At 39.9% G+C, this 65891-nt stretch overlaps 2 protein-coding genes and 2 long non-coding RNA genes across 4 annotated transcripts; 2 read left to right on the top strand and 2 right to left on the bottom strand.

The window, feature by feature from the left end:
• Positions 1 to 43: 43 nt before the first annotated feature.
• LOC122988770 lies at positions 44 to 4294 on the bottom strand. Its single transcript, XR_006404880.1, has 4 exons — positions 3586 to 4294; positions 3265 to 3459; positions 2670 to 2796; positions 44 to 1583 (listed from the first exon to the last, which is right to left on the bottom strand). It is a non-coding gene; the product is annotated as an uncharacterized LOC122988770 (long non-coding RNA).
• A 38946-nt stretch (positions 4295 to 43240) lies between these two features.
• Positions 43241 to 51353, bottom strand: LOC122985915 (alpha-2Db adrenergic receptor-like). The gene is made up of 2 exons (XM_044356944.1): positions 49910 to 51353; positions 43241 to 44568 (listed from the first exon to the last, which is right to left on the bottom strand). Exons 1-2 carry the CDS (start codon positions 50234 to 50236, stop codon positions 43423 to 43425), a joined length of 1473 nt encoding a protein of 490 aa, XP_044212879.1. The 5' UTR covers positions 50237 to 51353; the 3' UTR covers positions 43241 to 43422.
• Positions 44576 to 61161, top strand: LOC122985923 (interleukin-17C-like). The gene is made up of 3 exons (XM_044356955.1): positions 44576 to 45029; positions 59619 to 59863; positions 60732 to 61161. Exons 2-3 carry the CDS (start codon positions 59697 to 59699, stop codon positions 60958 to 60960), a joined length of 396 nt encoding a protein of 131 aa, XP_044212890.1. The 5' UTR covers positions 44576 to 45029; positions 59619 to 59696; the 3' UTR covers positions 60961 to 61161.
• An 868-nt stretch (positions 61162 to 62029) lies between these two features.
• LOC122988763 lies at positions 62030 to 63707 on the top strand. The gene is made up of 3 exons (XR_006404878.1): positions 62030 to 62416; positions 62759 to 62925; positions 63124 to 63707. It is a non-coding gene; the product is annotated as an uncharacterized LOC122988763 (long non-coding RNA).
• The last annotated feature ends 2184 nt before the right edge of the window (positions 63708 to 65891 follow it).

The raw sequence follows: 65891 nt of genomic DNA, 5'->3' as shown, positions 1-65891 counted from the left end.
ACAACCAACACAGCTGCTGGAGCATCTCAGACAAAACTTATTAACAGTGGTGGAAAGACTGGTACAATGTCCTACTCAAGCACAAATACTGTTACCTTGCTAATATTTTACCTAAGCAGAGGTAAAAGTACTGGTGTACAAATCTACTTAAGTAAAAGTTTTTAAAAAGCAACTCAGTTAAAATGTACACAGACTAAAAGCTACTTTTTACAAAAGAAAACTATTACTCTTCTCTTTGCTGACTGACGGTTCACTGTGAATGGCTCCACAATTTGTCAATTTTCAATTGTTCAGTTTCTGTTGCTTATGAGACCCACAAAATGTGCACTCTGTAATGGATGTGATTTAAAATGTAGTGGGGTGCAGTACTTCATCATGAGTAAAATCACTGACTTTGAAAAATACTCTTGAGTACAAGTACCCAAAAAAGCTGCTCAATTACAGTAAAGTGAGTAAATGTAATTGCTTATGAAATGGTGTTTAACTTATTTAATGCACACAACACACTGTAACGTAACAGGGGAGTTGGCTCAATTCAAGTAACTACCTGTGTAACCATTGGGCAGCGCCAGGTAATCAATCAATATTATACTTCCTCATTCTATGAGTTGCATGCATCCAGTCTAAACCAAACACCCTAAGTTAAATTTTGGAATTACTATAGAACCTTGATTTAAAATGTATTTGATATTGCATTTCAAACTATGATGCAATCCAACATAATAATTTAACATGATTGTCCATATAGCATATATTTCTACATAATCTCAAAAGTTCAACCATTCAAATCATTTTCAGTCCTGCTAAACTGCACCACAAGTCACAACTAAGTGGCTAACACAACTCACAGCACAAGATGGATTGACATGACAGATTATTGGCCAAAGGCTTATTGGCTCATTTTTTAAATTTTGAAATGAACGTAGGTGCACCAAGAAAGGCCCACATGAACAGCATGATCAGAGTCTAAGAGCATTAGCCAGCCTCAATGCTTCCAGGTAAACGTCTTCCCCAAAACAGGAGCTTCCTGCCAAGGGGTCTAAATTGTCTCTCAACAGTCCATTGACAGAACATGCTAATGGCATTGGGGGTTCTGGCATGGTAATGTCGTTAGGATCAGAGGCAGGTACAAGTCCCTCCCATTCGATGCCCCATTCAGCGAGGCTGGCCTGGTGACACACCAGATAAAGAAACTGTATCACAAAATAATATGCAAAAAACAATGGCATTAACAGTTTGCAAAACACATTTAACATGTAAAAGGGAAGTTTAGCTATCAAGAACTAAATGAAATTTCAAGCAGATCATACTGGGTGAGTTGGTTGCTCTTCACTTGTTTACTGCCCAGAGATCCAAAGCTGCTGTTTCCTGGAGAAGAAATACGATGTCAGTCCCAAGTCTGCCTGAAGACATTAAAGTGCATGTTGATCCTGGGCAGCGTTACATAATGCAGGCACAATATGTGGGTCTCATCATCAGGATCCAGGGCTCCTGGTGTGGTAATTATAAGCCACTGACTGCAACAGATCACGCCAAAGCCTCTCAATCCTCTGGCTGTGTACACTGGCTGAAACAACTCCTCTCTAAAAAAGAAACATAACAGATGCAGATTCTGAATGTGCTCTTAAGGATAATGCTTAATAGAGAAGTAGATTTCAGCTGCAATAAGTATATATCTTTTACAAACAGGGCTTAATGTTAGCACACAACCCAATCTCTGGCAATAAGCCCTTTTTCACGTTCTGCTGTTCAGTGTTTCTGCATTGAGAAACTAGTGCATTACAACTTCCTGTTGCCAGCTATGGCCTTCACTAAATCACTCCACAAAAAACAAACAAACAAAAAAGAATTGTTGCATTATATATCTAGGGCTATTAACCATTACATTTTTGTTTTAGTTAGATTGGTTTGTCAATAATTCACAAAAAGATACTTGCCACAGGAAGTTGTAATGCACCGTTTTAGCTGTTACCATGGCAATGTGAGAAGGGCCTATTGTGACTGCTTATTCACAATGCCATTTAACTCAGTAATTAATTACCCACCACTGGCATGGTGTTTAATCAAGCTGCAGCTTAATATAATATTTTAATGAGATTGGCTATAGCTGTAAAAACTTAGGCTACAACCTCTTCATGCTTTAGTTTAGCATGTTAAAGAAAATCAGTGAGAAATATGAGGAATTAATATAGCTTAGCAGCAGAATTTGGAATGATTCATCCTTCTCACTGATAAAAGGCCGGTTCATATCCCAGATTTTTGATGACACTAATTGAACCTGCCTGCTACTTGCTAAAGTCGGCCAAAACAAGGTAAAACAGGTAGTCGCATCAAAAACGAGCAGAGACACTGTAACAACGCCTCTCTCCAGTGTTTATAGTTTCTACTTCCTTGTCAGTGGCTCATTTACTTTTTGCAGTTTGACATGTTGTTGCTTACTAGATTGCACAGAAAGCAAAATGGATCATGGTAGTGACATTGGGTGGTTTGCCAATGGTGTTATTTATATAGAACGTCAAGGACGAGCGAGCATTATGCTTCCTTTTTTATGTCAGTAGCAAACTTGTATCATACAAGAAAAGCCACTCTTACTCTTACTACTTGTACAATAGACTAAGTGCTGTATGATTACAAAAACATTAACAGTAGCCATGATGCACGACACGTACTAAACGCTTGACATCTGATTTAAGTTGTTCTTGGAGATGCCAACAGCTTCCAGCGGCCCAAGATGGAGGAGTTCACATGGCTGCAATTTATGTCTGCAACTTTCTAAAAATCATTCTGTCTCAGGGCCTCAGGGAATTGGACATGTCAAATTGGGAGAAGAGAGAGAGACAGAGAGAGAGAGAAAAAATTAAGTGAAAACATATAGAACCAGCTCCAATTATAAAATGTGTGGTAGAGAGCATAGGCAAAACTCCTCCTGAACCACAAGGATCTCAGCATTATCACGACTACCCAGGTCTTCTGGGCGGCCTGATAAAATGAGAACAGTGTTGAATTAACTGTGTCTCTGTTGATGGTCCAACAACCAACTGGACTACCATGACACCGTATTGTATGTATTGTCTGTATTCAATATCTTCAGATATCACATTGTTATTTCATGTAGTAGCAATGTAAAGAATCTCAGTCAATGCAGCTTTAAGGACTTGACAACTGAATCAACTATTTACTATAGCTACTAATTAGCCAATTAATAATTAGACTATTCTGTGATTGAAATTGAGTAGGGGACTGCATGAGTCAACAAATAGATACCTGGTCAACGGGTCCAGGGGATGTTCAAGCTGGAATCTTTCTACTCTGACATTCACACAGTGTGGTAAACTGAACTTCTTAAGAGCTCCCATCAAGGTCTGTTGAACAGTTGAAGGCCTATTGTTGTTAGAGGCACAGAGGTACATTATCTTTCTGCTGTAGCCATCGATGCCCCCGTGAATGACAAATCTCAACCTTGAAGAAAGCACAAAGACAATCTGAATATAGAAATGAGGGTAAATTGCGATAAATACCTGCAATACTGTCAGCTATGCATGGATACTGACTGTGAAAATAGAAGAGCTTTAAAGAGTTACTCACTGAATTAGTTTTTGATACCCATCTATGTGCCACAAGGACAATGAGTATGACTGCCGTTGAATGGGGTTCAAGAAGAGTCGACAAAGAAGGCTCTCAAAGGGATCAACAGCTCTCATGGTCTCAGTGAGCCTGGACTCAGTGACACTTGTCAGAAAAAATAGATGTAAATACACCACAAGATATATACAGTGAAATATTTACTTGCCTTGACTTTTTAACAGGTTGTCTTGCACTACAATTTGTGAAAATGCATTTAATTCTAAGCAAATTACCACACAATATTCATTTAAAGGAGTGACATGTTTACATTTGCAAACCTTTTGTACATCTCATTTGAATTCGTTATGTCTTGATTTTGTGTCTTTGTCTTTACCTCGATAGAAGTCCATGTACTGTACTACCACTCTTATCAGTAGTTTCTGTGGTCGCTGCCTGGTTATTGAAGATTTTCTTTTTTCCCCCTTCTTTATTCCCTTCCATTGCTTTCAAAGACCAAGTCTCAAAACATACTTCTGACTAAAGTAGGAAGTTGTGTGAAACAGACCATGGAAATATATCAAAAGAGGAATGTGGAAAATGATTTTCCCCTGTGGAAGAAGGAGCTATGCATGGGAGAAGTAGCTTCTACTCAGAGCCACTGAGACAGAAAGACTTGTGTCAACTCCATTCACTTCATCAAGGCAATTATTTTACAATGGCGGATTAGGGAGACCCCCAATAGTTCCTAATATCAAGAGCTAGCAATGTGCATCCCCGAGGGAAGCAGTGTTTCAAGTGCTGCTTTTGATAGTAATAACTTTAACCCCTTCGGACCTGAATAATTTTAGTCATGGGAAAAATTATTTCTTTTTTCTCAGTCATATTACATGTAGAAATGAGGCTCAAACAAAAAAAATCAAAAGTCAACTCTTTATTTCAGGTCTGAACAGTTGTGAAATCTCACAAATAGATTTTTATTGATATTTGTAGTTTTCTTATAAAGAACTGGAAAAGACTGAAGAGATGCCATATTTTAACAGTGACTAACTAACTAATGACTAATGGCCACAGTAACAGAAGTATCATATGCTCATTTTTCTCATTCTACTTTTGGTGAGCAGCCTTGAAATAGTTCCTGAGAGGCACAAAACACAGGTGCACCTTGCATTTGTTTCAATACACTTGTGTTTTCCCTGAGCAGAATGGCTGCTTACATCTGGTGCCTTCCAATTTGTCATTATAGTTGGGCACGTGGTCCATAATGTCCATCTGGACCTCTGGCAAGGGGCATCTTTCTATGATTTGTTCCAGCAGTGGCTGCTCCTGTTCAGCTGGTGAGGTTGGGGTGCTTGACCCGCTGAATTCTGCCACATTCAACCTGAGGTGCAGGATGTCAAGCACATTCTCTGTTTGAACACCAGCATGTGCTGCGTCTCGTCACGTGCACTTTCTCTCTCTTGTCCCATCTCACCACTTGATCTCTGTCTCCCACCCCAACAAAGTTAGAGCCAGCGCGATAGGGCGGTTGTCAAACCACTTGACCAGAGCAATTTTCCCATTGATGCTTGTGACCTGGTCATAATTCCTCCTCTACTCTATTGACATCGCCTTGTCATCCATCTGAGGAGGTTTTGTGAAGCAGAAGGCCCGTGCTGTTCCAGCTGCATGAATTTTCATCTCAGCCAGCACCTCCAACACATTATAGGTCATGAGGTAATTATCCATGCAGAGCTTGTGGTTGGGGTCGCAGATTCTGTGGCTGAGGTGAAGAACCACTACAGCTCCATGTTCGCTTCTTGCTCTGTTCAAAGAACTCAGTAGTTGCACCTTGGTAGAGGATGAAATCATAGGCAAGAACACTTTCAGCACAGAGAAAGAAAAAACTTCACTCCCAATGGATTTGCTTTCCTTTCGCATACTGTTTCACAGAGAGTGCTCCTCTGGATGACACAATCTCTTCATTAATGCACAAGTTTTCCTCCAATGAGAGCTCCAACCATCACTTCCGAATGGAGTCATAGAGTGGGCGCACTTTATAGAAGACATCCTTGTCTCCATCTGGTCTCTCCGAGTTATTGACAACATGCTCAATGTATCTCTGAAGAAGCCGATATGGTGGAGTCCAAGTACATTTGAACTCAAGGCAATGTCATCACTCCCATAGCCAAATGGAGGCCCACTAAGGCTTTAATTTCTCGTGGGGAAGCATACCTGAAGCTGCTCGTGGCATTCTGCAGTGCATACATGTTGGTCATCTCTGCTGTCTGATCAAACACATCATTGAGATATACTTTTCAAAGTACTCATGTGGTTTCATGAGGGGAGTACTGTAGTTGTTTGAGATGAAGGAATCTCATAGGCAGTGTTTACAGGGCTGAATGGATTACGACTCCACTTGATTTCTGCCTTGCCAGTAATGCTAGCGAAACGGTCATCGTCAGATCCGAAACATGGTGGTCCATCCTCCTGTTCAGTCTCGTCTTCCTCATCATCCTCATCTGCTACCTCATCCTGAACCTCTGTTGCTACAACCTCATCCTCATCACTGTGTCCCTGAAATCAGTAGAAAAAAATATCTGTCTGACTACCTGTCTGTCTGCCTGCATGTCTATCTATATGTCTATTAATTAATCATTTAAATTATTTATATTATACATTATTATGTTATGTATTATATTACTTATATATACACTGGATAGAATAGTGAAAATGTATAGATAATATGTGTTGTGGATATTTTGAGCGATGGTCAGCACCTCAGTGGAGAAAGGTGGACACGAGCCTTTTATGTCTTAAAGCTGAAAAAGTCTATTGAAGTACTTGATCAAGGAGAATTGACATAGCGAACATCGAAGTCATCCACAACTCGGATTCTGTCTCTTTCCATTCTGACTCTGAAGGTCTGAGTCTTACTCTGTGTCTCAAATCACATACTTCTGTACTTACACTTAACATTTTGAGTGCATAAGTGCGTTCACAATGAGAAGTATGGAGAAATGCAGTGCACTGCACTATCCAAAGACTCGATTTCTGACAGATTTCCATCAGCCAGAAGTTCCAGGACTTCTATTACTGCACACCCTGAATGTGAAAGTTTTTTTGGACAAATATTAACTTTTTATACTATTCCAACACATTGGTTTTTTTTTATGTCAAAACATAATTTTCATAATATAAATAGACTTGCTCAGATTACATCTTTTTAGACCTGATGTCCATTATAATGGACAATGACATTTAAAAAAATCCTGTGTCTAAACTTTTTGTGCTTATGCTTAAAATAACATTTTCAATGCTTAAATATTATGTTTAACGCATCAAATTTTGAAATTAATGTTTAAAAATATATATAATGCTGTTGTAAAAGTTACTTACTGCAGCCATGCTTCCCTTCAGTTTGATCTAACTTTTTCAAATGTCAACTAGTTGGGCCATACTTGCATCTGATTGGTTAGTTAGAGTCTACTAAATAACCAATCAGAAGACATTTATGTAAATCATACATTGACATAGAAAAAAACCCCACCAAACATGTGACGTCCATTGCAATGGATGCTGGGTCTGAAGGGGTTAAAATCAGTATTATTTTTGCTACTTGTACTATGACATTTGAATATATATATACAGTTGTGCTCATAAGTTTACATACTCTGGTAGAATTTGTGAAATATTGGCCATTTTTTGGAGAAAATGACCGATCATGCTGAAAACTTTTGTTTTATTTAGAGATAGTGGTCAGATGAAGCCATTTTTGCCCTTTTTACATCATAATTATAACTAAAATCACCAAAATGGCCCTGATCAAAAGTTTACATACCCTTGAATGTTTGACCTGGTAATATACATACAAGTTGACACACACAGGTTTAAATGGCTGTGAAGGGTAAGTTTCCACACCTGTGACTTGTTTGATTGTAATTAGTGTCCGTGTATAAATAGTCAATGAGTTGCTAAGCTCTTGAGAGACCCCTGCACATTTCATCCAGGGCTGCTCTGACTTTACTGGATACTGAGCCATGAGGAAAGCAAAAGAACTGTCGAAGGACCTACGAGAAAAGGGAGTTAAACTTTATAAACCAGTAAAAGGATATAAAGAGATATCCAAAGATTTGAAAATGCCAATCAGTAGTGTTCAAGCTCTGATAAAGAAGAGGAAAATTAAAGGTTAGACCAACAAAGATTTAAACCACAAGTGCCAGAAAAATTGTTCAAATTGCAAAGAAAAACCCACACGCAACTTCAGCTGAAAGTTGGATGTGGCTGCTTCAAGATGAACAATAAGGAGGTACTTGAACAAAAATGGGCTGCGTGGTCAAGTTGCCAGAAAAAAGCTGTTACTGTAGTTACTGTAGTTGTTTTGTAGTTGCCAAACAGCAACTACACAAGCCTCAAAACTGGAGCAAAGTTATTTGGAGTGATGAGACCAAAATTGAGTTTTATGGTCACAACTATAGACACTATGAATGGTACATATCTTACAGATTCTGTCAGGGTATGTAGACATATGAGCACAACTGTATATATGTGTGTGTGTGTGTTTTAGAGCATTTTAGCTTAATTGCACTTTACCAAATGTATAGATTTAATCTATGTTATCTTATGTTTGGAAACAACTTAATAGAGCAAAACAATAAAGTAAAGCTTCACCTCCTGAATAACTACTGCATGAGCAGGAGGAGCGGTGCCTCCAAAATAATGACTCAGCACTGCCAGGATTTCATGTCATTATATTAGTTGTAATGTTGGATGGAAATGGATTTTGTTAAGCTTCACTGAATGAAGTTAAAGCTGCGCCTTAATTAAAATATATATATATTACTGGGTCAGAATAAATTAGTGGATGATAAATGATTAGTTTCTTAAAGTTTATGTCCACTGTACAAAAAAACTGTCAGCAGATACACTGAACTGACTGCTATGAATAGATACAGTGGCAAGAAAAAGTAAGTGAACCCTGGAATAACCTGTTTTTCTGCATTAATTGGTTATAAAATATGATCTGATCTTCATCTAAGTCACATGTACAGACAAACACAATGTGCTTAAGCTAATAACAAAAACAATTAAAATCTTTTCATGCTGGTATGCAGTGCCATATTTACGCCATATGTAGTGCTGTGTTCTTTAATCTGAGTTTCATCTGTAGTTCTGGCATAAAATTAACAAACAAATTGGCAAACTAACAGACCGATCGTGAGGTAAACAGTCGAATACGACGTTCATGTTACAAAGTCATCCACCAGGAATTTGTGCTTGCATGTAAGTGATCGGCCAACGTAAATGGTAAACAGACTGTACTTGTATAGCGCCTTTCTAGTCTTCCAACCACTCAAAGCGCTTTTACACTACAAATCACATTAACCCATTCACACACATTCATACGCTGAATGGTACAGGGGCTACCATGCAAGGTCCCAACCTGCCCATCAGAGGAAACTAACCATGCACACACATGCATACACTGACGGCACTGCCATCAGGAACAATTTGGGGTTAAGTATCTTGCCCAAGGACACATAGGCATGTGGACTGGAGGAGCCGGGAATCGAACCGCCGATCCTCCGATTAGTGGACGACCTGCGCTACTTCCTGAGCCACAGCTGCGTAGCGTCTTGCCAGTTGACATCAGGTTGCGTTTCAGCTTTTGTTTATACTTTTTCCAAACTACAACGTGAATGTTTGAATCATGTATTCAATATGGACAAGAACAAAACAATGATTTGTGTGTTATTAGTTAAAAAGGTGTATGTGTTTGTTCATAATTGTAACCTAGATGAAGATCTGACCATATTTTATGTCAAATTTATACATATATTTTTTTCTTGCCCCTGCAGATAGATAGATACATAGATAGATAGAAAAATGTTCCTATATTCTTCTAATTTACTCTCAACCTGTGGCTACTTATCACCTAACACCTACTGTAAATGCAACATGTGTAAAGATGTTTCGAGGATGTGTTTCCATGGTAACAGAGTCAAGTACTGACAGCGAGGCTCTGCTGGCTCTGTGCATTTAGCATCAAGTGTTTTCAGCTTTTCCAAACTGTTTACAAGAGCTGGTTATAAAAAAAAAAAGAAGCATGAACAGTCTATATCGCCTTCCTCCTCGCTGCCTTGCTCTTTAAACCCATTGAGCCGCTTTTCCATCATCTTGTGTTGTTTTTGTAGGATTTTGTCTATCTCGCTCCGGGCCATCCTCCCCTATTTTTCAGAGCACGGTGAGAGTTAGTTAGAGAGCTCCCCACCTATGACAGATGAGGAGGTGGAGGTTTAGGATGGCCAGGAGCCAGAGTTTCTCCTGGATCCATCAGCGGCGGTGATGGTGGGCTGCCATAGCCTCAAGAGAGTAAAGACAAAGTATCTCTGACTCAGAAATCACAAAAATGTATCAGATATTTGTAATTGTGTCCTTTATCACAGGGGCCACCAGCTGTTTATTAATATAATCTTAATAGTCTTTTCTTTCAGATTTCAAAACAACAATTACAAGGTGTTTAAAATAACATAAATATACATAAATAGCAGTAAAATGCAAAACTAAAATTGATAAAAATGTCAAGCAAATCAGATCTTTCTCCTGCCAGATAAGTATTATATGAAAGGTATTATGAAATTTAGTAGCTCAATATTTAAAGGAGTGTTAATTTCAAATGACACAATGCTTGCACATGGAGAGATTCTGTGAAGGTAAAACCAGAGCTGCATCAAAAAATATTTTCAGATAATTCAAGACAGGTTGAATTTTCTTGTTCAGAAGTCACAAAGCTTCGGACCGAGTGAAATAACAAGTGTGTCCTCTAAAAAGATGTGTTCATTTATTTCACTAATTTGAAACAACAAATATGTCTCGAAAGAAATGCAATGTTCCCCCAAATAACATTTTTATCAACATGATGAGGAAGCATTATTGAACGCATCGGAAAAGTTAATATATGTTTGTACATGATCTGCTATTGACAATATGATTTAAGCTTTTATGATTATATTTGTACAAGCACTTGCTTAAAGGAGGGGTTCACAATTTTTCAAGTCTTTCTTTAAACAACAGTCAGGAGCTCGAATGAACAGTGAAACATGTTTTTCTTGCTGTAATCACTCCTCCTGTTCATACTGACCATTAGAAGATCCCTTCATAATACATTTACAATGGAAGTGATGGGGGACAAGCATGTATTTAAAAGTTTATCTGAAGCTAATATGAAGCTTTCAACATTACAGTCTTCTTAGTGCCAAAGTCCCTCTTTTTGTTACTATACTTCCACCGCAGCTCAACAGGGAAACACAAAGAGGGAATTTGATGCTAAAAAAGACTGTAAATGTGTCAGATATCCACTTGATATGACTAACTCTGACTGCTGAAGCTGAATATCAGCTTCACATCAACTTTTAAATGACTGTGTGGACACACTGTGGATTTTGACCTCCATCACTTACACTGAAAGCACATTTGAAGGATCTTTTAATATCCAGTATGAACAGAAGGACTGATTACAGCGAGGAAAACCTCTTTCACTGTTCATATGGACATACATATGAACATTCTCGGGTATTCCTGGACTTTATTCTTCCAAACCACACTTTCTTCTTTGTGAATGAGCGCAATTTTAATGAGACTGGGTCATCTTTAACCATTTGAATGCTGGATTTATCTTCATCAGCAATCACCATCAAGCTAATCTATCTAACTTCTAATGTCATCAAGCAACCACAATTTCTGTTGATATAGTAATGCGGCTTTGATCAGTTTGATATCAGTGTCTTGTTTTTGTCATTTTCTGCTCTTTAATTATATATTTCAGCTTATTTCCCACATTTTCACGCCAGAATTTAGACAAGAAGCCTTCAGGGGGCATTTTGTGTTGCTTTCACATTATTCAACGTCCTACTGCATTCACTGGTCTCTCTGACCTACTTTCTCTTTGAAAGATCTACTTTCCTTTCCATTTGATGCTTTTGAAGCAGCTGTCTGAAGTTACAGAGTGTGAGGGATGGTCTAGTAACAGGTGGGCTGTGACTGTAGACTGTATTTCTTTTATATTAATTTAATGTTGGTGATAATGTACCATCCAAGAAGAGAAGAAGAATGAATAATAGGTGGTGCAGCTGAATAAAAGATAAATGCACGAAAGTGGGTGTTTTTCCTGTCATTCATCTCCAAAATTGTCCCAAATAGACACAAGAAGCAGGACTCATAGATTGCAGATTGTAACATCAATATTTTAAGACATGGCATCAATGGAGTGACGCTTTCCTACCAATTTGTTGGTGGTATGTGGGGAAATGGATTCTGAAAGCTGAAAGCGCTCTGAGCTGCATGGCAGATAAGAGACTGCGGAAAACTGAAAGCCACCATGCTTTATTGTGACAGAAGATGCTTGAAAATGGAAAGGCACTTTGTGTACCTCTGCTGCTGTCCGCCTGTTGATGGGTCCATTCATCAATCAGTTATCTGCCTTGACAAGGACTTTAGTGAAAACTTTATTACTTGACATCAAAACAGACGCTATTCTGCTTCAATCTGAAAGCGCAGTGCTGAGGAGTTCTCTCAGTTTGTTCAGGAGTGAAGTCGCTGGTGTAAAGATTAGTCGCTCAGGTTCTGATTTGAAAATGTGCTGCTGCTTTACTGGACTGAAGGCAAAGCGAGTGAATTCGTCCTTCTGTCATTGACTCTGGAGGCAGCTGTTGGTACAGGACAGGCCTGACAGGTGATATGACATTTCCTCAGTAAGAAAATTGGAAACTTTGACATACAGTTGATAAGTTAGACTGCTTGACATAACTAATAACCCAAACCCATCACAGAAACAAAGCTGTTTCTAACCAATCACAGTCTTTTTAGACAGCACTCTTCCCAAAATAAGCACTTCAGGGTTGGCTGAGTTAGCTGAACACACCACCACATGCTATTGTTGTATTATGAGAACATGAGGACAGTTAGGCGGGCGAGATGAACTCCAAGAAAACTTTCTTGTGTCTTGTAAAGACCCGCTTGGCCAAGAATGGGTGGAAACTGTCTCAAAAACGGTGAAGGCACAGGTGATGTGAAGTCTGTCATGAAACAGACAGAGATGTATGATGTTAACTATGCCAAAAACCTGTGGGACCAAAAACAGGAAAACCAGAAACTAAAGATATTTTCAAACTTGTAGTTGGTTTGCTCTGGTCTGTATCAGTGAATGAATTTGTAAACTTGGTAAAGCAATCCAAAATTCATCTCCAAAAGACACGTGAGAACATTTTCTCCTCTCATTGGTCAGATGTTTCTGAGGCGGTAGCAAGAACGTCCTGAGGAAGCTCCTATCTGCCCAAATATCAAGAAGGCAGTCCAGGACGGACCTTGATTCATTCTCCTGCTGCCTGTTAGCAACAGTTGACTTCACTCATCCGCAACTTCCCAATATGCAAAGCACACCTGGCTACGGGAGCCATTTAGCTCAAACTTTCAGTCCTGTAGTTGGGTCAGATTGTGGTCAGATCAGGTTCCTGCTGTAAATGAACCACTCCAGAATTTGTCACCAGCTCAAGACCGCTGCCATTATAAGAGTATTTCATTCAATCTGGGAAAAAAACTACAAAATGGTTCAATATTTGTCGATTTGCAATAACATTACTGAATATAAACGTTAAAGTCTTGTCTTAATGTTATCTAAGAGCAAAACTAGCTGTATTGGAAACAAACGGCTCATTTCTGTTTCCGTGCTCCGTGCAGCAGTAAGTCGGCTGGACTGCTTTTGATCCAGACAGCAGTGCAGCCTCCTCTGCTGCCATCCAGTGTGGTCGGTTCTTCGGCCACTGCCCGGGTATCTGGAGTGACTGACAGGCTTCACCGCCTCTGAGCTGACAGCATGTTCAGTGACACCCTGGACGTCAAATTAAACAGTCCTTTTTAATTTTAGTTCAACTGATTTCTCTGAGCACAGTGGCACAAAAACATTAAACCTGCATTAATTGATGTTTTGCCCTCCTGTGAAACAAACAGAAACAAGTAATGAGCACAACACAATTAGCAAATAGTTATAATTGGTTAAATTTAATGTGATGTCTTCAAATGTCACATTTTGTCTGAATCCAAATATATTTGTGTTTATGTTTGCTATCATGTAAGCTTAAAATCCTCATATTTTAAAGCTGAAACAAATACATTTTTGGCATTATTCCTTTAAAAAAAATATTATTTGGTTGTCAAAATAGTTGTCAATTGATTTTCTGTCAATCGACTAATTGATTAATCATTGCAGCTTTTCCTGTTTTCAGCAGAAATAAGTAGTGAACACAAACCAATGTTTTTCTGCACAAAGTTCTTCATAGATCTCCTAGCCTCTTCATTTTGCTCTCAAAGTGCACCATATTGATGCATTTAACTCTAAAATGTACAAAGTTTTCCCAGATCCCGCTACAGGGTCTGAGGTCCACCCACCACAGTCTCACAAAATCCTGTGACAAGCACTGTAACTAATCCCCTGAACACCAAAATCCCTCAAAAGGAGGAGGTTGAAGTGGCGAAGGAAGCTGCTGCAGCGTGAGCATGATTAACAGAGTGATAGTGATAAGTGTCAGGTTATAATGTCGGCACTGCACACGTGCATGAATATAATTGGATGTTACTAACCACAGAACCACAACTGATGCCAATTAGCCCATACAACTTCAGTGTTCTGCCTGATCTACTCTGCTTCATTAGCCATTAAAGTTGTGTTTGAAAAGGTACAAATGTAGCTAAATTGTTTTGATAGTCCAGAGTGATGAATTCTGTCCATTTCCACACCAATCTCTACAAAAAGTGTGTGGTTTTGACTGTCTGTGTGTTGGTCTCCTCATCTGTCAGCCGTGATTGTTTCATTCATTGAACCATTCATCATTTGGTGTGTTTACCATAGACTGTATAAAAATATGGACGTAGTTACCGTGATGTCACCCGTTGGTTTCTGAAGAGCGGTTTTGAAGCTCAAAGCGAGCCACTCCGGCCGTCGCCATCTTGGCAGTGCGTGACGCTGCCTAACTCCCAGCCAATCAAAAATGGGCAAAGAGGCGGGGCCGAATGGCTGAAACAAGCCACCTGGAGGCTGGCGGACCTGTCACTTAAAGCAGCCATGTCTTTCATAAAATTTAAATGGGTGAGTTATAAAAAAAATTCACCCCCCGTACATTTGTCATGAAAGGGGAAATTACCTACAGAGACCAAAACCGTTTTTTGTACCAGGCTGTAAACATGTTTATTTCTGCTGTAAAGTTGGGCATTTTAACATGGGGGTCTATGGGGATTGACTCGCTTTTGGAGCCTCAAGTGGCTGTTCAAGGAACTGCATTGGCTTCATTTTTCAGCCCTGGAGGTTGCCACTTGGTGTTTACATACTAATCTGGTTGCGTTTTTGAAGTATTTATAGCAAAAAACAGATTTTTTTCAAATCACATTTACATCATATTAAGATGTGGTTTTGAAATGTAATTCAGATCAAATTCCTTGAGTGTGTCTGGGTCTCAAATCACATTTCAAACTCCTTTGTCTCATTCGGGGGGTGACACAATACACCTCTATGTTGCATTCAGCCTACAGTTGGCCAGTTTGATTTAAAACTGGGAAAAAAAACCAAACACCACCATTTAGGGCACTTATACATCGTTAACACTACAACCACTTAAGCTCGGTAAACAATCCCTGACTGCACAAACTGAACCTGATTAATGCAACAATCTGGGATTTCAGAAACTAATTTTCCTGCATATCTGTGTCAAGGACAAAAACAAAGAAGCAGGAAACAGAGTTGAGCTGACAAGGAAACACAAGCGCTAGAGGAGCAGATGAAGGAGAAAAATCAGGTCTATAGATGGGGAGGGAAAGATGGAGCATTATGAACGAGAAGGTTAGACATTGTGAATGGGAGATAGACAAAGAGATTAAAACAGGACAGAAAGCGATGAGGTAGCTTTCATGAATCTCATCATCATCTCATTTAAATGTCATAGTTTGCTTCCTTCCGAGAGCCTTTGTGCTTGATGTAGCTTCAATCAAATACGTCATCTTCTCTGTTTCTAAACTCTATAATCTATATTTAATTAAAAAGAATAAAATTTGATAATTCAGAGGTTGTCATTTCAATGGTTATTATTTCATCGGTTCAGTCAGCCAACTCACGCATTTAAATGTAGAATACGTACAGCATAAGTGTTTGGCATCTAGGCTCTGACATCGTCACTCCCCGCAAAGAAACGCTGATCTCACACACCAGGATGTGGGGAGCGACAATACTAACTCAACCCCCCCCCCCCCCCCCCCCCCCTACGGGAAGATAGCCTCAGAGCCTACAGGTGGATGCTGAGGCGGAGGTGTGGCTTTTAAAACGCTATGAATGGCAGCAGAAGCAGCCATAACATGTAGCAATGTGGCAGCAGGCATGCAGCGAAGTGTGAGCAGAGCACTGACGGCTTAAATACACCACCGTGATTATAAGGGTGCATTGAATATATGTTACAGTGAGGAGAGTGTGAGTGAAAACTGAATAGTAGGTTATCACTTGATGTAATTCTTGTATATATCATACATTTTACTAGGGATGTGCAGAGAGCCCAGTATTTGTATTTGTATCTGTATTTGTTGAGGCAGCATAATTATTTGTGTTTGTATTCGAATGAAAGTGGAAAGAGACTTAAAAATCCTGTTTTTGTTTTTATTACGCTTTTACAGTAAGTGTTCATGAATAAACTATCTTACATAGGAGGTCCCCACACCGGGTCTCGAACTGGAGTCTCTCAGATCATAGACGACTGCGCTGACTACTGAGCTAAAACTTTACTCATCAACTCATTGCAGACAGACCTCTACCTATTTATACACCCATAACACAGAGACAGCACAGCGTGTAACATGTAGGGAAGAACTTCAAAGGTGATTCTTGCTTTACACTTTTCATTTATTCCCTATTTTTTGCAACCTAACTTTGTGGATAGGAGAAGGGGAACAACAGGTTACACAGAGTCTCTTGGGAGCACTTCACGTGAGTCAGTAGCTCAGCTTTATCTCTGGGGAACACCCCCGACTCCAGGAGTGGTGTCCAAATTAGGAAATGTGCGTCATGTAGCAGGTGGATGTGACTCCCCTCGTTGAGACCTGCTGATGGACATAACAGCGGAGCAGAGGAGGGACACTGAGATAGCGATATAACCTGCACACTGGTATTTGACATGTTTTTTTTTTCTTCTTGAAAACAAATCATTTTTAAAATATTTGTATGAAACAAATATTCATTAAAAAAAACACTATTTGTTCTTTGTCGAATAATGTATTTGTATTTGGGCACACCCCTAGATGTTACAAATAGTGTTCTTAAGTTCAAGTTAGTGTTAGTTTGTGTTTTACATCTGTTCCAAATGCCTTTATGCTGTGTAGAATGAGACAATTGAGTGTTTATAGTTAAAACAGTTTACAGCCAGAGGTAAGATACATCATAGTTATGTAGATTTTTATGTGTTGTTTGTTGTTTGTTCTCAATTTAATATGGTAGCTGTGTTATTTTGTGATGTTACTTGGTGCTTGTGTGCTGTCATATATGGTTGTGAAGAAAGGCTGTTCCAAGGTTAGTTGAACTCTTGACTTTTGTTTCTATCTGAGGGTTGTTTACTTCAAATTCTGTACAATAGTATTTAAAGGACTGGCTGAGTGCCAACTTTTCAGACAAAGAAAATATAGCTAGGCGGTATGAATCTTTGTCTCCAGAAATATGATGCATTGTACTTCTGATTGTATTATTTGATTACATTATTTCATAACCTGACAATGCTCCCTTTGTGTGTTTATTGAATGATCAAGCAATTTTCCACTGCAAGAGCACGGCATGTGAGTGGAGCAGCAGCTCAAGTTGGGCTGCCTGAACTAGCTTGCAGGCGTTGCTTCATTTTCCCCAAACAAATTATTTTATCTAATATTTGTTATTATTATCAGGTGGGTTTTCTTTTACATCTTATGTTACATAGGTGCTGAAGTCAGTGGTTGGCAGGTTTGAGAAAAAAGACCGAGAGATAAAACCAGTGAGATTAAACTCATTCTGAGGTAAACTGGAAGAGGCTTATTTTGGTTAATAAAGACCGCTGGTGAGTCTGTGTCTGTTGGGAAAAGGGAAGTTCAGTTATGTTTATGGCTACAGAGACCAAGGCACTGATTTACATATAGTGCACACATGGTAAAATACTATCTGAGCTTTCGCTTATTAAGTCTCAAATTACCACCACCGAAGTACTTATTCTACGTATTCTGTTTTCACTTTATTTTATCTCGTTTATTATTATTATCAAGAGGGTTTTTTTCCATCTTATGTACATTTACATGTTTTTATGTTCAATTTACGTCATTTCTCATGTGAAGCACTTGCTGCATGTAATTTCTTTTCTTTTAAAGCACTTTGAGCGGCATTTTTTGTATCAAAGGTGCTATAAAGTTATCATTATTATTATTATTATTAAAGTCAACCTATCAGAGATAAAAACTGGAATGCACAGTTCACCTCAAGGGCATAATTTTATCTTGTTTTGTCACCAAACTTACAGCAGACGAGGCTCATTATCAGCTCATTATTGCTGCTGCTGCTGTGTGTGTGTGTGAGTGTGTGTGTGTGTGAGAGACATTTTCAGTTTAACTACTGTTATTATAAGATCACAAACCACAGATTAACACCAATTCATTATCCTCACCACATTTAGACAAATTATTTTAATGGGTAAAAAATGAAAATTAATAGATTTCGGTGGCTTCCCTAATTATTTCCAAAATGCCATTATTTTTACGCTTCATCAAATGAGGATGGAGATGATGTGACATTATTAATGCAAACTTTTAATTTGTTAGCTGTTTTCATTTTTCTTTTAATTTTACCAGAGATAAAACATTTCTTATTCCTCAACAAAATATAATGAATGATTAAAGACGAGACTCATTGGAATTTATCTTTGTAACAGAAAAAGAAGTGGTTTCGCCCAGTTTTTCGTATTTGGTATTTTGATGTGAATTGTCACTGCCAATAGACCAATCCTAAGCACCGCCCCTTTCAGTGAATGCACCAATCACAGCTAAACATGAACTCAGACCACCTCGAAAAGCTGTCCGCGCCAACTTGCATTCATGCTATGTCGGAAGGATGGGAAGGATCGGATTTGTAAATATTCCTACATTTAGGACTTGCGAGGGTTCACGTCATCTGATAACTCAGGAAGGTTGACTGATAACTGAGTTGGTTGTATGAGGGTTTAAAATACTGTGCATTGACAAAATTACATTATATCCATTACACTTGGGTTTAATTTCATTGAGTGGCAGACTCAGGCTGATATGAGACGTCCATGTTTGTTTGGTTTTCTGGCACCTCTGAATTACTAAGCATCATGTCAGATATTTCATAGCTTTCAGAAAAATCCCATTTTTCCAGTTGTAGTTAGCACTTGGTGGTTTATGTGTATTTACAAGAGGAAAACTCATGAGGTGAGTGCCTACCACAGTCTGTAAGCGTGGTGTAATGTTGGTTTGCATTGGAGTGTGTTTGAAGCCCAGAGTTGCAGCTTATTGTTGGCGCCATCTTCTCCGTTTGGAATGAGGATCCTCCAGATAAGGAGTGCAGGGTGTTGCCTTTCACGCTCTGGAAACACGCCCCTGCTACCTCGGACCCAAGCTAACGCTAGCTTACTGGGAACACCGAGTGCGGCACACTTGGGCTAACGTTAGTTACTTTAGCTAACAGTTGCTAACAGGGCATGCATCATAAACAAGTAATATTAAACTTAGTGAAATATTGTGACAATAGTGTGACTCATGCTGTGTCTCAAATCACATACTTCTGTACTTACACTTAACATTTTGAGTACATAACTGCATTCACTCTGAGAAGTATGGAAAAATGCAGTGCACTGTGAGTACCCGAATGGTGCACTCAAAACAATCAAAAAGTTGAGTGTAGAATTATGGACGCCATCTTGGCTACGTAGCGGAACAACACTTTACGTTGTAACTACGGTGAACATCGCCACATTATACAAATCTAAGTTATACATGTGTTTTTAGCACTAAGCACCACTATACTGTTGTCGGATATAAGCCATCAGTATGTTTTTTGGGTTAATTTAGCAGTCTGTAATGATTTGATAGCGCGAATGCTAACGCTAGCTAATGCTAATTTGCGACCATAATTTTGGGTAAGTGCACAATGGCTGGGTTTGATTTGAGACAACACTACCCTGTCAAAATTTGCGCACTACGCCAGTAAGTACATAGTGTACACACTGTACTGCATGAAAGTGTACTGACAGAAGTATGTGATTTGAGACAGCTTCAGTGTGAGTCCCAGAGTCACGGAGAGCAGCAGGTGTCAATCAACGTCCACACAACAGACATCAAAGCTATTATAAGTCTTTAAATCTTATTAATGGAGCAATAATTGAAAAATGACCACCAGCACACTTATTAGAGGGTCTGAATTTAGAGATTAAGACCATGACTCATTGAAAAAAATTATTTAATATTTCTAGAGAGAAGTTGACCCTTGTTGAATGGAGGTCAGTTAGAGCAATCTGCCGCCAGTGGTACTTTAAAGCGTTGCCGCTTGGTGCTTACATTTAAATTTTATGTTTCAAACTAAAAAAAGACATTTTGAAGATGGTCAAACGATGCCAATGAAATATATAATGAAGAAACGTGGTATCCTGATTGTGTGGACATTATTTTTTTAATCTAGTTTTTGACCACTGCACCAGTTTGGAGTAATATTTTTATAAGTGGGTCCCTGTTTTGTTTACATCCTGCACAATAATGAGGACGCACATGTACGAGTGTGCAGGTGACACGATTCACATCCTGCCATCACACTATTCCACTAATTTGACAGTTGATGGTGGTAACCTTGGATTTGTAGTTCTTGTGCACACAGTCTTGCACCTTTGAGGTTTTTATCAAGCATCCAGATATTTTCACACACAGTTGTTCATCTTTTGTGCTGAGTCTGAGTCTTGTCAGTCATATAACATTGTCTGTGCAGAAAATGGAGCAGCTTTCCCCAACCAGGGGCGTCCGAAATAACTCTTCCCATTTTGCAGCTCTATTCAGGCCATTTTAAAACTACACATTGATATTCTGATTTTTATTACTTCAGTGGGTGGAGGCACATCCACATAAACCTTTGAAAAATCACACAGAAGCACTTTCATGTGAGCTACAATTGTTTTACTAACTCCTACAGCCTTAAACAACTTTCCACGTAACATATTAATTTGCACTATACATCACACTGTTGTTCTACTTTATTATTAGAAACATTTCCTGAAGTTAAATTAACACATTTTGAGGATTGTGCAGCCTTGTTTCCAGGTATGAGCTCTTTTTTAGTTGTGGAGTCGGTGAGTTCTCTCCTCACATAATTGTTTCATCTAAATCCAAATCCATCCAAAAAGGATCATTCGTATGTATTATTTCCTTTTTTGGTCTTCTAAGCTGAGTTACTGTATGGAGCAGCTTGTCTTGCTCCACACAGCTCAGACTGGATGAAAGCTTGCAGCTGCTTCCTGTGGGAGAAGCTGCCATTAAGTGTGAATGATGAAAGTTTTAAATTTGCTGATTATTTGCCAAATACTCGCAAATGGGCTTCCTCTATTGCCACTTAAACAACATCAACATGTCGTTTGAATGTATTCATAACCACAAGGTGATGAAGAGGTGAAGTGCTTGAAGTCCTCCAGCTTCCTCCACAAACTGTGTTTATGAACATTTCCTCTTTCAGCTCTCAAAGTCTCAGCGTTGCTTCAGTTTGCAAAAAGGCTCCGCCAGGCAACTGGGATGATGATTTCTTTGATAATCTGGGTTATATGAATTTCAAAGTGGCTGGCGTCTTACTTGTCTCTTCAATTTAAGCAGTAACCGCCACCTGTCACCATCTAACAATATGAGAAAATGCTCCGTGTCCTTGGGACAAAGTCAAATTATTGACTGTCTATTGTGGTAAATTAGCATTTTGGAAACTGGAAAATAAACAACCTCCTCCTAGTGATTCTCCCAATAAATAATAAGTGATCATTGCTAGGGAGAATATGTGTTGTTTATTTCCAGGTTGACTTCCTTAGTTTTTCAGAAGCCGGTTTCTGTTTTCTTCAAAAAGAAATTAATATGGAAAGAAGAAAAAGTAAAGAGAAAGAAATACGAATCAAAAGAAAGAGGGAAGCAACACAAAAACAACAAAATAAAGGAACAAACAAGGCAGAAGAGGGCCCAAAGATCAAAGGTGGAAAGAAAGTGAAAGAAAAAATAAGATATAGAATAAGAGCTAACAGACAAAAGAAGGCAGCAATGCCAGCCACTATCACAGTCCTTGTCATTTCTGTTGGGTATTAGATACCCTCTCTCTTTGTGTGGGTGCATGTCTTCTTTTCTTTTTATCTGTTTTTTTTTTTTTACCGCCAGTCAGACTCAAGACACTCCACACATCTCACACAAGCACCAACTATTGAATTTCTAACCTTTGTCAACCAAAGGCTGTCTTTACAAAACAGAAACCACTTGGGATCTGATTTCTGTTGCCTGTTCGGGCATCAATGGGAAAAGGAATTATAAAGGACCCGAATTACAAAAACATTTCAGGTTTTCTGTAAAACCTGCTGGGCTTACTTTAAGCAGGTTTGTATGAAGTTTAGGATCATAGCAAATGATGCGTAAATAATACAATGCTGACATTTAAAGGCTCTAAATGTAAGCAACTTACATGTATTAATTGTTTTTTTATTGCCAATGAGTGAACGAGTTGTATATACTGGGGACCCCATCTAAAGTACACCAAGCGTGATAAATTACCTTTTGCAAGTGTACTGAAATGAATGGCTTGGTGGAAGGTAGGAAACCAATGTAAAAACCTTTGGGATGATTTAGAGAGGGGTCAGAAACGTCGTCAACGGGCTAAAACATGCAAAACCATTTAGATTGAAGTTAGAGTACATTATATAAACACGTTAAGTTATGTAATTATGTTATGTAATTGCATTTAGCTGACTGAGAAAACCGCAGGCTGAAGCACCATCAAACTGAAAAAGGTACAGTACATCTCTATAATAACCACAGGACTGTCAGCTGCAGAGTGAGCAGGTGTTTTCTCTCGCTGACAGTTGTAGACAGCAAAGGCGAGTCCCATATTGTGTCACTTGCACATGTCAAATAAAATCTAGATTCTGCATGCACACACACATTCACTACAGTAGGATAGATGGCTATCTGTCAAATCATCAAACCATAACCACCTGTCACAATATTTCCAAGATGTGATTGAAAAATCCACAAAACAAAGAAGAAGTCATGTTCAAAATAATGGCTTGTCACCAGATGGCCGGAGAGCCAGCGGCAGGCACTCACCATTTGACGTGACATGACCGGTCCCTAACTTTATCTGACAGAAAATGAATTAACCATCCAAAGTTTTAAAAAGTATTGAACACTGGAATCTCAAATGAGAACTAATGAAACTTCAGTCTTCACAATGCACATGTGCTGAGTAGGGATGTGCAGAGGGTCCAGTATTTGCATTTGTATTAGAATAAAAGTGGAAAGAAGCTTAAAAATCCTGTTGTTTTTTTATTACGCTTTTAATTTTAGAAAATTAAAGTATTACAATAAGTGTTCATGAATAAACTACCTTATGAAGGAGGTCCCCACACCAAGTCTCGAACTGGAGTCTCTCAGATCATAGACGACTGCGCTGACTACTGAACTAAAACTTTACTCATTGCCTCACTGCAGACAAAAGAAGGGGAACAACAGGTTACAGAGAGTCTCTTGGGAACACTTGACATGTGTCGATAGCTCAACTTTATCTCAAAGGAACACCCCCAACTCTGGGAGTGATGTCCAAATAAGGAAATGTGCGTCATGTAGCAGGTGGATGTGACTCCCCTCATTGAGACCTGCTGATAGACGTAACAGCGGAGCAGAGGAGAGACACTGAGATAGCGACATAACCGACCTGCGCACTAGTATTTAACATGTTTTTTTTTCTTCAAGAAAACAAATAATTTAAAAAATATTTGTATGAAACAAATATTTGTAAGAAAAAACCCCATTATCTGTGCTTTGCCGAATAATGTATTTGTATTCAGGCACACCCCTTGTGCTGAGACTTATATGGATACACTCAATTTATGTTCAAACCCTCATATGGTCATGAGCTATGAACAAGACGGGAATAATCAGATAGTGAATACAAACAGCTGAATATCTGGAAGGAGCTAAGAGTAAAACGGCTACCCCTTAAAGTCCAACTGAAATCAAACTGCTCCTACAGCTCTGTAAAGATCAAAAGGGAAGAATTTATATTTTAAATTCTCTGAGTTCATGATGGCGCCCCCTAGTTTTACATTATTTCAATAAAATGCCATTCCATCATCCACTTATATGTAGCTGGAGACCTTATTTACATACAGCAAATCAAACCTTTGCATAAAGGTTGGTCACACTGAGCCTGATAGCATCTTTCCACCCAATACAAGAGCATTAAAACCTAACCTTGAGTCTGTGTAGTGATGTCTGTGATTGTTATGCTCTTTTGTCTATCTGGCTGTGCTTGCTTTATTTCTCTCTGCTGGTCTCAGGCCTCTCCCACAAAAAGAGATCTTGATCTCATTGAGATTACCTGATTAAATAAAGATCATATAACAAACATCTAGCAAAATCATTTCTACTGCAAACCTGCTCCCCTCTTGGTGAAGCTCCTCGCTGACAGGTGAAAAGAAGTGTATTGCAACAGTAGACTCAGCAGTGACAAGGACCAGAAAGCATAGGGAATTGAGCAATCCAAAAATGGGAGAAAACAGAGAAAAAGCTTTCTTCAGCTGACAAGATGAGTCATCACATTTCAGTGTTGTCTTGAGTATTTTCAGCCTTGCTTAATTAAAGGTGCAATATACGACATTCAGCCCCCACAGATGTCAGCAAACAACTATTTGCTATGCAAAGATACGGAGTGGTGACTTGAGAAGAGAATGAAGTCACACTACCTCTGTGTGTGTTGTCATCCGAGCCTCTCTGTTGCTTGTTTTGACAGCCGCATGTCAGTGCATGTTAGTGCATGTTAGTGCATGTAAGTGCATGTTAGTGCATGTTAGTGCATGAGTCCCTCCCTGGCCTCATTGAGTCCGTCTTCAACATGGCGGCTGGGTCACTAACTTTCTCATATTACAGCTAAACAGTACACTAAAATATGTTTCTGAAAATATTTGAGGCGAGAAATAGGCAATGCAGTAACAGAATCTTGATCCATATTTGATTAGGATTCCTTTAAGTCTCCGTCTCTCATTAGCTCAGTGAAATTAACCAGCTTCATCTCTCTCAAGTAAACATGAGGGACATTCTACTAGAAATATAAATTTCGACTTCTAAAAAAACTTTGGGAAAAAAGATTCTTGACTCTGAACGTATAGGGGACATGTTAAACTATGAGAAACACATATCATACCATCTCAGGATGTTTTTATGCCTGAATAAAATACATTTTTATATGCATTTCACGCCTAAAATGTCAGGCCCTGTAACAGACAAATCTGTACATGTCAGAATTGTTTCCTAATGAATTTCTTTGATACAAATAGTATTTTCTTACTCCACATGTCCCTGATTGTATCTAACATGGTTTTGTAATTCCTATAAGAAATATAGCAACTTTTCGGTCACCGACAGTGGATGGTAAGCACAGAATAACCGCCAGGCACTCATACAGCTGTAAAAAAAAAACCCTACTTTTACACAGGAGATTTTTACAAAAATGTAACGTAAACGTAATGTAATATACCCCAAACTTCATCTACACAGTTAAAGAGATTAATTCATCGATATTTTCTCACTTTTTATGTCATAATGTCCTGTGTGACAGGACTGACTTTATGGATTTTGTTGATGCAGTAAAAGTTGTGTTTTGTGTTCTTTAATTAAGTTTTGTTAAACATTCCTATTTTAAATTATTATTATAATTTTAATGTTGATGTAATTTTAGACTAATATAGTAAAGGTCAGCTAAGCACATATAGTAAGGACCTAATTCATTAGAATATGACTGACAACTGATAGTTCAAACATCTTTTTAATTCAATAAACTAATTTTGGAATATTTCAATGTAAAAACATATTTCAGTTAACAACTCATTAGACACAATTCATTTAACAATAACATGGCCAGATACAATAACAATAACAATGAACGACTAGAATGGCACAAACACAGACAAGAGTGAAAACAAAAACCCCTGCTTGTGCTACGTGTGCGCGGGTGTAGTCTAATCCTTATACTCCACAAGCTTTGCCCAAATGTCTTTTTGGATTTCATGGTGACGGGTGGTTGCAGGTTGAGGAGGTGGAATGAAACAAATGACATCCTCAAATATGTACCAGATTATGTCCTCTCTGGTGGGCCAGAAGAATCAGTTCACTCCCACATGGTGCATGCATCTCACTTGCACCTGAACCTCATCAATGGTGGTGATGATGCCTGCGTAGAGGTCCACGTCATATTTTATGACGCACCACTTTTGAATGATTTCTGGACCCCATTCAATCCCTTCTATTGTTGGTGTGCTTGGTGTGTTGACGCTGAATGCCTTTGTGTTAAAGCATGCACACTGAATCTTGTCAACAGTCCACATGGAGCTCACGTCCCGGTACAACATCTGCCCAGGAGATGTGGTGAAGACCTGGTGTACTCTCATTGTTGATGGGACTTAGGGGATGCTGTCTGGCATGTCTTTCATTACCCTGTCAATGGACACTTCATTTACGTAGAACAATTTGAGAGTGGTGGCTGGTGTGCACAAAGGCCTCAAACAGGTACATTGCACTGTGGATGTTGTGGCTATGGCTCACCAACCAATCTACCTTCTTCTTCATAACACCGCCAACCCCATCTGGCACCCCTTATCCATGGCTGGCCTCGTAGAAATAACACGTCTCAACTTGGAATCCCTTTTTGTGGAGGAGGGGGGTGAAGAGGTAGAAGTTCCCCTTCTGGCAGTACTGCGTAGACTACAAGGTCCATTTCTGAGTAAATGGACCACTGTGACAGCAGGGAAGAGGTTCTTGACATAGGAAAGACAAGGTGCTGAAGTACACTGACTCAGCATCTGGTCCTACATATAAAACTCCAGTGTGCAGTGTTGCTTGCTCATGGGATGCACCAACGTGCACTGCCTGAATCTCAGATGCATATTTAGGGACCAAGCCCAAAAGGCAGAGGACTAATGTAAAACAGTAGTCCTTGCCTAAAGGAGAAGACCCTATTATTTTTCGCATGTTTGTTTGTTTCTTTCTTTATTATTATGCCACTTAAACCCTAAATTTGACCCCCTAAACATGCTCAAAAACTCACCAAATTTGGCACGCACATCAGGTCTGGTGAAAATTTGATAAAATGTAAAAATCAACCCCCAAGGTGCCAAAATGTGCTCTCTAGCACCACCTATGTAACTAAAATGGCCACCACGGCCCGTAGGAATGTCATAGACAGATCAAACCAAAACTTAATTATTCGTCTCATCAAGACCTACAAATCATACATTGACACCCCTGACCTAAATCCAAGTCTGCACTTAGCCTTTCAAAATAAGACTTTGCCCCAAGTTTGGCCCCCAAGCAAACGCTATCTCCTCTGAGGGTGTTAACGGTATCGGCTTCAAACTTTAATAGGTGACTTATGACACTATGCTGAAAAAAGTTGTTAAAAACGTTTTAATAACTTGAACGGTTTGGATTTTATAAGCCCTGAAAGTTGCAGTGCCACATCACCCTTACAATGTAAAACAATGGGGAGGCAATCTATGGGCATGAACTTTGTGTCAAACAGAGGCTTCTGACGTCTAAACTATAAGTCTGACCACTTTTAAACCTGTATCAATGGATTCACCACGAAATTCCCTACTAAAAAATATGACTTTTCATGTAAGATTTCCAAAGTCATGGGATTTATGAGGAGATTTCACAAGAAGTGTACTCTAAAATCCTCCTCTCCAACTGCTCCTGGTGATGTCACTCCCTCAGTGCTGTGAAACATTCCGCAATACACACTCATTATAAAATCACAGGAGGAGCAAGAAAAGACTTTAAAACTCACACTCTAATATCTCAAAAACAATAAAAGATAGAAAACACATGTAAATTCAAAATTTGTAGGTCAAAGTCTCGTGACTCATTTAAAGTTCAAATGAAGTCTGTATCTAAAATTATGTGGAAGCAGTAAATGTTCAAAAAGATGTGGGTTCGCTCACACTCTCCATTAAAATATATGAGTATTTTTCTGTGTCCAGCTGCAGTTACTTATTGTCTCTACACACCTGACAGTACACGTCAAACAAACTTTGACCAGGTCATGTGGGTTAAAAGTCTTTACTTTTCTAAAAAAAAAAAAAAAAGACTTGATAAAAATTAGGAAATGAATTTGTTTTAAACACAAACTCATCAAGAGTTTTCAATTTACTAAATGAAATTCAAGTGAATGGGCCCAACCCGTACATGATTTTGATGACACACATGTGAGCAAGACAGACATGTCTCACCCTGCAGAAAATTCTCATCCTGTCAATCAAACTTTCAAAATAAAAGCACACCACACTTGTACGAAATATCCCTCATTTTTAAAAAGCAAAATGATCTGATCCCGACGGGCCAGAGTGCGAGGTCCCGACCAACGCTGCTTGCAGCTTTAATTACATATGTAATTCTCAGAGAAGTCACACATGTATGAAACATTCATTCTTAGCCACGTTCCTCTTCAGTTCCCTGCCGTATCTGTTCTGTTGTCAGATGTTGAATGAATGGTATTTGAATTTCACAAGCATGCTGCTGAAGAACTTGATGAGATCATCTAGTATGACTGTCTTATTGAGGGTTATTTCAGTGTTATCCTTTCTTTGTCCTTTTGTGTCCTCTGGGACCCACTGCACGTACGCCACTTGGGTGGAGCCTTCACTCCCTGAGCAATGGAAGATCCCTCTCTTTGCAGTTCCCATAGTCACTGTACACGTATTGTTTGTTGGTTTGGTCACAACATATCTCTGTCATCAACTTTTTCAGTTCAGTGGTGTGGAGCAACTTCAAAGCTTTTCACCTACAACCTAGTTCTCATGCAATTTGCACAAGCATGTTTCTCGATCATAAAGTGTTTGATGCACCACCCAGTAGGGTATCAGTTTACCATTCTCTGAAATACTGCCAAGAAATACTTGGCAGATTTTCCAAGGAAATCAGTTTTTTCTTGTGCAGGTTTTTCAGGGTGTCCAGGTCTCCAATCAATGCGTCATGATACAGGGATTTCCTTGCACTTGGAGTGTTTCTTGGCCTTGCATATCTCACTTTTGTTGCTGGAAACCCTGACCTCATCAGCACCTATTGGAACCTTTTTTTTTTAATATCGCTTCTTTTCTCTTTTTTCAGCTGCTAAGGCCTCTTGTAGCTTTCACTTTGTCCTGGAGCTTCTTTCTCTCTTTCTTTCTCTCTTTCTTTCTTTCTTTCTTTTGCCCTTCCAACTTTTGCCTATAACATCCATCACACATACTATCACACAACCACTTAACAGTTATTAAAGGTTTACACTACTCTATTCAGTTATTCTGTAGTTCTATGGAAATATGACTTCATAATGTATAAAGTACATTTTACTATGATACAGCACAGCTAATAAATAGACATTTAACTAAATAGCACAATGAAAAGTGACTGTTACCACATCATATTCCAGTTCCGTATTGACGGTAATACCATGGTAATATCTATGTTATTACTTGCCCATTTTTGATTGGCTGGGAGTTAGGCAGCGTCACGTACTGCTAAGATGGTGACGGCCGGAGCAGTTCACTTTGAGCTTCAAAACCGCTCTTCAGAAACCAACGGGTGACATCATGGTAACTACATCCATATTTTTATACAGTCTATGGTGTCAACAAAGCCACCCCAGGAGTCTCTCACTCCAAGAAAATTCTTAGGAAGTTTCATCACTTTGAAAACAAAATAAGACAAATCATTAGATAAACAAACAATGACTGCAAAGTGGAGGCGTATAGACAAAACAGCACTTGTGCCGGGGAGCGGAGGCCAGGTACCATGATGCACAGTGACCTACAAGTACCTGCAGGGTGCATGAAGACACTAAAATTACCAACTGGGAACTACATCTGAATTAAAAGTAATGCAAACTTGCATATACATACCAGAGTGGAGGTGCAGCTTCCCAAACAGCAGGAGGAAAGCCTTAAAGCTGCAGCTCAATCACTATTGACAGCAGTGACCGAAAAAAAAAAAAGAGTTATGTTTAGCTGGAGGCCAGACAGAAGCTGCCAAAAGTTAGTAAAATAAAGCTGCGTTAAGCAAGGGATCAAATCAGGGCAATATTACTCCAGATCGGCAAATCCAGGAAACGAGCCAGCTATGCTGTAAAGCGAGGGAGTAGAGGCAGATATAACGCCAGTGGCACATGCTAGTGCATGCAATACAGGAAAACTATAAAAATGCATAGCTTACAATTGCAGGGAAGCCAGATTGTGAAGAAGTAGTAGGAAGTAGGAAACGTCCAGCTGAGAAGCAGTCACCACCCAGATATAGCTCTGAACACTGTTGCCCAGTAATTAGAGCACTGATGAATCACTGAATCCAGTCCGCTGACAATTTAGGGGGCCAGAAAAAAGGAGAAAACCTAATCTGCCACACTCAGGGCTAAAGTGCAGAGCCTTGATGAAAATGGACTGTGAGATTTAACAACAAAACAGACTGCAGTGAAAAGTTTTAAAAGAAACTGTGTGTAATCATGTCAAGTCTTTCCTGAACCAACAAATAGAAAGGCTTTCATTCCTTGTGTCCCACAGGTGACACTCAACGTTCAAGGCAGGGTGCTCAAAGCGGTTGGATCAGTACGCTGTAATGACTTCTGAGACTGCTGAGTTTAACTGTCAGAGGAAATCACACAGCAGTGTATTCATCTGAAAGATCAAATGAAAGTGAGGTTATTGCCTCTGACATGTCTTAGGCACTTAATACCAGAAAGGTCAAACAACAGCTGATTGATGGCACCTTGAAATATGTCACTTTTCAAAATGTTCCTCCATAAACATTTTTTGACTTGCTTCCTTAACAAACTTAGATGTTCAAATTTACACATATAATGACATGGATCATTTTATGCACCAATAATGTTTTGTAGGAACCAATCCAAGCACCGAGGATGGTGCAGATTACTAATCCTGGTTCTGTGTGTCTTTTTGCAGCAGGAAAAACAAAAACAAAGTTGTCAAAAATGTATTCCCTCGAGACATTTAACTCCTTTTGAATTTCATGGCAATCCATCAATAGTTGTTCAGATATTTCACTGTGAAACAGTGAAATATCTCACAGATGAATGTCTGCACAAATTTCCAGAGCAATCAGGACCAAATTTCAGTTTGGACAAAAGGGATGGACCAACAAACTGATATTACCTTTACTAGATCCACGCTGCCAGCACGGTTAAATGGTCTACTTACACACTTCCATTTTTTGCCCTTAATATCTTAAGGTATTAAGATGTGCAAACGCTTGATACTTTTTTACAAAGTGTTTGCTTTTTAGTGCATATACTAACCCTAATCATAAACGTAACCCTAACTGTAATCCAAAAGACAACAGAAGTAGCCTAGTCGGAACGCCTAATCATAAATACTGGCAGTGCATCCCCCCTGCTGACCATGGACCATGGACAGGGCGAGCAGTCACTCCAACAACTCTGTGTGACCATGGCTGCGGACCCGTCATTGAGGCCCTTGTGTTCCTATTTCAGTTGGCCAGTGGTACCTCATATTGTGTTCTGGCCAGAGCCTTTGATATGTCCCATTCCACCATGCAATGGGCAGTCCACAAGACCAACAGAAAAGTCCTCTCTCTCCTCCCCAAGGTCATCCGCCTTCCATCTGAGGAGGATTTGCCTCAACTGGGTGCAGGTTTAGCACATTTGGCGGGGCCTCAGCAGCCTTTAATAGGGTTGTTGGCAGCATTGATGGCTGACGCATCCACGTGAAGCCACCAACAGAGGATGCACTGTGTTACCTGAATAGAAAACTATTCTATCCAATTCAGTTTCAGATCACACATCCAAGTTCATCGATATGTTCATTAGTTTCCCTGGGTCAGGGCGTGACACGAGGGTGTTAAAGCACAGGCCCATTTATTATCTACAGAGATACCCTCCACCAGGCTTCTATATCACTGGGGATGGTGGCTACCCCTGCCTCAAACAATCCATGACCCTCATGACCCCTTACATACAGTCTCTTTATAACAAACTCCAGGTTCATTTTAATAGTCACCTGTCTAAAGCGAGATGTGTTGTGGAGAGACCTTTTGGCATCCTGAAGACCAGGTGAAGGTCTATTTTCTTGAAGGCGCTTGAGTTGGACGTCCTCTATGTCCTGGAGGTCATAGCCTGCTGCACAGTTCTGCACAACATCTGTCTCAGCAATGGGGACCAGTTGGAGCCAGAAGATGTTGATGTGGAGGGAGCAGCAGGGGACCAACCAGAACCACTACCTCAAGGCACCATCTATGGAGCAGAAGTATTTAAATGCCTTTTTTTAATGTGTTTTTTTTGCACTTTGTCTTAATGCTTTTAATGTTTTATGTAAAGCACTCTTGTTGTTGAAATGTGCTATACAAATAAATTTGCCTCGCCATGTGTGTGAACATTTATGTGATTGACTAAAGATCTAGAGTGACACAAATAACAGACAGAGCAGATAATGAGGTTTTTTTATCATTTGTTTAGTAATTTCTCGAGGACTGTCAGGAAGTGCTCCTCCCTGGCAGCAATCTTCCTGTCTCTCCTCTCCTCCCTCTCATTCATCTCTTTAAAAAAACATTCCTCTCTCTCTGCAGCCTCATGCTGTCTCCTCTCCTCCCTCTCAGCTGCCTCTATGGCTCTGGTCTTCTCTCTATCTATTTCATTTGCCTCCCTCTGTCTGAGCTCCATCTTACACCTCTTCTCTTTCTTTTGCAGATTCCTTAAAGCCTCCCTCCAGTGTATTTTGGCATTTTTAAGATATTGTAGGCTACATGTTACTACTACTGATACAGTATCCGCCGCTGTTTCAAACTAAATACTTGCTGCAGATGTGCTGCAACAATGGATTAATGCTGAAAATGTCAAATTTATTTCAATGAAACATTCTCCAACCGAAATCGGCACAGAAAATAATGTTTAATGAGGTTAAAGCAGGAAAGTAAAGCAAATCAGTCTGCAGTGATCTATAAATGAATGTGGGTGATTCTTGCAGTATCTGCTGTCCACAGCTGCTTTATACCGTATGAAAAGTTTCTCCTACAGTTCATTAAATCTCCACAGCATTTGAAGGTGGCAGGACTTTTATTTATTTATTTATTTATTAGGTTATTTGTCAGGGACGATGCAAAAAACATTGCAACAGGTTAAACCCCTGTCCCTGGTTAGGCTTTTCTACTTAAAAACAGTCATAACATATCATTGCCAGAAATACATTAGTTAAATAGAGCTCATAATAAATAGTGACATTCTCAATAACAACAGTATTTACATCACATATCAATCAATTTATGTGTTGCGTGTGTGTGCACATGTGGCAATGATGTGTTTATGTGCATAATATTTATAGGTGTGTGTGTGTCTGTGTACATACATGCATGGTCTTTATGAGTATGTATGTTGTTGTTGTTGTTGATGTTTAAGACCTACCACGCTGCACCTACCACTCCCGACCTCAGCTGCATGATTCACACACCCTCCAGCTCTGAACGAAACTATTATCAGATGACACCTGAATGTAGCATGGATATATAAAAAGAACAGGATACAGCATCGGAGGCGGGGCTCCGTTCATTCCCATGAAAGTTGCTCAATGGAGCATAATGCCAAAAAAGTCACTTCCTGCTGTAAAGACGTTACTCAGATGAAAACGTACTGTGCACGCTCTATGTGCATACAACCAAGTGTAAAAGTAACACTCCCACTTACACATGTAGCAGAGAGTATTGTACTATTGGAGTCTGTTTCGTCTATTCTGATTTGGTCTTCTGAGAAAAATATCCAGCTCTTTAGCATTTACTACGGCTCTCTGACGGGCCCGAGCATTCAGTCATTTCTCATGTTGTGTCCCATATTATGTATGAATAAAATACGGTGTGTACTTTATACTAATTGTGATTGCTTACTTTTCAAAAGTTTTGTACTAACAGGAAATAATACAAGACTTACACCAGTGGACCTCAATATAACTAATTTTAGAATGTTTCTGTCAATGAAACAAAAGTAAAATGTTTTTCTAAAGATTTTTCATATGTTACCCATTAGGCTCAGCATATGGTCAAAAACCACAGGGACATGTTTCTCAACTTTTCAGAAAGACTGATAAAATATCAGTGCAACATAAGCTCTAATGCTCTCTACATGGGGGGTTGAGAGCTGCTGGGGTTCAACCATATGGTCGAGCAAACCAAACAATGTGCTGGAAGCAGCAACAAGCTATAAAGTTGGATTTCATTTTTAGTAGGACTAGCATTTCAGGCAACCATGGACATGCAGAGGATAGTGGGTTTTCACTCTTTTGCTTCAATGTCCAGAACAAATGAATCCTTATAATTAAAATAGTACATTGTTAAAGGATAAGGCTGGAGATTTTCTACATTTTTCTCATGTGCAATGTGTGTATCCAAAGTCTGATATATCTTATTCCGCTGTTAAAAACTCATCAGTGAGTCACATCGCTGCACTGGGAGACATGTTCCTTCATCTCTGATGACAGAGGTTACTGTAGGTTGTTTAGAAACAGCTCCAAAGATAAAAATAGTGATGAGATAGTAACCAGTGGCCACTGCGCATGCACAGACACGTGGTTCTGTTTACAGAGCTTCACTAGCTTGTCATGCTACATAACCCAACCTCTTGACTTTGTACTAAAGTTCTTTGAGAAATTTATAAAGTAGTACAAAGTCAAGAGGTCGTGAGTAGACCTGCGTTCTAATGCATGCGCCGTGGCGTCTGCCTGCCGTACTAGGAGCTTCACTCCTGAGGGTTTTTATCTTATTGTTTCTTTTACTCTTCGGAGCCATTTCTAAACAAGTTAGTAACCACCGTCTTTGGGGACGAAGGAACATGTCACCCAGTGCAGGGGTGTGACTCAGTGATGTGTTTTTAATAGTTTTTGGAAAACAATGAAGACCTACGGCACAGAGGAATAAGATATTGTCAATAAGTTGGTAATTACAAGATATTAAAGTGGAACTCTAAATCACCAGGGTATGACTTTGATTCACCAGTGACTCACCGATCATGAGATTATGTACCATAGTGATAGTAAGTCTGATAAGTGATGATAACTTGTTAAAGGTCAGAATGTATGATTCAGAACGTGTGATTAAAAGTGAATGGGCCACCTTTTAATTTTAACTGTAAAAACTGACTCAGAAATGAGAGTAGCTAATTAAAAATCATGTTGAATCATTTCCAGCATTCTTTACCTATGAGGTTATTTGTGGCAGATTGCCAGAACTGATAGTGGAAAATACCTAGATTTTGAAAATGAAAAGGAGCCCTTGAACACAGGCAGAATAGAAAACAGGGTATATAAGACAAAGCTTTCAGATTTGGTTTCAGTGTGCTGCTTCATGAACTAGCCCTCAGTTTACTTGTATTGCACTTGATACACAATAAATCTGTTATTACACTGAACTCTGCCTGTTTTTTAATATTTTTTTTTCAATTCAGTTTTATTCATATAGAGCAAAATCATAACAAAGTCATCTCAGGGCACTTTTCACATAGAGCAGAGATCGTCCCCCCATGAGCAGCACTTAGCGACAGCACAGTGTCGCCGCTCCGCATACGCAGAGTACACAGAGCGCGTGGGGCCTCAAGTACCAGGCGGGGGCCCCCAAAATTAAGGTTGATAAAAATGTCATGATAATTATCACATTATTACATTTTAACACAAATTGAAAAAATACCTAAATTAGTTATGGACAGGCCCACCATTGTTTTTTTCATTGTATTTACTCAATTCAGGCAAATTAGATGTTTTTACCTAATATATAAAAAGAGGTATATAAAAATGGTATGGAAGTTCTTAAGCGTGAGTGAAGAAGACACAAAGCTTACAATTTGTAATACCTTAAAGTCCAAAAGAAAAAAAAAACGTATTTAATTCTTACAAAGAAAATCAGAATCACCAAAAATCCAATAAAATTGCAATCAGTGCATCATTAATATTAATATTAAATCACAGCTGTGTCCTTTTTGTTAAATGTAGACTTTTTTTATTTTCAGCTCTTTGACCTTGCCAGATTAAAGGACTGGAGCCCATCTCGGGACTCGACTCAGACTCGACTCAGGGCCCCCATGACCAATTATTCTTAGGGCCTCCAAATGGTTAGGAGCGGCCCTGTAACAGCAGCAAGGAAAAATCCCCCTTTAACAGGAAGAAACCTCAAGCAGAACAGGGCTCTAGGTGGGCGGCCATCTGCCTTGACAAGTTGGGTTGAGAAAGAAAGAGGGAGGGGGGAGAGAGACACAGAGAAGCATAATAACAACACTAATAACAATAACAATAATAATAATAATAGAAATATGACTAGTAATAATAATAGCAATAACAGTAGGAGAAGGTGTCGAGGTAGGAAATCCACAGAACCACGCCACCATCACTGCAACCCTCGACATCCGGTTTTCCTTTGAGACGAGAGAGCACAAAGACTCCAGGAAAGAAGCCAAGTTATTAACATGTATTAACATGCAGAGTCTTTAGAGACTTGTTAGGGCAGCCTGATAGTAAGGAATTGCAATAATCCAGCCTAGAAGTAACAAATCCATGGACTGGTTTTTCTGCATCTTTTTGAGACAGGATGTGCCTGATTTTTGCAATATTATGTGAGTAAAAAAAGGCAGTCCTTGAAATTTGTTTTATATGGGAGTTAAAGGACATATCCTGATCAAAGATAACTCCCAGATTCCTTATGGTGGTGCTGGAGGCCAGGGTAATGCCATCCAGAGTAGCTATATCATTAGATAATGTGTTTCTATGGTGTTTAAGGTCAAGCACAATAACTTAAGTTTTGTCTGAGTTTAGTGGCAGAAAAATGCAGGGCATCCAGGTCTTTATGTCCTTAAGGCATTCTTGTAGTTTCATTAATTGATTGAATTCATCTGGCTTCATTGATAAATATAATCGGGTATCGTCTGCATAACAATGAAAATGTATGTTTCAGTGTATTTCTTGATTGGTTGACTTAGTCTTCTGATTTTTGGGGAATTTTAACCATTTTTGAGTAATTATTTGTTGGAGGTGACCTGAAGGTTCACTGGCCTATCTGAGGGATTTTTTCCACAACAATATATCAGCCACAATACTTGTTAGTAGGAGCAGATTTTGTTCTTGGTAATAGTTACTAATAATCGAAGATAATCAATAAAATTCTTGAAGGAATAACAGGGCACCACCCTGAGGTCAGGGACCAATAACCAAACAGTGAATATCGTCTCAAGAAGGGGTGCTCATCCAAGAATGTCAACATCTGAGAGGTATTAACATTATAGGATGACCAGTGAAGGTTTGAATTTGACACACACACTTTCATAACCTATCTCTGCCCAGACTTAAACTTCTTACTTGTGTCGCTTAAGGGAGCGAGTAGGGTGTATTTCACTTCATCTCTCTGGTCTGGCTTGGTTCCTTGGGCTCGGATGCTGACTGGGGTCGTCCTCTTGCTCTGTCAGCGGGTTTTGCGGCAGCTGATCCTTGGCGGCGGAGCGGAGAAAACAGCAGAGTCGACTGAGTTAAAGGCGAGTGGGGCACAGAGGTTCGTGGAAGAGCGCTGGGTTGCGAAGCGTCTTCTTCTTCAGATCCAATAATGTGCTCGGTTGAACACGGAGAAAATCTCTACTCGTCCAGCAAGGTTGAGATTGTTGTGAGTTACTTCCTTACGTCGGCCGTGCGAACAGCTGGAGGCGCAGTTTACAGACTGTCTCAGGTGTTTATGCTCTCAGTGATGTCACAGCCGGGAGGGGGAATCCCATCTGCTGGATTTCACAGCTAGGTGTGGGTTGAGCAAAGCATGATGGGGGTTGAAGTCCGTTTTAGACTCCTTTTGTTTGACTTGGCGCTGTTTCTTTGTTGTCAGGCTTTATGACTGTGTGCATGCCTGCCAACATCAGTTCATTGTTGGTTTGTCTCTGCACACGATATTTGTTGACAATAAGAAAAATTGAATGAATCGCCAGACATATCCTTTAATAACGACGTCAATTGAATTTACATTGTTTTTAAAGCATTAGGTGTAAGTAGCACACACCAGAGCAAAATCATTAATAAAAAAAGTTTGGTTTGTCAGACTCTTATTTAGAAATGAACTTTTCACTGTTTCAACACATAGAGGAAGTAAAGTTATTTGAAACACCCACTTTGTTATCAAATCTGCTTCTTATCCAGCTGAGTTATCAGGGCTTCCTTCCCTGTATTATCATATCTACAATAATTACTCCCAAACATTAGATACCATATTGAGCTCATACGCGGCTGCACAGTCCTCCTAATTTGATATTTTAATGATGGGAAATGTTCAGAAACTTTTAATTTTGCGCCTGTATCTGCAGCAAATAATTCAAGTTTTAGTTGAAACATAACACAGTCTTACTGACTCTTAATGAGTCAGTCAAAGCCCTCAAACCTCATTATCACAATAACGAGGTCAAAGTGCTGTGAATGCTGAGATGATGCTTTTCCGCAGACTTCCCCTTCAGTCTACTCCCTTCAGATCTCTCTCTGGTCATGTGACTTCATCAGTGCTAAAGATAGCTGAGTCACTGATTAAGTAAACCATTAGTTTGAAACTAGCCAGTAGTAAAGAAGTTAAGACGGGCTTTAGTCACAATCAAAGTGATGGATTTATGAACAGCTGGTGCAGCCCAGTACTGGTGCCTACATTACCCACAATGCAACTAGACTGCAGACAGAGATTTGAGTGTGTTATGCTAGCAGAGACTTTTTCACATATGCAGTTGTATTGCTCAAAACCTGGAAACACACATTGACACGGAAAACTTATGGAGTTAGCATGGTAATAAATGAAAGCTACTCACATGACTTTAGCATCTCCTCTCATCTGGATTATTGTGGATGGGCAGTAAGCTGTTTAAGAGAGATTCTGAGTAAGAAAACCAACCTGAAACCTTAAAAAGGGGGAGAAATTTCCGCTCCATCCTTAGTGGGAATTACATCCTTGTAGGTAGTCAGAGCTCCATTAGCAATAACAGTCATGTCAAAGTCTGCATGATGTACTTGTTACTTCACCACTGCATTTGTTAATCAAAGTGTTTGGTGTTAATCTTCTCATATTCAGCACTTATCGGGGACACATTGTATATTTATCTCTATTCAAATATGTGCTCCTTGTCTCTGTCTATTGTGCTGGAATCACAAAGGCGTTCCATCCACATACAAAACAAAAATTAGTATTCTCTGAGCTCCCTGCTCTCCCCCGGTCATAACATTTATCTTGTGTTTTTAAAGTTCAGAACTTCAACCCATTCTGTGGCAAACATATTTATTCACCAGAGATGCTTCACAGAGACAGAGAGAGTTGGTCTTTGTGAAGCAGACTGCAGGGGGTTGATGTTTTCTTTGCTTTTGCTCTGTGGTGCTCACTGCACTTTTTTTTTTCTTTGCCACTTTGGTTACTTTGTCTATTTGTATGCACACAAAGCATCACACTTTGTCCTTCTGCATGCTCTCACGACTCTTATCTCTCTTTTGAGCGACTCAGAAAACGAGTAAAAAATATGTTTTGACGTGTGATATTTATGATATGAATGGATAAATACCCAAATCTCCAGATGTGACTATCAGTTAAAATGTAGTGTGATAACAGATTCATGGATACATCTTAATTAAACAAAATAACCGTTGGTGTTTTTGTGGCATTTATCAACACATTCAGCAATCAAACACTTTGACAATAGATTCTATGCTTGTATAACTCGGTTATCTGTAAAAGCAACAGCCGAGAGCAGTGTTTTTGCAAAATTTGAAGCTCGAACAAACTCGATTGCAACATCAGTTGTGACAACAAATTTTACATACTTTCACTAAACAACTGGGTCCTGATCTGTAGCATGCAAACAGGAATGTGAATGAAATACTTTCTGTTCAATAGTCTTTGTTGCTAATGTGTTGTTCACGTTGTCCACTATTTCAAATCGGATTCATGCTCCAATATGTAGGGATGTATTTGAGAAGTTTCCATATCAAGGAAAGAACGAGAAAAAGAAGTGAAATCCTGCTACTTTAGTTTGTTTAAGTAGCCTCCAAAGCTGGAGGAAGCTTCCTGAAGCTGACCAATCAGAACAGAGTGGGGTCATCAGGAGGCGGGCCTTAAAGGGACAGGAGCTTAAACGTCCTGTTTCAGACAGAGGCTGAACTGAGGGGCTGCATAAGATGAATAAGGATTTTTTTTAAATTGCAAATCATGCAAAGATATTTCAGTGGAGCCCCAGAATATAAATATAGATGTGTAAATGTGTGTCCTCTTTAAAACACGCTAGGGGCATCACTTTGGTCCAGATTAAAATATCTGAACAAACTGTGGATGGATTGCCATTAACATTTGGTGCATTCAAGGTCCCCAGAGGATAAATCCTAATGAGCCTGGCGCTACCCTGATTGTTCATCTAGCACCAAGTCAAGACTTTTAATTATCCAGTGAAATATCTCCACCTCTACCAGATGGATGGGCGCAAAATGTGGCACACGCATTAATGGTTCCCAAAGGATGGATTGATGATGAATAATGTGATGACGTGAATTTAATTATTTAAACAAGTCTACAGAACTATATTACAACCATTGCACATGAAACACTGCACTGCTTTATTTCAGTCTTCCAACTGAACTTCTCATATGAAGAGTAAATTAACATATTCTCATTTTGGCCTCATTGACACCCACACAATGAGTGACAGCTGTGTTGCTTCTGTGAGACACAACAGTGTGAACCCTTGGACAGAGTCCAGGATCTCGTCTCCAATCGCTCCACCTGGCAGGAGGAGAGCCATTGTGTGTTTCGCTGTGGTTTGTGTGCCCCCGAACTAGCAAACCAAGTAACAGCCAGATTTAAAAATAACCAGCTCTTCTTGCATGCATTCAAACGAGAGCTGAGTGATCACAGTTTCAAGGTTAGGACACATCACATGAATGCTTTCACACACTCTCTAAGTGCTCAGAGCAAATGTTTTCATTTCAGGCTCAGTGATGTGTATTGTCGAACGTTTGGCCGTTGTTTCTGTCGGCCATCATAACATTTTATTCACAAAGTAAGCAGTTGGGATCTTGGAGGGCAGTGACCTCCCTGGAAAGTCAGAGTCAGACGGGACAAGAAACACTAGTAGTCTGGCAAAACATTTTCCCAACCAATAAGTCCTCAACAAATTGGTCTATGAACTCCAGAACGACACATAGAAGCGTTCTGATCTACAGGATGATATCATGTGTCTGTGCCTTCTAAAACCATTAGAAATCACTGCTGAAAAATAAATAAAAATAAAGTTATGATGTGACAATGCTATGTTGAAGGTTTGGTTAGGTTTAGAGAAATACTATGGTTTGGGTCAAAACTACTTTTTTGTTAAACCTGCTTTTTTTTTGTCCACTTGTTTCAAGCAGAAACAAGTACAACACTGACATATCGTCACCTTTTAAGATGATATGTTGAACTTGTTGGCAAACAGTTATTTCCTCATCCAGTAGTTACGGAGCAACATTACCATTCATTCGGAGTCGTGTTTCTGTCCACCTGGTGAATGTAAGTCCAATATTCACTCTCTTTTTGCTCTCTTACTCTGTTTTTGTTCTCTACCAACTCCTGAGGGAAATATCTGGCTTTTTAGCTGCTAAATGCTCCACTATGTTCACCAGCTAGTCTACAGCTAACTGTGTCTGTTTGCCATTTGGTGCTGAGCAGGTAGTGTACAGAGGCTTTTTAGAGCTTTTTCTCTGAAAACAGCTGCCTGCTGCGACTGCAAATGACGCTATGAGAGTGCTGGGAGTGACAGTTAAACAATGAGCCTGAAACTCACTATAAAGCTCCGTAAAGCCGAGCAGAGCTGCAGAGTCGCTGATAATTCTCTGTAGGTTCATTAGTACGAGCCACACACCTCTAATATTACACATTGTAATTTGATACATTGGTATTATTAAAAAAATACTGATTGTAGGCGCTTTAAGGTTAGGGGATGCTCATCGTCATGGTTACAATAACAACCATGTTGGATGGAAAAGTTCATTTTTGTGCGTCTCTGAATTCACAGTTGGATAACTACGACAAAAAAAACTCAAGCCTGATAGAAAACATGAGAGTAGACAGAGATATGAGGTTAGAAATGTAATATTGTGATATTTACATTAGAGCATCGTCTGTAGCATCTGTAGCATCCTACTGTAGTTAGTTGCTTTGTAAAACGATGTGCTTCTCTTCACTTTGTGCTCGACCTCACAAATATGAAAGCCACACTCCAGTTTTCCAGTTGGTTTTTTTGGCCTTGTTAGTTTTCACCAGCCATATATTCTTTATTACTTAAGGTGAGATTATTAATTACGCAACTTTTGAGCTGTTGTCAAACGTGGTGTTGCATAGCAACCAGAATGACATAACATCACTTGTGGCCTTGGACATTTTGCTCCCTCCGCTGCTGCCGATACTCGTATCTTTGTGTTTGAAAAGATGCATCATGCCTGATTATTATCTCAGTCTCCTCTCAAGGAAAAAGCAACACATGAACTTTCCTTGCACAAACTATTCTACAATCTACATTACGTGAATGATTAAATCAGTAATTATTTATGCTTCCTCTTGTAGCTCGAGTCCAGGTTGTGCTCGGTCAGGTCATGGATCAGCGCTCGGTCCCGTCAGGTGCGACTTTTCCAGTGACGGTAGAGATGTGAGCTCTGGGTCATCCAGCCCGCGAAGATCCGCCCAGTTGTTTCATCCTGAGCGTCAGAGGATAATTATCCATCATTGTCTGAGCCCGAGGTTGATTATATTTATTCAGAGGCTCGGTTATAGTTAGACTCTCTCTTTTCTTCCCTCTCTCCGTTTCGTTCTCTTTTGTCCTCTCTCTTTCTGTTTATAGCGGCTCAGCCCATCTGCTAGCTGCACATGAATTTTTAATGTCTTTGCCCCCAAGCTGTGCAGTGTCAACAGAACGTTGCTGCTGTGTGAAAAAAACTGGTAACTTTCATTTGCCTCTGTTCTTTATGTTAAAGTTTAGGTGCTGCTGGTGTTTAAATACTCTGAGGCGCAGAAATCTATTAAGAACTCATTGTGTATTTTACAAAGTGCAGCCAGTTTAGCTCAGTTTCATATAAATCAGCTTTTCTGTCAATAGTGGGTTCGCAGAACCAGTTAGCCTCCTTACTATATGCGCAGACATCTCGCAGCTCCGCGGGGACATAGTTCAATGCCCTGTGGCTATTTTCCTCTAATTAACATTCAAGTTGCAAAACACAAGTTGTAATGTTGAACCATTATTGCATCGACCTGCCTTCACAGCATCAATGTCATAATCACCTTCCTCTGGTTTGTTTTAAACTAGAATAGAAAGTGATTATTTAATACATTAGAGAGTAGTTGAATAATAAATCAATACTCAGGCTGTATGACAAGCCCTTTAATGTCGGTATGACAGCACAGTGGAAAACAGGATTAAAACCGTGTGCACACATTTGTGTTTGTGTGTGTGTGTGTGTGTGTGTGTGTGAATGAGCTGAAGGCACTCACACACAAACACACACACACACACAAACACACACATACACACACACGTACATTCACATCTTATGTTCGTTTATGAGTTGGGAATAAAATCTTCTTGAAGGCCCTCCTGAAGTCTCGGTTAAAAATAGTGTAAATGATGGGATTCAGGCAGCTGTTGCAGTAACCGATCCAGAAAAAGAGGTTGAAGAGTGTGTCGGGGATCGTACAGTTCTCTCTGCAGACAGCGTGGAGACTGTAAGTAAAGAAGAACGGGAACCAGCAGAGAACAAAAACCCCCATCACCACCGCCAGAACAAACGTGAAGCGCTTCTCCCTCATTTGCGCCACTTTGTTTTTGGACAGAGACATCTGCCGGCTACGGAGAGGCACAGGAGAAGAAAGGAGGAAGTGATGGGAGCAGTGGTCAGATGATGCCCATGATATGGAGGCACAGGAAGGAGGAGGCTTCAACCTGTTTGCTGTTCCCTCAGAGTCCGTTCCCTCCTCTGTTTTCACCCTCCCGCCGGCTCTCCTGGGGAAGCGGAGTGAAGAAGAAAATGATGAGGATGTTTTTATCTCGCAGCTCCTCTCCTCTAAGGCAATATCATCCAGCTCTCCTCTCTTGTGACTGCTGCTGTTGCTGTCTACATTCAAGGAGCTGTGTCGCTTCGCAGGTGGCGGGCTGTCCAGCTCGTACTGGGGTTTCCCGCAGCTGGTTCCCTTTCTTTGGCAAGTCCTGGCGGTGCCCACAAAGCAGGTCTCGGACTGCGACGGCTGCCGCTCCATCACGTTCTTCGCCACAAACACAGTGGAGGCCCGCTGCTTGGCAACATGGTAGATCTTACAATAAACAAGTATCATGATGACTCCTGGGGCGAAGAAGGACACGAGGCAGGAGGACAGGATGTACCACGTCTGGTTGTTGAGAAGACACTCCTGCCTTTGTGTGTTGTTGTCCGCCTCCATGTCCAAATCCCAACTCTCCTCTTTCTGTGTCATAAGGAGCGGCGGGGAAGAGATGACAATAGATATGAGCCACACGATGCTGATCATTGCTTTAATCCGTTTGGGCGTCCGTTTGCGGTTGTAGCTGACAGCTTTAGTGACAGACCAGTAGCGGTCAAGGCTGATGGCGCAGAGATGGACAATGGAGGAAGTGCAAAAGAGGACATCCAGAGCCAGGTAGAAGGAGCACCAGGTGGAGCCAAAGTACCAGTAGCCCATGACCTGGAAAGACAAGAAACCAATTGAGATATGTTAATTACTCATGTAAGCACCATTAATGAACTGCAGAAGAAAAGAAAAAGTGTTTATTCATATTTTATTCTTCAATCAGCTTCAGTCAGTCAGGGCGGCCTTGATTGAGGTGTCTAAAGGATTATTTCACTTCAAAATAAAAATTCAGTCAATATCTCATTACTGCCACGCTGTCTGAAACGGTTTAGTTTGTAAGGAAACCTCACAGAGAGTTTTCCCCAGTGGTTTCATCTCTGCACATCTCAATCGGCTTCAAATTGATTGAAGCCAACAATCTTTTCAGAACCACATAAAATATCCATCATATTCTTCCACAGCTTGTGCTTTTACTTTTGTAGTCCTCTGCAGTTTAATTAAGGGAGTCTAAAGAGGAAGGTCCGACATTTACCTCTTCATCACCTGTATGGTCCTCGCTGGCAGGAGCTAATGAAGTAAGTATTGGACTTTCTTAGCTGCAATGACATTGATTGGCTGCAAAACATTTGGAAGATGTTGCATTGGGGAAATTTCTGCTTAACTTGAGTAGTCGAGGAGATGGCTGAGATGAAACTATTGAAAGCCTTGTATTTGGTTTGCTTCAATGAGACAAACTTCAATGAGGTATTGATTGATGGTGAAACAACCGTTTAATCAGTTAGTGAATCAACATTTATGAAAAATCTCTGTTATTTGTCAAACAACAAGACTCTACAGCCATGCTAGTGGCCCTGTAAGGCTGTACTTATGTATGTATCTATGTAGTGGTGTTCTGAGCTAAATGTTACCATGCTAACATGCGCACAACAATGCTAGTCCATCAAAATCCAAACACATTGCACGACTCTTCTCCAGTACACCATGCTTTATTCGCCAAATGTTTTCAGCTATCTCGCCTTCATCGAGGTTGTGCGACATGTTTTAATTTTGATGGATTTGCATTGATGCTTGTCTCACACCTCACTGTTTGTGTGTTCTTAAAGCAGAAGTGTTAGCACAGTGACAGTGCTAACATGCTGCATGTTTAGCATGTATAATGTTTACTATGTTCACCATCTTAGTGCAGCGTGTTAGCATGCTAATGTTTACTAATTAGCACAAAACACAAAGTAAAGCTGAGGCTGATGGGAATGTCATTTATTTTGCAGGTATTTGGTCATAAAAATCCATTCAATAGTTATTGAGATATTTAACTCAAATGTCAACCTCATGGTGGCACTAGAGGAAAGGTCAGTGGATCACCAAAGTCAATGGGCTTCATCCTCTGGAGATCATGAACGTCTGTACCAAATTTTATGGCAATCCATCCAATAGTTGTTTAAATATTTCGGTCTGAAGCAACATATCAACACTCCTTGAGCCATGGCTCCAGCAAGGCTAAAAATGCCAAACATTCTCTGATTCCAGCTTCTCAATTTGCTGCTTTTCTCTATTTTATATCATTGTAAATTGACTTTCTTTGGTTTTTATCCTGTAGGTTTGACCAAACAAACAATCTGAAGGCGTCACCTTGGCTTGTGATCTGGGAAATGGAAATCAGCATGTTAACAGATTTTTGACCTTTTCTAAATAAAACAGGCTATTAAAGCAAAAGACAGTACATTTTTTCTTATATAACTTTTGTTGAAATATGCTCCAAAGCATATCTTAATATGGAGAGCTGTTTGGCTTCTGTGACCCAGGCTTATTGAACAATCTGGCAGCAGCACAAGCTTTTTAAGCGAGCCGCAACCTTCTAACCAACCAGAGAAGGCCAAAGTCAGGGGTGGGAGCACACAGCTGTCAATCAGTATATAAACACACTTCTGGCCTGCAACTTCTCTTGTACTGAGGCTTCAAACCAGCATTAGCTGCTGGAAGACTTAACTATGGCTGACTCACAGGCTAGCGAGCTCCTGATACCTACAATGGAAGAGCTCTGTTACTTCCAGTCCCGGGGAGAAATCAATACAACAAGTGAGCATGATCACAAGGATGCAGATGAAGGGCTGGGAGAGGGAGAAGCGGAGTGGTTTGCTTTCGAGTCATGCTAGTGCTAACTTGATTTCCACAACTGGTATATTGTAGCTTTAATCAGGAAAAGATGAATAAATTAATCAATTATGAAAATAATCATTAGTTGCAGCCCTAGTTTGGGGGATAGGATATCAACTAAATTCATATCCTCTATTCATTTAGCCTCAACTTTGATTGTGAGATGAATAGTGGTCAGCAGTAGAGGAATGTAGTTGCACTGGATCTGAATATTACTTCATTTAAATTTCTTTGTTTTTTTCTAGTCTCAGCTTTTTATTCAGTGCCATAGCACTTGATTTAATGACTATCCTTATCTAGGTGGAATTATGGAACCAATCATCTGGAAAACAGGAAAAACAGATAAACCTGAAGAGTTCAAGTACAAGACAGACGATAAATCAGCGAGACAGGCTGATCCAAAGTACCAGGAAGGCTGTGTTTTGAACATTTGTGAATAAAAAGAGAAAAAGAGCAACCTAGATGAACTCAAAGTACCAGCCCATCTAAAGCAGAGGGAAAAGAGTCTGTAACGTCTCAAGTGACATAGAAAAAGCTCAAGGTAGATTTTAAGTATTAATGGCTGAGGAAAAGCGGGGACAAACCACTAACCAGTTATTACTGAGTGCAGATGAGAGGAAACAGCAGCTACACATAAAGTAGACACCCACTAATTTCAGGGTAGAAAAGATATCATTAAATTGTCTGAAATGATTCAAAAACTGTAAAATGTTTAAAGGGGACCTATTATGCTAATTTCCAGCTCTATATTTTTATTCTGGGACTCCACTAGAATAGCTTTGCATGATTCACAGTTAAAAAAATTCCTTATGTATCTTACACTGGCCCTTTATGCAGCACCTCAGTTCAGCCTCTGTCTCTAACAGGCAGTCTTAGCTCCTGTATCTTTAAGGCCCGCCTCCTGATAAGCCCTCTCTGTTCTGATTGGCCAGCTTTCTGGAAGCCTGCCGAGGGGCAGCCGTATCAGAGTCGTGTTAAGTTACCGCTGATGCAAACCCAACATTTCCTGCTTTACTGCTTCATATTAAAAGCTTTTAAATGACTAAATGCTCACAGGGATTGCTTCTACATATGTTTACCTCATTATTTGACACTATGGCCACGTTTAATATGAACATCCAAAATTGTAACATTATACATATACAACTGAAATTAAGGAAAAACATAATAGGTTCCCTTTAAGATGTTATTTCAAAAACACACCAGTTTTCAAAGCCTAAATCACTGCAACAGAGAAGAGTGTCCTGTTGTTGAAATGTATTTCATGTTGGGTACATCCTCTCACAGAGCACAAGAAGTGACGGATAAGAAATTTGTATTGTTTTCCTCATGGGGAATAGCAAAAGCTGGAGTATTGATATGTTTCTTAGAGTACAAATTCATGATGTGAGGGAAAATCCACATCACCACTACCAAAGGAAATATGAATGATTGATGTCATGCAAGACCCTTACATTACCTATGGCGGCAGGAGAAAACAAAAAGAGAAGCACACCAGTATTGTACACATATGTGTCAAACACATTATATCGGATTTAAACTTAAAGATCCCCTCCAGACATGTTTTAAGACATATAAAAATATTACTGTATGTGCACTGGAGGCTTTCCACATCGTATAAATACGTATAAATTGAATATTGGACCTTGATTAACTTCCAAAGTAGTTGTGATGTCACAAATCACGCTCTTTGGCCCATCCCTAAATTATTATCAATGAGCACAGAGAAAGTTTCCACTTTCAGCAGATGAATGTGTAAACAGCCTTCCAGTATCATCATTCTGCACAGAAACAGCTCAAACATTCATCTGAGGGAACAAGAAGAAAAACATATCTTTGAGTGGAGGTGGATTTTAACAAATTAAACAAACAAAGGCTGCTTTGTCACCATGTTTTTGATGCTATGAATAGATACAGAGCAGAGGTTCTTTTCATGTTTCAAGCTGTCTTAAAAGTGGTTTTAGGTTTGAGGAATGCTCCCTTTGCCTAAAGTCACATGTATACCCCTCAAACTTTTGACATTTTACAAATTGTATCACCTGCTGCCACTAGGGGTCACTAAAGTGCAAAATCACAGCTTTGAAGCTTGAATGCAGCTTGTAGGCAAAGTTTTGTCAGTGATGGATTTCATTGATCCACAAATCTATACAAATAAATATTGACTTCTCTAATACCAGAAGCATGTGCATGTGTCATGTAGACCCCATTTATATGCAATCTGTATGTGGATACATTAGTTAGATAATTACATGAATTTTGCATTTACACCTAGTATTGATCTTATCTCGATTCTGTCTGCACTGTGATTGGTTCTCATCGAACAAATTAAACAGGGTAGCTGCTGGGCTTGTCAACAAACATGGGGTCCCAGGTCAAAGAAAGTGATGCCACCGTATGGGCTACTTATTCTTCTGTAGCTTGTTGCTGTGCTTCCTTGAAAGAGCAGGAGGAGGCAGAGCAAAGGTGTCAGTATACTCCATCAGAAGTGTTTGACGGATGGTTGAACAGCTTCCGAAACCTTCTTCCCCTACACTTTTCCGACTTTGGAATTGTGGGGGCTCCATCTGAGAATTTCTGTAACTTTCCAAAACTGACAGATCTGATATTCACACCAACTTCATGCAGCGATTTGCCAGCCGTGCAGCTGTGAGAAAGAACAGACTGAAATATCTCTGTTGGATGGATGCCAAGAAATTTTGTACAAACATTCATGGTCCCCAGAAGATACAAATCGATTGGATTTAAATGCATTTTATCTGCATTTACACCTGCATTAACATATGTTTTTCCTGATATCCAGATAAGATATCATGTGTCTGGTTGAATCTGACTCAGGTTGGTTTTCCCACTTGGTGCGATTCATTTGGGCAGATCTGAACACAGTAATCGTACTCAGGTGCCGACCAAAACACGCGTACCCTTGAGGAAACGGTCTAGGTTCGGTCGCAGACAAACAGTTTGCTTGTGGTGGGAATGTAATCTGACCCCGATCTACAGGGCGTACTCTGTAAGTTTGAGCTAAATGGCTCCCATAAACAGGTGAACTTTGCAGGCTGGGATGCCTGCAAAGAACCTCCTTTCTGTGTCTACATCCTTGCTCCCGCCCCAGACACATCTATGCAATGAAGGAGAGGACGTTCTCACCTGACTTTTAGTGATGCATTGTGGTTCGCTTTAATTTTTTTCTGTGTGACAAGAAACTGACCCACGTTTACCACGTTGTCCACTGGTTCGGACCACAGCGAACGAACTACAGGTTTTGAAAATGCCTTTGGAGTATAAATATCTGAAGTTTCCTCACCTCATTAGCCAAGGAGAAGGGGATGACCAGCGTCGCCACCAGTATGTCCGCTGACGCCAGAGACACCAGGAAGAGGTTCTGAGGCGCCCGCAGGGCTCGGCTAGTGAAGACCGCCACCACGACCAGCACATTACCCACCACGGTCCCCAGGATGATGACTGTGACCACCAGCACGATGAACACCGACGCCACCTGCGAGTGTGGAGGTAGAGGAGGAGATCTCGGCGAGGAAGAGGACGCCTGGCTAACATTCTCCAAAGAAGAGTTTGGTGGTAAAGTGGGCGGCATCGTGGCCATCACAGGTGTCGATACATCCGAGAAGTTCATCTTGGTTAAATGATTGATGATATGATCCCCATTTTTTTTTTTTTTTTTACCTCCTGTGCATTCAAAGCCAGCCAGTGAGAAAATAAATGAACAGAAAGTACAAAAATGGCAAAAGGAATGAGAGAAGAAGAGAGAGAAAAGATTGAGTGAGAGTGCCAAGATAATTCAAAAGGTGTCTCTTTGGTTACAGAAGAAAAAATCCATCCACTGCTGACAAAATATCAGATTTTTTAAAAACAAATTAGGTTTCTCTCAGAATAAAAGAAATACACAAGCATGTGTCAAAATCTTCAGCACTACAGCTATGGTCAATATTTCATATTGTACCCGCAACACATTCTGTGACTGAAGGAGGGATTTGCATGAATTAAGTTAGGATTAAAGAAAAGTCATACCTGCTAAAATATCCGTTCATAAAGAAGCAGATCTGAGCCCAGAGGTTGACATACTATATTGAAGCTACAAGACTGTCCTACTTATCTCCAATGTGATGCACAACAGAAGAAAAGCATATTGCTACATGCTCTAGATGGAGCAGAAACCCTGTTTGGAATGCATGGTACCCTCATACTGCTGCACTCCGAAAAGGATCAATGTGTGCAGAAAAAAAAAAAAAGGATTCAAAAGTACAGAAGAAATGAGTGAAATGAAAAGACTGAATGGGAAGAAGCGATAAAAAAGGAAGAGGGTAGAAGAGGAGAAAAACTAGGAGGCGAGAAAAAGAAAAAAACAGCGGTCCTCACTTTCATGCGAGTCGCTGCCGTGCTGAGTGATACTGCTGCTGCCGCTGTTCAGTGATTCTCTACTGCTGGAAGAGAGGAGGAGGAGGAGGAGAAGGAGGGGGAGGAGGAGGAGGAGAGACTAATAGAGAGGAGAGATGAAAGAAAGAGTAAGAGATGCGGATAGAGAAGATGCAGAGAGGAAGAGATGTTTGAAGAGAGGCTGTAGGAAAGGCCAGGAAATGAGCAAAGACAGAGAGTGAGAGAAGGGAAGAAGAGGTGGATGAAGTGAGAGATGAGAGGAAGGTATTATATACAGGAGACGAGGGCACTACAAGACAAGAGAGAGAGAGTGTGGGAGTAAATGAGAGGGAAAGAGGAGAGATACAGGGATGAGGAGAGGAAAGACGAGAGAGGAGAGGGAAGAGAAGAGGAGGAAAGGAAAGAAGAAAAGATTAGACAGGGAAGGAGAAGAGAGTGGGAGAAAGGGAAGGAGGAGAGATAAAGGGATGAGGAGAGGAAAGGTGAGAAGACGAGAGGAGAGGAAGGGAGGATTAGACAGGAGAGGGAGTAATGAAGAGAACGAGAGGATAGAGAAGGAAAAAGAGAGGGGATATACAGGGATAAGTGGAAAAGACAGAAAAGAAAAGAAAAAGAGAGGGGGAATGAAAAAGAAACAGGAGAGAGGGAAGAAAGGAAGAAGAGAAAAAAGGAAAAGAAAGGAAGGGAGAACACTTACAATGAGAGGACAGGAAAAAGAAGAAGAGATGAGGGGAAAAAAGTGAGGAAAACAAGAGGAGAAGAAAGAAAATGAAATAGAAGACAGGAGAGGAGGTGAGATGAAAGAAGGAGAGGAAAAGATAGAAAGGAAAACAGGCAAGAAAGAGAAGAAAGAAAAAGAAAAGAGAGGAGAGAAAATAAAGAGATGGAGAGGAAAAAGAGACGACAGAAGAGGAGATGGTAACGAGGAGAAACGAGGAGAAATGAGAGATGAGAGGAACAAATTATACATGATGAGAGAGAGTGGGAGGAAATGAAAGGAGAGACGTGTGGACGAGGAGAGGAGAGGAAAAGAAGAGAGGAGATATACAGAGGTGATGAGAGGAAAGAAGAGTAAAGGAAACCAGAATAGAGGAGAAAAAAGGAAAGGAAATAAGGATAGAAGAGAGGAAAGGAAACAATGACAGAGGAGAGGAAATGAAATAAGGATAGAGGAGAGGGAGCAAGGAAAGGAAAGGAGAGGAAAGGAGACAAAGATAGAAGTGAAGAAAGGAAACAAGAATAGAGGAGAAAAAAGGAAAGGAAATAAGGATAGAAGGGAGGAAAGGAGATGAGAGTAAACAAGGATAGAGGAAAGGAAAGGAAACAAGGATAGAGGAAAGGGGAGCAAACAACAAAAAGGTGAGTAGATGATAAAAAAGAGATATACAGGGACCATGAGAGGAGAGGAAAAGGAGACAGAATACGAGAGGAGAGAGGAAAAAAGTTTATAGAGAAGAAACAGAGAGGAGGTGAGAAAGAAAGAGAGGAGTAGAGATTATATTGGGAGGAAATGACAGAAAGCTAGAGTTAGCTCCGATGCTTTAGACTTTTGAGTGGTCATCAATCAATTCCAATTTACCCTGAGATGAGTGGAGAGAGTGAGAAACCCTTTATTGAATCACTCGTCGGTGCTCTTAATTTAGCCGCCTGGCACTGAGCGATGACATGTAGGCAGATCAACCAGAATCCGCCTCTGACGTGGTTACATCTCTCCTGCTTCTGAATGCAGCCCACCACATAACAGAGCAGGCTGGGACACTCACACGCCTTTTATATCGGCTTCAGAGGTAGACAACCTCTTAAATCAGACATCACAACCTCCCCCCCCCCCCCGCCTGGGTGACATGAATCCAAGCGGGGAAGTAATCCCATGATGCCACAGCCTGTAGGCACACTTAACAACAGATCAGGGACAGTGGATTTACAGTACAACTGCCCTCCCACTGTAGCTGGCACTGCCAAGTTGGATAAACATCAACAGGTTTCCACAGGGAGCATTCACACCGGCATGTTCAGAGCCGTTTATTCAACCTAAAGAGCATTCAGGGGTTTAGGTTGGCGAGAATAATTTGTTCTTGATGCTAGAATATTCACACTTCACCAACAATTGCATTAAGGATTGTTAGGTGATAATGAAGGGCTCACTAACAGGATAAAAGGACCCAGACTAAAAACCAAATGACGTCAATGTCCATCTAAGCCTCCTCGAGTAAACAAACAAGCCGAAGAACAGTGAAGCAGTGCATCGTTTCAGTCTACGTCAGTCGCTGGGACGAAGGAAGTACACAGTATGAATGAGACTGTCCTCCCAAGAAAAACAACACGACCAAAAATGACAACGTTTGAGCGACAGATGCCATCAAGCAACCGTAGTAATTCTGACCCGGAGCAGGAGGGTTGGATGGAAGCATTAACCCCGACAGTGGACTTTGCCACAGGAGACCGCTGTTCGTTTTGTCTTTCCAACTGCGAGTCGGGGGGTTGTTCCCTAACCTTAACCCTGTGGTTATTATCGTAGCCAAGACAATGAAGATGGCCTAACTATAAGGACCCAGTGTGAATCCTGTGTCCCTGTGTTAATTGTTCATTTATCTCTTATTATATGCCAGATATATGTCAAAAAAAGAGTATTTTTACATCTAAATCCCTGTTTTTTCTCTTGCTGTGAAATGGTTTCAAATGTATGATGACTCATCCTGCACTCAGGGGGCATTTACAAAAGTTAATCCAATCAAATGTGACTTTGGGTTAGTAGCTAGCCACATCAGTTATATAAAACTGCACTTCACCGTTTGTGGGTCACAGTAGCTAACAGAGCAATATGGAGAGAGAGATAGGAAGAGATGTATGTTTGAGTATCAGTGGGCAATCATTTCCACAACAATGTGGCTGATGTCTAATTCATTCATCTCTCCCTCGTCCTCCTCCTGATCTAACAACAGGTGAGGGAGGTGGAGCTAACAGTCCTCTGCAGCTCCGCATCACGCTTAACTCTAAGCCCCGTCCACATGTTAGCAGTCCAATCAAATGTGAAGCATTTAATTGAAATCCCTCTCATGAAGCTTACCGTAAAGTCAGACAGGAAGACTCTTAATCATTCATTCATTCATAATTTCACTCTTCTTTCTCCCTCTCTCTCTCTCGGCTCGGTTAGTTGCGTCACTTCTAGTTAACAAATCAAATTTCGCCACGATCCCTAAACAGCCAATCACGGCCTAGCTGTCAAACTTTAAAACCGTTTCCCTTTCTGTCGCTGTCAGCTGTCATTTCAGGCAATAATCGCATCCACCTCCACCCCATCCACCTCCTCAGCCGCAACACCGGAGCTCGCTCTTCGCCTCTCCATCCCGGATCATCATTCTTCTGCCCAACCTCACGTTCCCCCAAGTCTCCAGGAGCCGATACCAGACCACCACGATCCACGCTTCTCCATCACCGCCACCAGTGTCTAGACTCCATCTGGGGGTTATCCTGTTCATGCTTTCATCGCCCCCTCCATATTCAGCCACATCACGATGGAGTCTAATCGCCAAAGACTTTTACATTCATTATCATGCTGTTCAATAAACACCATTCACTACGTAAAACTGAGTCTCTCCTGATTGAAAGAACTGTACGCCGCTCAAATATTCTGTTTCACTTCGCAAATTTGTCACAGTACAGAAGCTAAAGATGCTTCTTTAAGGAAGTACTAACTTTAACCCACACCACATGTTTCTCAAACCTTAACAAAGCAACCATTTTAACCCAAACCATGATCTTTCCCTAAACCTAACCAGGTGGTTTTTGTGGTTAAACCTAACCAGACCTTAACTACAGAGTTGTCAAATCATAGAACATCATTATTAGGGCCTGAGCCCCAAAAGGGCAAAGACCCTATTGTATTTTGTGTGTTTCTTTCTTTCTTTATTATCTCGCCACTTAAACTCTAAATTTGACCCCCTAAACATGCTCAAAAACTCACCAAATTTGGCACGCACATCAGGTCTGGTGAAAAATTTGATAAAATGATTAAAAAAAAGAGCGCCACCCATGTAACGAATATGGCCGCCACGGCCCGTAGGAATGTCGTAGAGACATCGAACCAAAACTCAATTATTCGTCTCATCAAGACCTACAAATCATTTACCGACACTCCTGACCTAAATACAACAGGAAGTCCGCAATATGCCCATCAAAATTCGACTTTGCGCCAATTTTGGACCCCCAAGAAACGCTATCTCCTCCTAGGGTGTTAATGGTATCGGCTTCAAACTTGAATACATGACTTATCATGCTGTGCTGAACAAAAGTTGTTAAAAACTTTGTAATAACTCAAACGGTTTACATATTGTAAGCCCTGAAAGTTAGAGTGCCACATCACACCTTACAATGTAAAGCAATGGGGAGGCAATCTCTGGGCATGGACTTTGTGTCAAACAAATGGTTCTGATGTCTAAACTATAAGTCTGACCACTTTGAAACCTGTATCAATGTATTTGTGATGAAATTTCCTACAAGAAATGTGATTTTTAATGTAGGATTTGGCCAAAGTCATGGGATTTATGAGGATATTTCACAAGAAGACTACTCCAAATCCTGCTCTCCAACTGAGAGGGAGAAGGAGGGAAGACAGGCGGAGGATGGGTAAAGTCAGACCTGTCAACCCAGGTCTGACAACATCTACATGCTTGTGACAGAAGCCCTTGGACTGTGCCATGCCCCGAACAGTAAAGGATAGAAAACACATGTAAATTCAAGATTTGTAGGTAAAAGTTTTGTGACTCATTTAAAGTTCAAATGAAGTTTGTATCTAAAACTATGTGGAAGCAGTAAATGTTCAAAAAGATGTGGGTTCGCTCACACTCTCCATTCAAATATATGAGTATTTCTCTGTGTCCAGCTGCAGTTACTTATTGTCTCTACACACCTGACAGTACACATGTCAATCAAACTTTGACCAGGTCATGTGGGTTAAAAGTATTTACTTTTCTAAAAATAGATAGATGAAAATTAGGAAGTGAATTTCTTTTACACATAAACTCATCAAAAGTTTTCAATTTATTTATTGGAATTCAAGTGAAAGGGCAAGACAGACGTGTCTCACCCTGCAGAAAAATCTCATCCTCATACCATTGAGATTTGATACTTCGCCATGACAGAGGAAGTTGCTATAACTTTATTGTAAATGCTCCAGTCTGCACCAAACTTTACATGTTTGATAAGAGTCCCGGCCTGAACACGTCTACATGACAATATTCCATCAGTGATGCAAATTGGCTGAATAGCGCCCCCTACGAAATTTCAGCAAAGCAGCCCTAGCAGCAGGCAAAATAGTGGACAAAGGAAGTGATGTTTATCTCCTTCTTGCACTGTCTGAAAACAGCCCGGGTCTGAAGACATCTACATGGCCGTGACAGAAGACCTTCGATTGCGTCGTGGCCCGACATGCGTGGAGGCGCGAGGGCCCGGTCATTGCTGCTTGCAGCTTTAATTTGAAGGACTTGTTGGTATGAAAACATACCTGAGGGGAGTATGGATGTATACTGTATATGATACGCTTATTACGCTTATTACTAATAACAACTAGAAGTCAGATACCCGATAACCTGACCACAGCTTCTAAACAAACTTAAATTCAACTTATTGAATTTTTCTTCCAGAACGATAGCAACATACTGAATAACTTAATAAAATCCAAATTGCATGTAATGTTTACCCATGGATGTATTACAGGAACTGGGTATCGGACTCAAAGATGGCGCCCATCCACTCGAATGAAAATTGCTCATAGACCAAACATGTTTTCTAGCTTCCATGTTGTGCAGCTCACTGAATACGTGCAGCAGTGTTTTTCCTGCGGGCCCACAGACTTTACATTGGGATGACATCACACACACAACACTTTTCTAAGCTCTATGGAAGTTTTACAATTATAAAACCTTAATGGATTAAAACTCTTTGTGTTATTGTTCTCTTGGTTTCCTGTGTTATACTTCTGTTGGTCATTTGGTTTTGCTCGTTCATATCATTTGGGTTTTTGGTTTGAAGGACTGCCTTGCATTATTGGTTAGTTTTTGGTGTTGTGTACTGGGGTTTATATTCATGTGTATTCTTGGGCGGTTTAATGCAGTAGCTGAGTTGTATTGACAGTGTGTTATCTGGGTTTTGGTTTTCAGTTTTCCCTTCTGTGTTCCTGCACTCCTCCTCAGCCCGTTTTTTTCCCTCCACAACTGCCCTGCACCGTGTTCATTAGCCCTGCCCTGCTCAGTGTTTTCCCTCAGCTTGCCTGTTACCTTCACACCTGCCTGCATCAGTCTCGTCAGCCCTGTCCTGCTTCCCAGCCAATCAACTCCCAGCCAGCCCTTGTGTCTCGTCACCTGCTCCCTGTTCTCCCCATTATTAGTTCTGTCTGTATTTAAGTCTTGGTTTGTTCTGTTGAGTCGAGTTTCTGTTCTGTTCAGTCCAGTCAGGTCTGGTCTGGTCTCGTCAGGTTAGTCGTGTCTTATTTTCTGCTCAGCCAGTTTTTGGGGGTTTTTTTGCCTGCATGAGCCTCAGCGTAAAGAAGGTTTTATTCAGCTCTGCTTCCTTGTCTCTGTATTTGGGTCCACCTGCTCCGCGACCCATAATAACTCAAACAGGAGGAAATAGTGCATTTGTTGGGGACTATTTTCAGCAGTGGATTAATCTATATTCAAGTGAGTATTTCTGGCAGCAGGACAGTGTGTGTGGGATTGATTGAAAATAAACTACAGCATGTGTTCATGGTAATGAAGGAACATGTCACTCAGTGCAGCAGTGCTGCTCGTTGAGGTGTTTTTAATAGTTTTCGGACAACAATGGAGCTTTACAGCACAGAGGAATAAGATATACGACAGACAGCACTTTGCAGATCAGTTAATTGCAGGTTTTGATCTTTTCTTATTGTCTACAAAAAGAAAAATATAGACCAGACCTCTCTTTTTAAAAGACTGTATGCTTTTCTGTGAGTTGAGGGAATTCATCATCTCTTTATGAAACTCTAATTACTCAAATTTACTTTCCTACTTCATGAAAAGTTGACGTCATGAAGAAGTGTGGTTTCATCTGACAGCAACAACCTTTTGATTTGTGATTCCACTAAACTCATCCTGTTAATGCAGCCAAACTGGTACAGCACTCATGAAGTTGACTCTATAGTTTGTTGTCTGGGAATATATTTCTAATTTTCTCTCCACCATGTTGAGGAGACTGATCCTTGTACTGGTTTCCACCTACTACATCTCTCCAGGTGTGTTTGATTTTTATGTTGCGTTTTGTATCTCTTTATTTATACAGTTTCTTCCTGCTCGCAGTCATCCAATAGCAGGATGTCTTTACAGTACACAAATCTACACATGTGTATATACTCTACATAACCACTTATATGTATATAAAGTAGCTCATTACATTACCCATTCAATATTTATTCAACACTCTCTGCACTCTTACACACCTTCACTCTACTTGTATCTTTGTTGACAGTTTACAGAAACTGTTTAACATGTATATATTTATATAAACCACAGTCAGATTTCTTGTATTCATGAACATACTTGGCCAATAAAGCTGACTTTACAAAAATATGAAGCCTCCAAATGTCCCTTTTTGGAAATCTGCCCGGACTTTTTCATGTATAAATCACCATGGATGTGTCACACTGTGTGCTATCTTCTTCAAATGTGAGGCAGGTATTTAGTTTGCAGCCACATTCTGCCCTCGACCTTTACAGACATAACCGCAGGCAGTTATTTAGGCTGAAAACATTTTTATTTTAAGCAGACAAAATTTCTAAAATTTTTACTGACTTCAAAGACCAGCTGCTCTGTTTCTGTATCGGCTGAAGTGTTTCTGACACTCCTCATGAGAAACTTTGGGAGGTTTCTTTCCTGGGAATTGCCAAGGTATGCATACAGTCACTTTTCAGAAGCCACAGGCATTTTTGTTTCCTACTTTAATTCCTTAGTAATGAGGCAACTTTAACCTGTGTATTTATTTTTGTCCTGGTAACATCATCAGGGCGGTGGCAGTGTTTTCTGCTGTTCCCACAGCATGTTTGCATGTCAACAGTGATAGTGATACTGAATATCATATGACAAAAGAGAGAGTGCAAAGGCAGTTTTACTGTAAAGATGTTTAGACTTTAACACACAGTCTACTATCATAAAGTGTTTTTAGTTAAATGAGTTCAAAAAGTAATGAGATGAATTTTGGAGTTGTGGATCTTCCCAGATATCAGTGATATGGAGACAAAACACAACACCCACCAGGAGGTGGGATTAGATGTCAAGGCAATGATTCAGTAAAAGGAAATACTCGTTTTAGCATTTGTCCAAACAAACACACACAGCTGGGTGCACAAGACTTCATACAGACACTGTGTATATATAGGGTTCAATGGAGCAGTTGGTATCAGTCAAACCTGTCCAAGTTCAAGATGACGTGGGTCAGTCTGCAAATGGTAATTCTGACTGTGCATCAGACAGCACACACTTTGTTTTACATACTTCACTTCACAGATTGCAGCTGTGTTTCCTTCATGCGTGGATCTGGATGGAGCTTTGGACAGATTCTACACAGTGGGACTTTTTTTTTAAAAATGTTTTGTTTTTACATGTTTATAGATCTCCCTCGGCTTGCTGCTGTTCCTCAACAACCAGGTTTCTACCAGCACAGCTGCCAGGAGCCCCAGGTGCATCAGCATGAAAGCATTTAACAACGGTGTTGGAAACTTTTGGAGACTGTACTGGAACAAGTTAAGTGTCTCCAAAAACCTGCTGTCACTGCAGTCCACACGCACGTGCGAGCAGGTGGCCAAAGAGATGCACGGCGAGCAGAACAACCGGGCCCTGTCCCCGTGGGAATACAGGTGAGGCACAACATGCAGCTGTGGAGGCCACAGAGGGACAAAAATGCTCCTTAATCTCACGACTCAACAGGTATCACTTATCACAACAGGTGGTGGAGGGAGTATTCAGATCCTTTACCTAAGTAAAGATACCAATACAGCAATGTAAAAATTCTCCATTAGTACATAAATATTATCACTAAAATGTAGTTAAAGTATTAAAGTAAAAGTAGCATAGCACTTTCAAATCTCCAATCCAACTGTCAGTGGTGGAGGTGCATTGTGAGTAATGTAGGTGCCAAGTTCTGACAAGGAATTAAAAAAAGAGGACATCTCTGGTTCTGCTGCATCGATTTTAATCCTTTGTTAAAAAGCTGTTTTTGCTTCTGACAACAGATTAGAAAAAATGTGATCCTATCTTTCAAATAATACCTTTATTCATATATATATATATATATATATATATATATATATATATATATATATATATATATATATATATATATATATATATACATATATATATATATATATATATACATATATATACATATAACATTTTCACTACATGATGATCGTGGCCAAAAGAATTCACAATAACGATATTATCTCTCCATCTATAGAAAATCTGAAAAAAAAATTTTTATCAATCAAATCATCTTTAACTTTGTTAATTTTTCTGGCAAATGAATTACACTCAAAATACGGGTGTAGGGAGGTGGAGACTGTGCAAAAGCTTACAAAAAGAACAATTACTATTAGTTACACGGTTTAGTTTTAATACTTAACAGACTGAGAGAACAGAAAAGAAATGCTGGTGCAACAGAAACTTAATGTGACGAACTCATTGTGATTAGTTGCTGTATTGATCGCTGATTGTCTCCTTCAGCATAGACCGAGACGACAGCAGGTTCCCTCATGAGATCGCCGTTGCAAAGTGCCTCTGCAAGGGCTGCATCATCAACCGGAGAGAAAACCATAGCTACAACTCTGTGCCTGTGCGTGCTCCACTGACGGTGCTGATGAAGACTCCGTGCCCGAGTGACCCAGATAAATATGTGCTCAGAAAGAATGTTATATTGATCTATGTGGCCTGCACTTGTGTTTCACCCATGTAAACTACAGATGAGGCTGAAATTATTGGTACCTCTCTCTCTCTCATGGCGCCAGTTTTATCTTCTTTTTGGCAGCTGTCATTCTCATTTTAATTTGATTTTTCATTATATATTGTATATAGTGGCTTACCCGGGAGCTGCTGCGGCCATTCCTTTCTTTTGTCGTTATTGTTTGCTTATTCTCAGCTTTGCTTAGTTTAGTTACTTTATAGCTTACATAATGATTCATATTAATAATATTGTTTTCCTAGGTTATTTTGTTGATTTGTTTTTCTTTTTTTTTTTGTTATACAAGTACAGGGCTTTCGTTTTTATGTCCTGTAATGAATATTGTTTGGTATTGTGTTTGTGTTTATTTAGTTTAGTTTTGTTTGTTGGTTTATTCTTTTCTCTTTTTTTCTTGTTTTGTTGCACCGCTGGCAGGAATCGGTGTTAAGAGTTTCAACATTAGAGCCACTGTACGGTGGTTTTGTTTATTTGGTTGAACACTTTATTGATTTTTGTATCCCTTTTTATTTTTTTCGGGAGCTGAGCGCCCACGGTGGTGGAGTTGGTGACTGTAGGTGATGGTTCCTTCTTTTTCCTGTGTGTTGTGTTTAACTGAGCGTCCCTGAGTTTGACCCTTCACCAGTGTGTGTGTGTGTGTGTGTGGATGTGTGTACACATGTGATTCGGGGTGACTCTCTCCTGGTCACCTCTCCTACCTCCCCTCCACTGGTAAGCCTCGGCCCTGAATAATTCCACTGCCCTTCTTTTTAACACCTGTGTGGTCGGTACGCTTAATAATTGTGTTTTGTTTTTTTTTTACTAAATTTTGTTATTGTTAAAATAAAGAATTGATGGTTGGAACCACGTCTCTCACTTCTTGGTGTAACAAACCTGATTGCCTTTTTGGGTTATTGGTACTGGTCTGAGGTAACATTTGTCCCTGGGTAAAACCCCCAGGCTGGCGTAGTTGGATTCTTGTGGTTGCACTGGTTCGTGCCCTTCATACCTATTCTCTTGCCACATATTATTACTATTAACATATGTATATAGTGAGATTGATTCAACTTGCCCAGAGTGGGTTCAAAATTTGAGTTGTCATGTAATTTTATGCACACGTGCAGCATACATGTTTCAGTCATGTCTAAACTAAAGCTTCTCTTCTGCTTTTGTATTATCCCCAACAAGTGGAGTAGGTTTGGAGTATTTGGAAAGCTTGCTGTCCACGCTCCAGTTTTACCAGGTTGTCATTGATCAGGAGATGCAAACTTTAGTTTATATGCATCACTATGTTTGACTCCTTAGACAAGTACTTTAAGCTGTTTTGTTTTCACAAAGCAGTCCCTTCCAACCACAAGAAAGACGGCACACCGGCGTGACGACGTGCGGAAAGTCACGTTGACAGACGGACCGCTTTGTGGGACCGTGTCTACACAACTGTCCAAAAGAACATAAAGCAACAGAAAGACTGCAGGTATGTTGAGATGTCATGTTCTTCAAGTCTTTGTGAATGTCTATGATGTGAACAGACAGATTCTAAGTATGCACAACATAGTTGTTGAAAGAAAACATTCCTGTCACACTCATGGACTGCACCTCACACTGATGTTACTGCTGTGGTAAGAACCTATTAATGAGTCACTGAAAACAGACAGTAAGTTAGAGGTTGTCATTAAATTTTGTATGAAATCCTGCAAATTTAAGTAAGGTGAAATTTTTAACAAGTCTGTTCTATTTACATATCTCCATCTGTCTTAAACATATAAACACTAAAAATAAGGAACACTTATTACTTTTTTACATATATGTTTTCCAGGTTCTCAGGCTACAGTAGCCACCAGGAGTGTTGCTGTGGGCAACACCGCATCCTCTCGTGGAGTTTCTCTCTTTTCATGAACCTGAAACAAATTCCATCTATGCAGATCCTGATGACGCCACCTATCTCCCCAGCGTGTCAGAATTAGATGACACCGCCAGTGAACAGTAAGTTAACTTGTTGTAGATCTTTGTTAATCAGAGATCATAGGAATAATCTATTTGTCAATATTATTTGATTTGATGCATTTATATTCTAATGTGAGAATTTTATTTCATGTTAATTCACTATGAATGTGAGAAATTACAAATAATACACTTTGTAACAAGTCTTTTTTTGTCGCCTGTGGTTTTCTTTGTCAACAGAGCACCAACTGAGACACCGTAGGACACAACAAAGTACTTGGTGTACGAGGATTGCCTGCTTGACCTTTTTAAAATCTGCCCCAACTGCTGAAGAGTCTGCAAAGTAGACACACTTGTAAAAGGGACTTTCCTTTCTGTGACCCAGAAGTGTCTGCACCAGAGTTGCTTATTTACTAGAGAATGGAAGAGTCATCCCCTTCTGGGCAGCTCTCCAGCAGGAAATCTGCAACTATCAGGTTCTTATTTTGTCCAGACTTGCTTGAGAGACTGAAACGTAGAGAAACTGTATCTCTTGGCGGTGACATGAGAGCTAACAGTCCAGGCCATTGTAGGAAATATGACTCATACTCCAGGATGGATCTCAGCACAAACAACATTGTTGATATCCAGCTCGTACGGGTAAATAGGTTATAAAAAATATAAAATGTGCTCAGTAGTAATAATAAATGACTTTCTTGATTGCATTAGTGCAACTATGTCACTGGGGACCAGGTTGTGTCCAAGTATGTATCATTTATTACAATAGAAAACCCTGCAACAGGGAAACTGTTGTGACATTTGGAGTAATTCATTTTTTGAGTTTTGAAGACTGTACTTAAAAGACATTTTATGTAAAAGGCTGTGCTATAAAATATTAAGTTAAGTGTACCGATATTTTTGGCCATTTTCATTTGTTTTATTGTGTTAATATGTTAAGTTGTAAATCAAAAGCAAAGTTTCAGTCATATTCAATGTGAAATAAAGAATTACGGATACCATATTCTTCTGTCAGTTTCAATTTAATACAGAGAAAATTTATTTTTTTTAAAAAAAATTTTTAAAAAGGTGGAAGGGTACCAATGTTTTCGGCCACATCTGTAAATGATCTAAGAAACTATTCTAATCATACACTCACATTGGCACTGCATCAACCAAGTTAACAGCATAATAATAACAAAAGAATCCACCTTGTAGCATGGGGTGATACTAATATATTTCTGTATGACCTATTATGGTGTCATTAGTTAGTTAGCTGGCTAGTTAGTTATCAGTTTCATGTTTCTTTGTAGATGTTTTATGGTGATTTCAAAGGTGCCACAGAGGGCCAAAATGACACCACAACTTTTAGATTCTGTTCAGGTGGTTTACTCCATTTGTGTATACAGTGATGGTAGATCAGAAGTTACGCTAGCAACTCTAAGGATGGTAATATCTGTTGGTCAATTCATTACTGTGGTCCAGACTGAAATATCTCAATAACTAGAGTGTCATTTTATAAAGATATTTATGGTCCCCAGAGACAAAAATTCAACCTGTGTAACTTTTTTCCTCACCTTGCCTGGAGTTCATACGTCACATAGTTATTAAGGTTGAAAGACCATCTGGTTTAACTCTGAAGCTCAAGTTGTAAAGAAAAGAGACAAGGAGATGCATACCCACAACAGCAACAAAATGCTCTTTACTACACAACACTTGTCACCTACATTTTTTAGATTAGTAGTTTGCACTTACTGATCAATGTGAAATAATATGACCAAAAAGCTAGCTAACAGCTAGCAGCTAGAAGTGAACAAAGGAAAAGAAAAGGAAAGATAGACATTTTCAGGAAATATGCTTATTCACTTTCTTGCCAAAAGTTAGATAACACTTTCATGTACAGTAAATATGAAGCTACAGCTAAGAGACACTTAGCTTAGCTTAGCATAAAGAATGGATACTGTTAGCCTGGCTCTGTCCAAATTTAACAAAACCCACCAACCAGCATCTCTAAAGCTCACTAATTCATAATCAAATAACCTTATTGGCCAAGTATGCAGACACAAGGATTCTGACTCCAGGTCTCATTAGCTCCTAATAAACAGATACGGACATACAGCTAAACAAAGATAGCAAGCCAAAAAAGTGTAAGCACATAACCCTCCATAAAAGCACAACCTGTTTTTTTTACACTTTTATTTTTGTACAGATTAAACAAACAGGTCATAACATCTTAATTAATGAGTTTAGGAGATGCTGGTGTGCAGTTTTTGTTACTGTTCGACAGACCAAGCTAGCCCGTTTGCAGTCTTTGTGCTTAACTAAGCTAGCCGTCTACTACCCGTAGCTTCATAGAAACAGAAATTAGAGTCATGATATCAATCTTCTCATCTAACAAAAGCCTGTATATAAAGCTGGATGTAGCAAGGTGTGATGTTACCCGTTGGTTTTATTGGAGCCGGTTTGAAACGCAGAGTTTTACTGAAAAAATAAAATGCACCGTCCCTTACTGAATCAATATTGGACACAATGGGTCCTGTATTTTCGTGCGCACCCTAATCTAATGCATACACTGCGTTTTCACATGCTTGAAATGACATAACAAATAATAAAAACAAAAAAAGTTTCATGAGACATTGGGGAGAAGTATTAAATCAGAATGACAGGCAAGTTGTCTGTCACTCAGGTCAATGTTGCCGTGGTTTACGGAGAATCAGACTCGCAGTTTTTAAAAATGTCGGTGAATAATGTTAGCAGAGGATGCAGTGTGGAATCACTCAATTCATGATACCCCAGACTTTCCCAGAGGTGGATCGATAAGTTGTTGTTGGCTATTATGTGTGTTGTTATTAGATTGTACTGTGTTTAGAGTCATGATGTGATAGATAGCTAAGCTGAGCCATTCTCCCATTTACACAGGTTGACAGTTCTCTGAGGATGTAAGCAGAAGGCCTATGCATGTGCAAGCATGTGTGTTTGTGTGTGTATGTGTGAGAGAGAACTTTAACCAATAACCCACTTGGTGGAAAGGC

The sequence above is a fragment of the Thunnus albacares genome, chromosome 1, assembly GCF_914725855.1.
Source record: "Thunnus albacares chromosome 1, fThuAlb1.1, whole genome shotgun sequence".
Lineage (NCBI taxonomy): Eukaryota > Metazoa > Chordata > Actinopteri > Scombriformes > Scombridae > Thunnus > Thunnus albacares.
Note: the sequence above shows the minus strand (reverse complement) of the source record. Positions and strands in the feature narration are given on the sequence as shown.

What these genes read in the sequence shown, in the direction of transcription:
- LOC122985915 (XM_044356944.1), bottom strand. Translation starts at nt 50,236, where the DNA reads ATGAACTTCTCGGATGTATCGACACCTGTGATGGCCACGATGCCGCCC. An exon ending in CCTTCTCCTTGGCTAATGAG is followed by an intron (nt 44,569 to 49,909) that starts GTGAGGAAACTT and finishes TTGTCTTTCCAG; the next exon opens with GTCATGGGCTACTGGTACTT.
- LOC122985923 (XM_044356955.1), top strand. Translation starts at nt 59,697, where the DNA reads ATGAAAGCATTTAACAACGGTGTTGGAAACTTTTGGAGACTGTACTGG. An exon ending in CTGTCCCCGTGGGAATACAG is followed by an intron (nt 59,864 to 60,731) that starts GTGAGGCACAAC and finishes TGTCTCCTTCAG; the next exon opens with CATAGACCGAGACGACAGCA.